Here is a 72,089-nt window from a genome sequence, read left to right on the forward strand (position 1 = left end):
AATGTATTGTCAGGTTTGTAGCATATATAGTTGTAATATGTATACAATAATAGCACAAAAAGGGGGATGAGGGATTAAAGCTATGTAAGAGTCACATTTCTATATCTCACTGGAATTAAGTTAGCATAAATCTGAACTAGATTCTGATAAATTAAGCTGTATCTGATAAACCCTAGAGCAACCATTAAGAAAATTATTCAAAACGTATTGTGAAAAACCAAGAAAAGTTATCCAGGTTGGAAAGAAAGAAGTAGAACCATATCTATTTGCAGATGCCATTATCTGATACATAGAAATCCATGTGTGCAAAACAAACAAACACTGTTAGAGCTGATAAATGAGTTTAGCAAGGTTGCAAGATATAAGATCAATATAAAATATTTCATATTTCTGTAAACTAGCAATGAACAATCCAAAAATGAAATTATAAAAGCAATTCCATTTACAATAGCATCAAAAAGAATAAAATACTGAGGAATAAATTTAACCAAATAAGTAAAAAAGTTAGAAAGTAAAGATCTAAATAAAATGGAGAATATCACATGTTCATGGATCAGAAAACTTAACATTTTTAAGAAGGCAATACTCCACAAATTGATCTGCAGATTCAACACAATACCAATCAAAATCCCAGTTGGCTTCCTCGTAGAAACTGACAAACTGATCCTAAAATTCATATGAGAACCTAAATTGTCAAAAAAAAAAAAAAAATCTTGAAAAGAAGAATAAAGTTGGAGGACTCACACTTGATTTCAAAATGTACTACAAAGCTATAAAAATCAAGATTTTGTGGTTCTGGCATAAATGTGGACATATTGATCAATGGAATAGAACTGAGAGTCCAGAAATTAGCCCTCAGATTTTTGATCAACTGTTATTCATCAAGGGTTCCAAGAAAATTTAATGTGGAAAGAATAATTTCAACAAATGGTGCTGAAACAACTGGATATCCACATGCAAATTAATGAAGTTTGCCCCCTTCTTCATATTGTATGCAAATTAATTCAAAATATGAGAGCTAAAGCTATAAAATATCTTAAAAGAAAACATATGATAAATATTCATGACCTCTGTTTAAGCAAAGCCTTCTTGTTACAACAAATGCATAAGCAACAAAAGAAGAATTTTTGTTTTTCAAGCCTATCAAGAAAGTGATAAGATAAGCCAAAGAACAGGATGCAATATTTGCAAATCATATATCTGAGAAGGTCTAACATCTAGAATATATAATAACATATTACAACTCAACAATAAAAAGACAAATAATCCAATTAGAGAATGGGCAAAGTATATGAATAAACATTTCTCCAAATAAGATATACAAATAGCCAATAAGAACAAGGAAAAATGATCAACATCATTAGTCATTATGGAAGCAGAAATAAAAATGACAATGAGATACCATTTCACATCCACTAGGATGGCTATTATCTAAAACACAGATAATAACAAGCATTGGTGAGGTTGTGGAAATATTAGAACCCTCACACACTTCTTGTGGGGATGTAAATTGGTGCACTATTCGGAAAGTAGAGTTTGGCAATTCCTTAAAAGGGTAAACATAGTTACTATATGACCAGGAAATTCTACTCCTAGATACATATATTCAAAACTTGTGCACTAATGTTCATATCAGTATTATTCTCAATAGACAAAAAGTGGAAATAGCTCTTAAGTTCATCAACTGATATGTGTATAAATAAAATATGGTATATCCACACAACAGAATGTCATTTTTCTACAAACAGGAATGAAGTATTGATTCATGCTACAACATGGATGCACCTGAAAATGTTATCTAAGTGAAAAAAGTCAGACACAGAAGACCACATAGTGAACAACATCATTTATATAAAATGTCAAGACTAGGAAAATCTGTGGATATAGAATGTAGATTATTGGTTGTTTATAGCTGGGGTGAAGGGAGGGGGGACAATAAGAAATGATTGCTGTTGAGTATGGAATTTCCTTTGGGAGTAATGAAATGTTCTGTAATTGTAGTGATGTTTCCAAGCTCTGTGAATATACTAAGAACCACTGAGTCATCTTACTTTTAAAAGGTGAATTTGTGGTATATGAATAATGTATCAATAAAACTGCTTTTAGGAAAATGATTTCAGAATACTATGCAAAACTTAATTTTGAAAAATTATTTCATTGCTACCCTTATCCTCTCCTGCTGTTATTTTTCACATTTAAATTATATAGCTTCATGGTTTATCTGTTAATTTAGGTCATTTTTGAGAGTATCGATGAATTAGGTGAATGAGCTTAGAGAATATGACTCTCCTAAACAATAAAAAATTCATATAAAATTTTCTATATTTATTAGTTTTCACTTTCCATCCTACTATTTATTAGTACACTGTGACATGAATATGAAAATAAAATGAAATAAAAATGGCATTTTTCTCTTAAGCTCTATTTTAATTCTGGTTGTTCTCTCCACGTTAAAAGTCCTAGTTTTCTGTTTTGTTTTGTAGACCACACAATTAGAGCCCTTCCCTTAAATAAATGACTAATGATGTAGTGATAAAGATAAGATATGGAAGTGGGATCCAACAGATCTGAAATCCAGTCCCAACTCTGTAACTAACATTCTGACCCTTAAAAATTTATAAATCTTGGAAGTTTTACTTTTTTAATTAATAAAGTTAGGGTTAATTACTAAATTCCCCCAATGCACTTGTAAAGTTAATAATCTTTTAAACATAAACTGGTGCCAATCTCTAGAAATTCATTATTTATTATAAGTATAAAATAATCTAAAAAACAAGATTTCAAGGCAAATAAATGTATCAAAGTTGCAACTTTACCTTTAATTGCATTTAGAATAACTTATTTAATTTACATTTCAGGTTATCCCAGGGCTATATCTAAAAATTTCCTATTCATCTGGCTCTTAAAGCAGGACCTTAAAAACACTTATATCCAAGATCCAGACCTACTCAGTGTTATAATGCCTTCCTCAGCTTATCACCATCCTTCCTTTCTTATTTTAGGTATGAAAAGTGTATTAGTCAAGGTTCTCTAGGGAAACAGAACCAACAGGAGAAATCTGGAAATATAAGATTTTATAAAAGTGCCTCACGCAACTGTGGGGATGCACGAATCCAATTCCATAGGGCAGGTTGCCAGCTGGCAACTCCGATGAAGGTCTTTGATGAGCTCCCAAGGAGAGGCTGGCTGACTGAAGCAGAAGTGGAAGTCTCTCTTCTCCCTGAAAAATCATCAACTGATTGGATTAAATCCAACTGATTGTATTCTTTCATTGCAGAAGACACTCCCTTAGTTGATTGTAGATATAATCAGCCACAGATGCAATCAATTGACTGATGATCTAGTAAACCAGCCTTCTGGTTTATTAACCAGCTACTAAAAGTCCTTGCAGTAACAGTTAGGCCAGTGCTTCATTGATGAGACAACTGTCACCATCACGTGGCCAAGTTGACACATGAACCTCACTATCACAAAAAGCTTCTAGCTAACCTAGCTTTTTCACAACTAAGACCTTTCTGTTTGCTTGTCTTTTTTTTTTCATTTGGCTGTGAAGATGGTTGCCTCTGTCTGAATAGTTGTCATCCCCTTCAACTTTAAACTTGTTAAACTCTTTGCAATTGCTCCTTTAGAGATGAACTGTGACTGAGGGCAGTAGGTTGGCAAGGCCAGGAGGACACTGTGAGTCTTTGGATTTAGTTTCAAAACAAAGGAATGGATGGACCAGGGGACAGGCTTTGCTTACAAGAGCCCCTGTGGTCAACTCTCGCTTACAAGAGCCCCTGTGGCCAACTCTCATGCAGTCCTAGGAGACTTGCTGGTCTGCCTGTTTCTCGATGAACTTCAAGGGAGCTATGGAGGTGGCATAACATAGTCTCTATCCCTGTGGTTGAAAGGGCTGAACTTTGTAACTTATGATATAGATCAGTAAAGGATTGTCCAGTGCCTCAAAAATGACCTGAGAGCTTGTCATTGGTACATTACCAGACATCAGGACTGGAGACTTCACCTACCACTTCTATGGATTTACTCAAGATACTCCTAGGTCTCAGAAAGTGAGTAGATCCATCATGGCCAAAGTTATAATTGTCCTTCAGTGTTTATTACCCTTTCTTCTTTTAGTAAAAGATGCCCCCAAATTTACCTGTTTGCATGACTGTCACTCAGGCTACCCAGCCTCCTTTGAGCTAGTATGCCCATGTAACTAATGGTAAAATGGAAAATGTGCAGAAGCAATGTGCAAAGTTTAACTAACTTCAAAAACAAGCTTCTTTCTCTGGACTGCTATAAAGCATCCTGTTTTGAGGCAATTGTTTCACCAAGGAAAATTCAGAGATGGCTTTGGAAGCCCCGAACTGCTCCATTACAGAAAACTTGATTTCTATCTTGTTAGGGTTCTCTATTTTCAGTTGATCTTTTTGCTAAAACAGCTTAGTTTATACTCTAATACAGAAGGCAAAGAAGAAAACAACACATCTAATATAACTAAGCTAACAAAAGAAGGAAAAGAAAGAAAACATATAGATGAAATACTCCTAGATAAACAAAATTGCTGTTTAAGAAAAATGTCACTTATATCAAACACACACATTCAAACACACATTTTAAAGCTAAAATGCAAGAGTTCAAAATTTATAAATGTACTAGATGAATTAAGGAGTTGATTGTGACTGTGACATAAATTAGAGGCCTGCAAATCAAGAGGAACTAATGGCACAACTGAATAAGAAGACAGATTCAAAACTGTGGTGAAAAGAAGAGGAAATGAAATGTTTTTAAGCAGTAAATTTTATAATTATCAAATCAAAATATATAATGATGCCATGATGGAAACTTATAGTGTAAGTGTTAAATAGAGATTTTATAATAATACAGACTTACTACAACTGAACTAAAATTTCTATACCATCTCAGTGAACCCTTCAAGTTAGTTGGGAGAACTAAAGGCGTTCTTATTGTCTCATTTTGTACCAAGATAATATAAACAACTGGGGACAAGTACACGTTGGGACAGACAGTACCTTGCTTTGACTGATTAGAATAAGGTACTTGTATAAAAGAGAAGTAAAGAATTAATATTAACAGATAAAACATTCAAAATAAAAAAGGGAAATGCAAAAACAGTACAAAATAGTAAGCAAAATGAGAAGGAAGACATGTGATGTAAGACTTCAAACATTATGTTAACTGAGTGATGAGTTCGGTTCCATTTCATTTTCCCATTGGATTAACAATCAAAACCCATCTATATGTGTTAAAACCCATCTATGTGTATTTGGAAGGACTTTCAATAGTCTAGATATAAAGATACAAATAGGTTGACATTAAAAGGATGGAAAATGATACATAATGAAAGAGTAGCCATAAGAAAACTTTAATGACTATATTAATATCAGGCAAAATAGACTTTAAGTCAAAAATACTACTGGAGAAAAAGAGAGATATTTTATCCCATTTGAAATCCTAATTAGATTTTTGTAGAAATTGCCATGCTGATTCTAAAATTTATACGGAAATGCAAAAAGGCCTATGGTAACCAAAACAATTTTGAAATAGAAGAAAAAAAGTTAGCAGATTCTTGTTACTTAATTTCAAATTCCAATATATAGCTATAGTAATCATGACAATGTGCTATTTGCATAATGATAGTGATATAGAGAGTCCAGAAATAGACCCACAATTATATAATAAATTGATTTTCAACAAGATGCCAAGGTAATTCAGTGGTGAAGTGGTAATTTTTTGAACAAAAAGTTTCTGGAACAACTGGATATCCATTTGGAAAAAAATAACTGTTGGCCCTTACTTCATTCAGTACACAAACATGGGAAAAGTGAATCATAGCCTAAATGTAAATTGCAGACAGGATCCTGAAAATTTTAGTAGGTTGTGTTTTTGTTTTCAATTCATTTAAAATACTTTACATTTCCCTTCTTTTTTGATCTGTGGGTCATTTAGAAGAGAGTTGTGAATTTCCAAATACTTGTGAATTTTCCAAACTTCTTTCTGTTACTGTTTCATAATTTAATTCTGTTTCTGAGTCATTCCAATTGCTTAATTTTTCTTAAACTTATTTTATGTTCCAGGAATTGGTCCATTTTTGTGAATGCTTCTTGGAGCTTCCAAAGATCATGTATTCTATTTTAGTGTATGGAGTGTTCTATAAAAGTCAAGTGTATTTGATTTTTAGAGTTGTTCAAGTCTTCTATAGCCTAAATAATTTTCCTTCAGTCTACTTAATCTCTCCATTACAGAGAACAGAGATAAGAGAGAAAAGGATATATACCATGCAGACATTAATCATAGGAAAACTGGTCTTACATTGCTGTAACATTGTCTGTTTCTACAGACTATTTTTTCTGTAGTTGTTTTCTATGGACCATATTTTCTATATGAGTCACATTACCTTGTTCCCCAAGTGTCTCACAAATTTTGATTGGATATTGGGCATTTTAATTTTGCAACACTGGGTGCTGGATATTTTTGTCTGCCTTTAATGAGTGTTAGGCATTGCTCTGGAAGACACTTCAGTAACCTGAAGATCAGTTTAATTCCTTCAAACTTTTTTTCTCCTTATCTTTTAGGTTAGTTCTAGAGTAGTCCTGATGTTAGGAATAGTTTAACTCTACTAGTAATTGCTGAAGTCACTACTGAGTACCTTGAGAATTCAAATAGGTCTTTCCTCTCAGTCCTTTGTGAGCTCTTGTTCAGCCACCAGCCATACTTTGCACAAACTTGTGAATTTTCAATGTAGGTAAGTACAATTTATTATTTGGCAACAGTCTCAAGGGTTCCAACAGATTTGTGGTCCTATTTATTTACGTAGCTACCTCCCCTCCAGTTCAGCCCCTATCACGTCTGATTTCTGGCTCCTCAACTCAGAGAAATTTTCTTGCTCTTGCATGAATTTAATCTCCTTTCACAGTAGTCCAGAAATATTTTTAGACAGAAATCTGTAGTGATTATTAGGCTCACCTTGTTTGTTTCCCTTACATCAGGGATCACAGTCCCAAACTTCCAATTGTTTAATGCTTAAAAATATTGCTTTATACATTTTCCAGATTTACAATTGCTTACAGTAGGAGGTTAACTCTGGTCTCTCTTACTCCTTCCTGTCTAAAAGTAGATTTTCTGGGGGGGGGGGGAGCTTTTAAAAATGAACATGGGTATGGTGCATTCTGGGGTTGGTGTCTTGTCCTTCCAGATGCAGTATATACCTAAAAACAAACACTATTAAAGGGCCCTGCACTCACAGATGGACAGAAAGCATACATCTTGGGACTAAGAAGTAGAAGTAGAACAACTTCTTTCCTAGTGATCATCTTGGGAAATCCGTGCTCCCTCTTCCTGCAACATTAACCTTTGCTGGAGCAGTTGTCTGACTTCCAGATATGAGTTGCGGTTCTTCTAGGACAAACAGTAAGGATTCCACTAAACCTGAAACTTTGGCTGCCTTCTGGCTTAACTGTATACTGTTAATTCCAGTAGGCAAGCAGAAAGAACACGGAGTTGGATTCTATACTCACCTGATTTTCACAAAGGTCCTTGCACCATAATAGTTGTAGTATCAGCTATGCCTGGAACTCAAGGGATTCCATGGAGTGCTCTTCTTGCTTCCACACATGGACATGCAATTGAAGAAACTACTTCTTGACAAGGTTCCTCAGGTATGAAGGTCATTATCCACTGGGCAAGCAACCAAGATGAGCAGTAGCACTTGCCTGCAGCAAAGCAACTCCAGAATGTGTATTAAAGGAGAGAAATAATATCAAGTATGGTTTTGATAACAACTGCAGCAGTGGAGACTACAGCTTGTCCTATCAACCTTTCTGTTGTAAGCCACTGTTTAGAAAATGTTACTGGTCATCACCTTGGAAAATCAGTGTTAAGGTGTGGTAGAATAAATGCGTACCATGAGTGGATTTCAGAAGAACAAGGGGTACACAGAAAATACACCTTCTGTGTGACCTCCAAGTCCTCTTGATGTTCAGCTCTACACACTGAAGGCAGTGTACTGTGAACCCCTGTGAATTCCACCTAGTGGCTTTCTTTCTGGCTCCCGAAGCATGTTTTGCCCACATTCAAGACAAGTTGAATGTGGAGAAAGTCAGTTGCCCTGGAAAAAGTCTCAACCAATGGCCGATGGGAAGTTAGTGATCAAATACCCCAGCTTCCTCCCATTTTGGTTGGAATAACTCTAAGACCATTCTTTATTGTCTCCCCAAGATCCCCAGTGGTACATGGTCCCAGTTACCCACAGTCTTTAGTAGCTGGACTACATACCCTTTTTCCTTCCTTCCTTCCTTTTCTTACTTCCTTGCTTCCATAACTTTGTTTCCTAGAATCACCTTCCAAACAAAAGACTTGCACTCAAATCCTTATTTCAGGGGCTGCTTTTGGGGCAATATAAACCAACAAAACATTTATTAATAAAACCTGATATATGGCATTACTGATATTGTGGAGCCATAGAGAAAGTATAGAATTTTCAGTGATTGATGCTGAGACAGTTGAACATCATCTGGGAAAAACAGGGAGACCTATTTCTGCAAAAATCAGTTACAGATGGTTAAAGATGTAACTGTGGCCAAAAAATCTTAAAAACATTATAAAAATAATATAAAAGAATATCTTTATTGTTTTTGCAGGGAAAGAGTGGGAAGAATTTTTCATAAACATGATACAGATCTTAAAAATCAAAAGGAAGAGACTAATGCCCTCAATTATATTAAGAAATTCAGTTCATCCTGGTTTTACACTGAGAGAAGATATTTGCAACTCAGGATTAGTTGCCAAAATATATTAATAATTCCAATGAGTAAGAAGAAGATAAAAATCCAAAAGAGAAAAGGAAAAAAATCCAGTTTGGAACTTGGGTAAAATGCACCAATAACATACCTAATCTAAACCTTGTGGGGATACAGGGTACAATGTTTTAATTCATGCCATAATTTTTGAATTATTTGCTTTCTTGGCTATACCTTCCTTGCTTTTGTGGCTTAAATCTTTAGAAATATAGGAGGTTCAGCTATGTAGGCTGCTTTTGTAGAAACTACATAGCAGGATGATTGGTGGAATATTCCTATTTTTTTAAAAGCAAAATTGTATTCCCAAGTTTTTAATAAAGACACTTTCAAATTGTTCAGTAAATATAATCAATTCCAAATGAAAATTTCCTCTTAAGGTTCAATGCATATTCTGATGGAAAATAAAATGGTACTTGTGCTGGTTTGAATCTATTACGTCCCCCAGAAAAGCCATATTCTTTAACGCAATCTTGTGGGACAGACTGATTAGTCTGTTGACTAGGGTGGATCTTTTGGTTAGATTATTTCCATGGAGCTGTGACCCTGCCCTTTCAGGATGGGTCTCGATTAATTCACTGGAGTATTTAAGAGAGAAGCTAAGAGCCGACACAGACCCAGATGCTTGCTAATGCTTAGAGATACTTGGAGATGCAGACAGAAGGATGTTTGGAGATGCTAAGCTAAGAGATGGAGCCCAGAGTTTGTCCTGGAGAAGCTAAGAGAGGACTCCCAGCTGCTTAGACAGAAAACCCCTGGAATCAGATGTGGAAAGCAATGCAACCCAGGAGCAAAGGACCAGCAGAGCCAGCCACGTGCCTTCTCAGCTGACAGAGGTGTTACAGATGCCATCTGCCGTTCTTCAGTGAAGGTATCCTCATGTTGATGCCTTCGTTTGGACACTTTTATGGCCTTAAAACTGTAAATTTGTAACCTAATAAATCCACTTTATAAAAGCCGATCCATTTCTGGTATCTTGCATAATGGCAGCATTAGCAAACCAGAACAGCACTTACATAACACAGCTGATGGGATTATCTGTAAGCATAATGGAAAGGGAACTGGAGATTTGAGTTCTCAGTATTTTTCCTTCTAAGATGTTAATAGCCTTCATCCTGGGTGTAGTATGCGTAAAAATATATTTTCAGCTTTCAGTTTCTTGTGCAGAATTTCGCATCTTACCCTTCCTTTGATAGCTAATAACTATTTTGGGTTGATGTTACACTGTCTGATCTTCCAAATAAAGAATGTATCTTTCCAGCTCAGAAAAATCTCTTACACAGAAATTCAGTAACTCCAATCAAAGGTAATACTACTGTAAAGTTTAAGGAAATTTAATAACTTAATCCCTCAAAGAAAATTTCTAAATGCTTTCTTCTGACATCATTGATATGTTTGCAATATGTGTACCAAACCATAATTTCCCCAATTTTGGGGAAATTTTTGAATACATTTGTAACATCTCATTTATCTTCTTGTGGGCAGAGTCCTGTATTACATCCACCTTTATCAGCAGAACCATGTAACTGCAATACTGAGGTGGCCAAGTTCAGACAGCAAGCCTGTGATGAAGCTAAAACTTGCCCAATAATTCTATGGCATTTAGCATCAGGCTCTTATCAAGGCCTTTTTTAATGAGATGTATATTTTTGTAATCCTTGTCTTCATTTTTTACACATTACACACTATAAAGCAAAACTGTGCATAGCGATTTCATCTGTCCTAGTTTATAGCAATACAGTGAAGTTATTTTCAGAGATTTTTAACCAGGTACATGCTACAGACAAGAAACAATTTAGTGCCAGAACAAACTGTTCTGTGTTGCTGTTAGTTTCTGATTCTGGATTCTTACTGTTTAAGTTAGACCACTTAAAACTCCAAGGCACTGAGTGTTGAAAATTAAGCCTGGATTTAACAGGCACACTTGCCCAATAATTTTGCTGTGCTGGAGGAGCCACAGGATGCATTAGAGATTGGAAAGCAATTATTTCATTAAGCAAGAACTAAGCAATAAGTTGTGTTTTTGGTGTATATTTCAAAACTTTCAAAAGGCAGAATGTATAATACATTTATTTTGTAATTATTATAGAAATTATAATTAGTAAAATTATAATTATACATTAATATACATATTCTCCTTCACTTTAAAACTAATGGAAAGCCATTAATTCAGTACCCTGGGATGTACATCAAATAATAGATGACAATCCGCATATGTAAATTCATTTTGGAAAATAATTTTCTTAAAAATATGAGTTTTTCCTAATGGCCTGAAATTTCTAAAATATAGTTGTTCAAGTTAAAAAGAAAAAAATCCAATAGTTTAAATATTTATTTTTATCCTGTGTGTATATATATATATATTCAAAAGCCGAAAACTTAAGCTGCTTAGGATGATAAGCATTCTATATTATCCAGAGTTGGGCTAATACTGAAATAGCAGGTCCAGCCAATTCATAAGATATATGAGCAATTTTACAGAAATTTTATCCCCTTAAAGGATATTCATTTTCAAGATTGAGCAAACATTGTTGATTAGAAAGCATAGACTGTTACAGCAGGAAAAGGCTTTTCATTTAAAAACTGAGAAAACAGAAACCTACACAGGGGAAGTAACTTTCAGTTTCTACCTCCACATAGTTCTCTTTCCTGACATTTCTTTCTTTTTAAGTTCTGCCCATCAAACACATATTTACTCATATATTCAGATCATTAGTATTTATTGAAAATCCTTTATGTCTAGTGCACAATGCTGAAAATATAGGGTCAAACAAAATAGAGTAGCTGTCCCTCAGAGCTTCATAGGAGAAAAGGACAATAGTATGTGTATATATAATTATAAACTGTGATAAGTACCACAATGGAAAAGTATGTGCCATGATAGCACATTTAGTAAAGATCTGAAAGGTGAGTGACTAGAAGTCAACCAGGAGTGGAGAGGTGAGGGAGGTGGAAAAGAGCTCTGGGAGAGACAAAGTAAGAGTTAGTACGATGCACTGAAGGAACTAAAAGAAAGTCCTAACAGCTGGAAAATGCAGACTAATGGGAAGAATGCTATGAGGCTATGTATAGCCTTGTTCTTTAAAAGCAATGAGAAGCCAGTAAAGGATTTAAAGCAGTGAACTTATGTTAAGATTTACCTTTTAAAATACCACTATTCTCCAGTGTGAAGAACAGACTTGGCTAAGGAGGAAGGGCTCTAGAGGGCACTAGTTAGGGGACTATTGTGGCAATCTGGGCCAGAGGTGTCAAGTTTAGACCTATCAGGGGAAATAGAGAGAAATGAAAAATCTTAAGATATTTGGAAGGGGAAATCATAAGGTTTTAGTGACTGGGAATGAGTTAGGAGGAGATATCAAAGAAGGATCCTGTTATCCTAGATTGTTCAGCCAAATGTAGTGGCTCCCTTTGCTGAGTATTGGGACCCAGAAGACTGTGTTTAGTAGGGAATATTATAAAATTCTATTTTGAAAAGGTTGCGTTTGAGGTGTATTTGTGATATCCTAGTAGAAATGTCAAAAAGGCAGTTAAACATGTAAGCCCTGATACCAAAGGAGAAAAATGCACAGAAAGTATACATCTGGGAGACATTGGTATACAAATCTTTGAAGCCATGGGAATAGATGAGATCACCTAAGGGGAAAATAGTAAGAAGAAAAAAGGAATTCCCAAATTTATTTAATGGCTAAAAACAGCAGCATGAATTGTCAGAACTTCCAGAGTAACCAAGCAATTAGGAATAAAATAGAAGCATGTGGTGAAATGTAAGCCAAGTGGAATCCAGTGTTTCCAAAGAGAAGAATTGGTTAATTGTGTCAAATTTTGCTAAGAAAAAAAGTGAGCCTGAAAATTGTCCATTGGATTTAAAGACATGGAAGTCTAGAAAGCCTAGTCATACTTTTTTATGGAAAAAAAATATTGGAATAAAAGATAAATTGTAGTAATTAGAGGAGTTATTATGAAAATGAAGGTGGAGAAAGGGCTTGTAGAGTGTTTTCAATGTCTGTCATTCTGAAGAACAAGATAGAGTGGTAGGTAGAAAAACATACTGAATGGTTCAATTTTTGTTTTGTTTGGATCTTAATTTTTAACCTGTATAATTGTTAAGAATATATAGATGCCAATTTGAATAGCTAAGTTAAAATGAAAAAAATGAAGATGAAGAAAAATAAAGTGATAATTAATAGTGTTAGGTCACTGACAAGAGGGAGAACTATCAAAGCATGATCTGTGATAGAGTTCTAATCAAATCCCTTTCCACAGTCTTTCCTGTCTTTCCTGGCTTGAAGAAACCACTTTGTCTTAGTAGTTATTTATAGCACTTATTTTCTACATGAACAGCTCTCAAATATTTTTGTCCCAGGTTCCCTTTAAACGCTTAGAAATCATTGAGTATCCCAAAGAGCTTTTGTTTATAAGAAGGATAGCTATCAATATTGACCATATTAGTTATTAAAACTGATAAAAAACAAAAATATTAATTATGCATTTATTTTTAAGGAGCGATAGTAAAACCAAAATATACTACCATACTTTTATGAGAAATAACTATATTTTTCAAAACAAACAAAAATTGTTCAGTGAGAAGAGTGGTATTGTTGTATATTTTTGTAAAACTTTACCATAGGCTTAACACAACCCAGCTGTATTCTCATATCTGCTTCTACCCTCAATTTGTCAATATGTAGTTTAGGTTAAATTGTGTGAAGAAACTCCAGGCTCACACAGATGGATAGTAGGGGATGTATTTTCATAACCTTTTAAGAAAATTATGAATATCTTCTTTTACACTATATCAACTCTCAACAAGTGCTTGTTTCTTAAAGGAACCTGAACTATTGAACTATTTCAATGAACTTCGCATTCTCTGATCTATTAAAATCCATTGGTCTATATGTTACTTTCTATGGACTTTTTACTCGTGCACAATTTTGTAACATCATGCACTGGTCATTTGAAAAATATTGGTCCCTGAGTTAAAGAATAACTGAAAAACCCCATGTGTTATCACCACCATTATCACTGAGAAAGTCTTTTTTAAGTATTGGGAAGCTGTGAGGCCACATGGTGGTACCTACAGGTTTTGCTAAATTCTCATTTTTCATTTGAAAGCTTTAATTTATCAGTGGCAATAAACATTGCCAGTATTTTATTTCTTTGAAGTGACAGTCTTCCTTTGTTCATTTTTGAGAATATGTCTGCAAAACACCCAAATCTGTATAGTCAAAGTCTGTCCATCATTCTTTCAAGTAAATGATTTTCCATTTAAAAAAAAAAAAAAAATGTGGCTTGTTCACATCTCAGTTGAAAGAATTGCACATGTGCTTCTCCTGGAGACAATCACTAAGCCTTGCTATGCAGCAGAAAGGCTATAGGTATATTTCTCTTTTTGTTACACAGGATACTCAAGGGTCAAGATTTAACAAAATTTATACTTTTTACTGTTTCATCAAGGACATTCTTAAGTAGAAACTGCATTTTCCCCTTGCAAGAGCACGACAGTGACTATAATGACGACTATAACTGTTTGGTGCCACTGCTTTCATTTGTGCCAAGCCACCAGCATTTTTGCCCACAATTGCTTTTGTCCCATATATAGTATAAACACAATGTATAAACACAATGAAAAAGGCAGATAACATCTTCCATTATTGAGAAAAAAGTTTTGATCTTTTAGATTCCTCCTAAAACTGCCCCAGGATTCCCACTGGTCTCTGTGTCACAGAGAGAACTGCTAGTTTATAGCATTCATTCTGCAATTAACCACATGACACATTATGATTACTTATTCTAATGTATTTTAACCACTTCTCTGCAATTTTTATTATGTTTATCTTTTTGGTGTAAATCTATGCTGTTTTAAACACTTATATAAAAATATTTGATCCATTTAATTCCTTTCCATCAACTTGCTTCTTTCTACATGTGGTCAGTTCATTTTCATTTATCTCTGTGAGATCTCAATTGTCTTTGATAATTCAACATTAAAAAATAGTCAAAAGAGAGAAAATGCATGTTGTTCCTTGGCAAATCATAAGAAATAAAATGTATGTGGAGAAAGTGAAAATCATTTACCAGTGAGATATTTCTCAAGTGCAATGTATAAAATAGAAAAGTAGAGACCTTAGTTATCTCTTTCTGGGGGAGGCAAGAAATCTTTGTCAAAAGATGGGAGCTTTAAGGACATCTTAGAGGGATTAAGTGTGAGCAGTGCTTGGACTCCTTCCCTGCTCACAATTCACAATTGCCTCTTTCCTTCCAGTGAGCACCATATGTAGACATAAACATGGCTGCCTCATACCTAAAGTAACTATGTAAGATGACATATAGCCTCATTTTAAGATGTTCTGTTCAAATTAAAGCAATCTCTGCAAACTTACCATGAGAGTTTCCTGGGCTGTTTTGAAATTCCCTTTTGTATTCAATTTTTTGTTCAACTAATATTGAGTGAATGGTAAATGCTGTATGAGATTATCATGGGATATAAGATTGAACATAAAATGTTCCTCTCTATGATGCATTTACAATTTATTGGCAGAAAGTAAGAAGTATTCACAAATTACCAAATTACTGAAATTCAGTCATGACAAATTCTGTAAGGGGAGTATGAACGCAATGTTACAGGGTTGAGGGGTACATGAAAATGAGGGTGTAAATGAGTAAGGACTGATTGAGGAAGTGGCACTTTTTACTAGATTCTAAGGGTAGATAGGAATTTAACAGATTTTAAAAGTTGTGAAAGCATCCCAGTTATAAAAAACATCCCAAGTATAAAAGGCACAAACAGGAAAAATAACATACATAATCATCAAGGTGTGCTTGAAAGTAGGCAATGATCTAGACTTGCTGGAGTCAATCTAGAGGAATCAGGTAAGAAGGAAAAACTGAATGCATGTCAGACATCTATTTCAATTTAGGTTCTACCACTTACAGTTAGATGAATTGGACATGACTCAGCTTTTCATCTATGGAAGTAGTTTATGATCCCTGTTTTTCCTACTTCCAAGGGTTGTTGTTAGAATCAAAAAAGATATTCACAAATTTTTGAGAACTATGAAGTAATGTACAAACATAATTTGTTATAATATCTGGCCAAAAAGAAAGACTTGAGAAAAAAAAAAAAAAGCACTTTTTTTTTTACCAATGAGCTTATACATAAGAAATAAACTGAACAGAAGGAATGCATTTGTGCTGCAAGAAAATACTTTTCCTGAGGGATTACAGTACTTCTTACAAGAAGTAAGCAATTTAAAAATTAAGTGAATAATATAGAAAAATGTAATTCAGAATATCTACATTTAATTCCTAATATTTTTACAAACAAGTAAAATTGGGCAAGTTAGTTAACTGTATTATGCACTGAATCTTATTTGTCAATTAAAAGATAATACAAAAATTTTATATCAAGTTATTTTTTTTCCTTACTAAGTAGTCTGCACTCAATATTTCCACTGGAATTACATTTTATTAAGTAGCTATTAAATAGTTTATTTTACATAAAGATTGAATTTCAGATTTACAACAAAATACAAATAATTACTGAGTGGAACTCATCTAACACCCATTAAAAGGCAACCTACAATGTAAGTAATTGCATAAGTTCATTTAATTCACTTTGGGTTGAGACTTTATATTTTGCCTCATGGGTATGAATGCAAAAATTTAGAAGGCAACTATAATTTTTAAAGCAAGAAAATAAGAAACAACAAAAAGCAGCAGAGATGGTTGTAGAAATTAATTCTCACAGACAAAAGTTATTTTAATCAAGAGGGTTAAGGATTTTAATATTATTATACCAGCACATGACTTAAGTTTATACTGTTTCATCAGATCCAAATTAAGCTGCTTTGTCATCTTAACCTTAGTGTTTTAAAACATGAATTTTGAATATGCAAAAAATTGGAAGTGCTTTTGGATTTGGTTTGGGTTATATTTCTACTACTTAAATCCAGGTAATAAACCTTAACAATTGAATTCATAATCTTATTTGTAAATTCCATGCTATGATTCTTTAACAAGAAGATTTTGAGCTTAAAGGGTCATGTAATACATAAAAAGTACAATTTGAGATTGATGTTTGGTGGTACAAATAACTGTTATCAAAGATTAAGTATTTTGAAAAATAATGAAGTTCTATTATACAATATACAAAAGCCATATACAATATATCTTGACTACATCTAAAATAATTGTTCATCTTACGAAAACATCTCTATTGAAAATATTTAAAATCAAAGAAGTCAATCCAGAACAATACAAATTAAATATTAAAATATATTTTAAAATCACAGTAGTTAAAGAGAATCACATGAAGACAGAAATAGAAAAATTAGGAGAAGAAAATGAAGAGTCCAAAAATAGTCTGAAATATATGCAGGGAAATTTAGTATTTGCTAAAGGTGAAAATGCAAACCAATAGAGAAAACAGACTACCCACTATGCAGTTTAGAACAGCACTGTCTATTAAAACTTTCTCTGGCATTGGTAATGTTCAGTATCAGTGCTGACCAATATGGAAGCCAATTGCCAAATGTGTCTGTTTTAATTGCCTAGGATGCTCAAGCAAATACAACGAAATGAGTCAACTTAAACAATGGGAATTTATTAGCTTATGGTTTTAAGGCTAAAAGAATGTCCAAATCAAGGGGTCAACAAAGCCATGCTTTCTCCCCAAAGTCTGTGGCATCCTGGGGCAGGCTGCTGGTGATCCTGGGGTCCTTAGCTTGTCACATGGCGAGGCACATGGCAGCATCTCTGGGTCTCTCCCTTCTCTTCTGTGTTTAGCTTCTTGCCTCCTGCGGCTTTTTGTGGAATTTCATTCCACATATAAAGGACTCCAGTAATAGGATTAAGACCCACCCTGATTGAGGTGGGTCACACCTTAACTGAAGTAGTCTCATGAAAAGTTCCTACTTAGTAATGGATTCACACCCACAGGATCAGATTAGATTTAAGAACATGCTTTTCTAGGGTATATACAGCTCCAAAGCACCACAGTGTCTACTCAGTACTTAAAATGTGGCTAGTGCAACTGAAGATATGAATTTTTAATATTTCTTAAGTTTAATTAATACAAAATTAAAGTCACATTTGGCAACTGACTACTTATTATACACTGCAGGTTTAGAAAATGTCTAGTTGCAAGGAAAATAGTAAAACTAGCTACTTAACTCATTACTAAAATAAATTTTTACTGGATCTAAGATTTCAAAGTAAAAATCCTAATCACAAACCTACTAAAAGAAAATGGAGTGCTTATTTTAAATACTTTTTGAGTATTGAAGACCTATTTAAGCTTGAAATAAAAAAAGAATTCATAAAGGAAAGGACTGATCAACTTTAAAATGTATAGATGTATACAATTAGCAAAAATACCAAAGACTAATTGGAAAATATATATCTAATGCACAGGACAAATAAGATGCTAATTGACTTAAAATGCAATGTGACTTTATCATTCAATTAGAGCAAAATATATTAATAATCTAATAGGAAAATAATATAATAATAGTAAAATAGAAGGACATGAATAAGAAAAGAAATCTAGATAGGCAGTAAAGATACTAAAAAGGTGCTCAATATGATATTTTAACTACATAAATGCAAATCAAAATAATTTTTTTTTTACTCTATAAATAAACAAAGATGTTGTGGGTACCAAATGCAAGAGGTTTGTGAACCAAGCCAGTCCATATACTGGTGAAGACTATTTAAATTGTGCAGCCTTTTAAGCTAGCAATTTTGCAAACTGCAATTAAGGTAGCAATTTCACTTCTAATGGTTTATGATACAATTACATTTGCACAAGTGTACAAACAAATATGTGTAAACATGTTCGTTTAATATTGTTTGTAATAGAAAAAAATGGAAATGACATATATATATACACAAATGCCAACATATATCCAAGATATATTATTAATTACAAGTATGCTATATTAGAGGTGCACAAATGGATGTTTTGGCCAAATGCCTAATGGCTAATATTAATTTTAGTCAAAGCTGAAACTAAAGTCAAATGACATTACCCTTTTCAGAAGACGAGAATAAATATGAAACTTATCGAAAGTAAATTATTATAACTTTATTATTACAAACTTCAGTTGTCAATTTTTAAATGTGCCATGATAATGCAAGCATAATTACTTTCAGCCCTGTCTGCTACTAAATTGACCTGTTGTGCTGCACATTTGCTTATTTTCAGATGATATCAGGAAAGGAGCAAGATTTGGAGGAAGCAGTTCATTATTCTTTAAACTTTTTTCCTTGTCCTTATATTCATATTTATTGTATGTCTGATCAAAGTTAATTTGTCATAGGATTTATTGTGTATGGTTTTGGGAATTTCCCCCATCACTGAATTTGATGTCACAAAGTTGACATTATACTTTTAATTTGTCCTTTCAATAGGTAAATAATTCCCAAACAAAGCTTTTTTTATTGAAACATTCATGGCCTAAGTAAAAATTAAATAAAAATTTTGCAAGTTTATTTTAATATTATGAATAATAGACTATCCAACACTCTACACAAGTTTGAATTAGGATATAATTTAAGCTTTATTATTATGCTTTATATTACTTTAACATTTGTAAACATTGACCAGAAAGGGTATGCTGTTCTAAAATTTTCTGGGTTCTCAGTCTCTACATATTTATATTTACTGTCAATTTATTTTCTAATTTGTTTAACTATTTGAAAGTTCTTAATCATTTTATATATATAAAATTATCAGTTTTTACAATCACCATTCATTATTGTAATAAATAAACATTTAAACAAAAACTGACTAACAGAATTCCAAATTCAAAAGCACATAAGAATACTTTTGCTCCCAATTATGTCTAAAAAGCTTACATAAGATTGAAAGCAAATATTTAGATATTAGCAATAATTCTGAATGATGTGCATCATTCAAGTTGAATTAGGCATGATACTAACCTGTGTGCTCATTGACACAAGTTTAAGGATATAAAAATTAGAGTACGCATTCAAGTATCTGGCTTTCCAAAAGTGAAATGCTGGGCCAAAGCTTAATAGCTGATCTGATTAAACACAAAAGTGAAGTCATTTTTTGGTGCTTCACAGCTAGACAAACATGTAGTGAAACAGTTGTTGGATAAATAAATGATAGCAATATATATTAAATTATACTACTTATTTAGTGACCTAACTGAGAGAGCCAGTACACATTAAGCTATATTTTAAGATAAAATTATGGAAGCAAGACTAAATATGAGCAGCAGTCTGGGCCCATTTTAATGATAAGGGTAGCCAAAAAGATATTAGAAAATGAGTGGAACAGTGATGATGGTTAATTAAAAATAATTGCTAGATTGTAACTGGGAGATGATTTTGAATCAACTCTTGCTTTTCATGTTATCTTCCTAAGTTTTCAAACAGAGTACTTACCTGGTTGTTTGCTAATCACTGCCAAATATTTGTCATTTTATTTTGTTGTGGTCAGGCAAAACAAAACAAAATTTCCGTTTTTCCATTGCCCTCTTCACAGAACCCATGTAAATCCTTTTCCTGGAAATGGACACTTGACCTTTAGATGTTACTTCACTATACTCAGATGAATAAGTCAAACTTTATGAAATCATAATAAACTAGGAAAGTCAATATATAGTTTGGTTAAAATTTCACAGTGTTGGTATGTAATAAGGACTCAAAAAATTTGTTGAATAATAGTTGACTTTGCAAATTCAGAAACTCTAGTAGTTTGTATGAAATTTATTATCTCAATTCACAAATCAATTGTAAGTCAATAAACTTTATTACAAACATTAATTCCAAATTGATTTTCTACATGTGCTTCCATGTACATATAAAATAACCCAAGTATAAAATATACTTGGGTTATTTTATAGAAGAGCCTAAGGTATTAATATAGGAAAGAAATGTATATAAAAACTACAATGTGTTTAATCTCTTTTCTCTATCTTCCCATGTGTGCTCTCATTTTTTTTTACTATTCACTGAATTCATGGTCAGAATATGACCATGAGAAGAAAAACTAACCCTGATATAGGTTTATCACTACTCCCTTCTCTTCTTTCTAGTTTCTGCCACCCAAACCCACTTATGAAGAGCAGTAATAAAAAGAGTCAAAGCCATATTATACTGTATCTTCCTGGAAAAGGTTAAAATGTTACTGAATCCAGCACTATACACATTTACAGAATCATTTACTATTTCAACTAATTATTTTTGGTAGGTACAAAGAATGATTGGTATCTATATTATTTTAATGGCAAATTTAATAAACATTCAAGGATTATAAGGCAGAATTATTCTTTGGGAGACAGGAAGTAAAAGCTGGAAAGTGGTCTCTACCACTTTTAATAACATGAACCAGCTGATGAACTAAAATATAACTATTCCTGAGCCCAACAGAGAGCTACAGTTGCAAGGCCACCAAGAAGCGTGCATTCTAAGGAAAGCAAAGCCCACCAAAGAGATGGGGCATAAGCACTAGTTCACCTGGGGCAGGACACTGAAGGAAGAGACACCAGGCACCATATAAGCAAATAAGAAGAAATCAGCTGAAAATTTTGAGGGATTATTAAAGGAATAGCATGATCAAGTAGTATTTATACCAGGTTCACATAAGAAAATCAATTCATGTAATGCACCAATTAATAGAATGAAGGAAGAAAACACATTATCATCTCCAATTTATGCAGAAAATGCATTTGACAGAATCCAGCATCCATTCTTGATAAAAAGATCAGAAAACTTGGAATAGGAGGAAACTTCCTCAAAATGGTAAAGGGCATATATGAAAATTTCACAACTAAAATCATACTCAGTGGTGAAAGACTGAAGTTTTTCTCCTAAGATCAGGAGCAAGACAAAGGTATCCACTGCCATCACTGTTTTTCAACATTGTACTGGAAGGTCTAGCCAAAGCAATTAGCCAACAAAAATGAAAGTCCTCCAAATTGGAAAGGAAGAAGTAAAACTTTCCCTATTTGCAGATGACATGATTCTATATGTAGAAAATACTGAAAATTCCATAACAAAGCTACCATAGATAGTAAGCAAATTCAGTAAAGTGGCAGAGTACAAGGTCAACACCCAAAAAATCAGTAGTGTTTTTTCACACTAGTAATGAACAATCTGAAGAGGAAATCAAGGAAAAAATACCATTTAGATTTACATTGTTCCAGTTTGCTAAAGCTGCTAGAATGCAAGATACCAGAAATGGATTGGCTTTTACAATAGGGGTTTATTAGGTCACAACAACTAAGGCCATAAAACTATCCAAACTAAAGCATCGACAAGAGGATACCTTCACTGAAGAAAGGCTGATGGTGTCTGGAACACCTGTCAACTGGGAGGGCTTGTGGCTGGTGTCTGCTGGTCCTTTGCTCCTGGGTTGCATTGCTTTCAGCTTCTGATTCCAGTGGCTTTCTCTTTAAGCATCTGTGGGTTCTCTCTTAGCTTCTCCAGGGCAAAATCTGGTCTTCATCTCTTAGTTTACCCTCTCCAAATGTCTTTCTGTCTGCATCTCCAAGCATCTGGGTCTGTGTCGACTCTGGTTTCAATGGCTATCTCCAAAATGTCTATCAGTGTTTTCTCTCTAAGCTTCTCTCTGTTCTCTTCAAAATGTCTCTGCCTTTTATCCTCTCAAAGAGCATGCCAGTAAACTAAATAAGACCCATGCTCTGATTTGCTAATGCTGCCGGCCAGCAAAATACCAGAAATGGATTGGCTTTTATAAAGGGGGGTTATTTGGTTACACAGTTACAGTCTTAAGGCCATAAAGTGTCCAAGGTGAGTCATCAACAATTGGGTACCTTCACTGGAGGATGGCCAATGGTGCCCAGAAACCCTCCATTAGCTGAGAAGGCACGTGGCTGGTGTCTGCTCCAGAGTTCTGATTTCAAAATGGCTTTCTCCCAGGACGTTCCTCTCTAGGCTGCAGTTCCTCAAAAATGTCACTCTTAGTTGCTCTTGGGGCATCTATCCTCTCTTAGCTTCTCTGGAGCAAGAACCTGCTTTCAACGGCTGTCTTCAAACTGTCTCTCATCTGCAGCTATTCTCTCATCTGTGCATTCTTCAAAGTGTCCCTCTTGGCTGTAGCAAGCTCGCTCCTTCTGTCTGAGCTTTTATAAGGCTCCAGTGAACTAATCAAGGCCCATGCTGAATGGATGGGGTCACAACTCCAGGAAAACTATCCAATCAGAGTCATCACTCACAGTTGGGAGGGGCACATCTCCATGGAAACACTCAAAGAATTACGATCTAATCAACACTGATACATCTGTCCACACAAGACTATATTAAAGATAATGGCATTTTGGGAGACTTAATACATTCAAACTGGCATAACTCACCTTGAATGGGTGGGGCACATCTCCATGGAAGTAATCTAATTGCAAGGTCCCACCCACAATTGGGTGGGTCAGATGTCCATGGAAACAACCTAATCAAAAGATCCCACCCACAATAGGTCTGCCCCCACAAGAATGGATTAAAGAACATGGTCTTATATGGAGTACATAACAGATTCAAATCAGCACAACTAAAATAATCAAATAGCTAAGATTAAAACTAATCAAGGATGTAAAGGATGTATACATTGAAAACTACAAAGCAATACTAAAAGAAATCAAAGACAAATAAAGAAATGTAAGGGCATTCCATGTTCATGAATTGGAAGACTAAATATTGTTAAGATGACAATTTTATGCAAAGGCAAACTGCAAAATTCCAACAGACTGTTTTACAAAACTGGAAAAGGCAATTTTCAAAATTATATGGAAGTTCAAGGGACCCAAAAGAGCCAAAATCATCTTGAAAAAGAATGAAGTTGGAGGACTTGCTTCCCAATTTTAAAATTTATTGCAAAGCTATAGTAATCAAAAGAACATAGAAATGGCACAAGGATGGACCTACAGACCAATGGAATCAAACTGAGACTTCAGAGATAAACCCTCACTTCTGTGGTCAATTGATAAATTTTACAAGAGTGTAAGTCCACTCAACTGGAAAAGAATCATGTGTTCAACAAATGCTTCTGGGAAAACTGGGTATCAATATGCAAAAGAATGAAGGCAGACCACTTCCTCACACAATGTACACAAATAAATGCAAAATGGATCAAAAATCAGAATGTAAGGACCAAAACTATCAAGTCCTAGCAGAAAACATAGATAGGGAAGCATTTTCAGGACCCTGTGTTAAGCAATGGTTTTTGCTGTTGTTATTTTACTTTATTTATCAAAAAATTTAAAAAAGAAATTCAAACAAAACAAAACAAAGGAATAAGAAAAACAATCTAAAATAACTACATTGCTCCCAACATGTTCCTACCATACCCAAGAAAATTTACAATCCATACTCATTCCTGAGCATTCCCATAATATTAAGATTACCCTCAATAGTTTACCTATTCTTATTAGATTATCATTCCCCCTTCACTAGTTGCTGCCTATCTCTAAGTCCCCTACATTCTACAATGCAAAACATTTATTTTACATTTTTCACAGAGTTCACGTTAGTGGTAACATGTAACAGCTCTGTTTTTGTGCCTGGCTTATTTCACTCAGCATTATGTCTTCAGGGTTCATCCATGTTGTCATATGTTTCATTACCTTGTTCTTTCCTACTGCTGCATAGTATTCCATTGTGTGTATATACCACATTTTGCATATCCACTCATCTGTTGAAGGACATTTGGATTGTTTCCATTTCTTGGCAATTGTGACTAATGCCACTATGAACATCAGTGTGTGAATATCTGTTCATGTTACTGCTTTCAGATCTTCTGGGTATATACTGAGAAGTGAAATTGCTGGATTGATATCTTGTTTTCTAAGGAACTGCCAGACTGTCTTCCAGAGTGGCTGTACCATTGTACAGTACCACCAGCAATGAATAAGAGTTCTAATTTCTCCACATCCTCTCCAGCATTTGTATTTTCCTGTTTGTTTAATGGCAACCATTCTAATTGGTGTGGGAAGATATCTCACTGTGGTCTTAATTTGCATCTCCTTAATAGCTAGTGAAGATGAACATTTTTTTCATGTGTTTTTTAGCCATTTGTATTTCCTCTTCAGAGAAATGTCTTTTCAAATCTGTTCCGGTTTGCTAATGCTGTCATTTTGCAAGATACCAGAAATGGATCAGCTTTCATAAAGGGGGTTTATTTGGTTACACAGTTACAGTCTTAAGGCCAAAAAGTGTCCAAGGTAAGGCATCAACAATCATGTATCTTCACTAGAGGATGGCCAATGGCAACCAGAAAACCTGTTAGCTGGGAAGGCACATGGTTGGCATCTGCTCCAGAGTTCTGGTTTCAAAATGGCTTTCTGTCAGGAATTTCTTCTCTGGCTGCAGCAGTGAGCTCCTTCTGTCTGAACTCTTATATAGGACGCTAGTAAACTAATCAAGGCCCATGCTGAATGGACAGGGCCATGTCTCCATGGAAATTATCTAATCAGAGTTATCACCTACAGTTGGGTGGGTCACATCTTCATGGAAACAACCTAATCCAATGGTTCCAACTTAGTCAACACTAATACATCTGCCCCCACAAGACTGCATCAAAGAACATGAGAACATTGCTTTTTCTGAGGGATGTAATATATGCAAACTGATACAATATCTTTTGGCCATTTTATAATTGGGCTATTTGTACTATTGTCATTGAGTTGTAGGATTTCTTTATATATGCAAGATATCAGTCTTTTGACAGATACATGGTTTCCAAATTTTTTTCCCATTAAGTTGGCTGCCTCTTTGCCTTTTTGACAAAATTCCTTTGAGGTACAGAAGCTTTTAATTTTGAGAGTTCCCATTTATCTATTTTTTCTTTCATTGCTTGTGCTTTGGGTGTAAGGTCTAGGAAGTGACCTCCTAATACAAGGTTTGGAATATGTTTCCCTACATTACCTTCTAGTAGTTTTATGGGACTGTCTCTTATATTGAGGTCTTTGATCCACTTTGAGTTAATTTTTGTGTAGGGGTCCTCTTTCATTGTTTTGGATATGGATATCCAACTCTCCCAGCCCCATTTGTTGAAGAGACTGTTATGTCCCAGTTCAGTGGTTTTGGGAGCCTTATCAAAGATCAGTCAATCATAGCTTTGGGGGTCTATCTCCAAATTCTCAGTGTGATTCCATTGATCAATATGTCTTTGTGCAAGTACCATGCTGTTTTGACTACTGTGGCTACATAGTAAGCTTCAAATTCAGGAAGTATAAGTCCCCCTGCTTTTTCTTTTTTAGAATGTTTTTAGCAATTTGAGGCATCTTTCCCTTCCAAATAAATTTGACAACTAGCTTTTCCAAGTCTGCAAAGTAGGTTGTTGGAATTTTGATTGGGATTGCATTGAATCTGTAGATAAGGTTGGGTAGAATTGACATCTTAACAACATTTGGCCTTCCTATCCATGAACATGGAATATTTTTCCATCTTTTTAGGTCCCCTTCTATTTGTTTTAGTAAAATTATGTAATTTTCTGTATATAGGTCTTTTATTTCCTTGCTTAAGTTTATTCCTAGGTACTTGATTTTTTTAGTTGCTATTGAGAATGGAATCTTTTTCTTGAGTGTCTCTTCAATTAGGTCATTTCTAGTGTATAGGAACATTTCTGACTTATGTGCATTAATCTTGTATCCTTCTATTTTGCTAAATTTGTTTATTAACTCATGTAACTGTGTCATTGATTTCTCAGAGTTTTCCAAATATAAGATCATATCATCTGAACATAATGACAGTTTTACTTCTTCCTTTCCAATTTGGATGTCTTTTATTTCTTTGTCTTGCCGGATTGCTCTGGCTAGCATGTCTAGCACAATGTTGAATAACAGTGGTGACAGCAGGCATCTTTGTCTCATTCCTGATCATAGAGGGAAGGCTTTCAGTCTCTTGCCATTAGCAATGGTTTCTTATACCTTACATGAAAAGCATGAGCAACAAAAGAAAAACATAGATAAATGAGATTTCATCAAAAGTAAAAACTTTCACACAACAAAAGACTTCATCATGAAAGTAAAAAGACAATTTATAGAATGAAAGAAATATTTGGGAAGCACAAACCTGATAATGGTTCAATTCCAGAATATATAATCCTATACCTCAACAACAACAAAAAACAAATAATTTAACAAAAAAATGGGCAAAAGTCTTGAATAGACATTTCTCCAAGAAAATATACAAATGTCCAATAAGCACATGAGAAAATGATCAACATCATTAGCTATTAGGTAAATGCAAATCAGAACACAATGAGATATCTTTTCACACCCACTAGAATATCTACCATAATAAAAAAAGGAAAATAATGTGTTGGCCAGGATGCAAGAAATAGGAACCCTTGTGCATTGTTTTGGGGAATTTGAAATGGTGTAGCCACTGTGGAAAACATTTTGGCAGTTCTTCCAAAAATTAATCATTGCACAACGTACCATGTGACCCAGCAATCCCACTTTAAAAAAATTGAAAGCAGGCACTTGAACAGATATTTGCACATTGGTGTTCATAACACAATTATTCACAATTGCTGAAAGTTGAAAGCAACTAAACTGCCGATCAACAGATGAATGGATAACTAAAATGTGGTATATATGAAAAATGAAATATTATTTATCCATAAAAATAAATGGGGAGTCGGGCAAGATGGCGGCATAGAGAGGAGTGGAAGCTAAGTAGTCCCCCTGGAACAACTACAAAAAAACAGAAACAACTAGTAAATAATCCAGAATAACTGTGGGGGACAAACGAGACCATCCACTCATCATACACCAACCTGAATTGGGAGGAATGCCTGAGAACACAGCATAAAATCTGTAAGTAAAACCTGCAGAACCAGGTTGGGAGACCCCCTCCCCCATAGCCCGAGCTGCGGAGCCGCGTGGTGCCACAGAGAAGCTCTCTCCCAGCAAGCGAATACAGCTCAGCTGAGCTCCAACTGGGGTTTTAAGTAGCGAGTGTGAACTGCTCACTACAGGTGCGCAGCCCCAAAAAACAGACAGAGGCTTTGGGTGACGACTGACCTGAGAGAGCCGGAGGGTTGCCTTGGACTGGGTCTGAAGGGGACTATCTGTTTCTTTTTTGCCTCAGTGGAGAAAGCCCCAGTCATTTCCAGTTTCCAGGGCTGTGACTCTGGGAAGGGTGGAGACACCACAAGCAGAGAGCGAGACCATTGAAATGCTAATGACCTCCACCTGAGGGGTCTGTCTTCTCTAGGAGGAAAGGGGTGGGGCCCTTTCCATTCAGAACCAGACCCCAGAGCCTGGGGGAACACGGCCATACCTCCTCACACCAGTCAAGAATTATAGGCTAACAGGCGTCACCTGCTGGGCAGAAAAGCACAGTGACCCGAGGTATCAAAGGGTGGAGCAATTTTCTAAGACATACCCTCAGGGAAACCAGATACTGAATATTTCTTCCCTCTGGGACCTGAGTCTGTTCCGGTCTGGGAAAACCTGGTCTGGGTAACCAAGGAAACCATGCCTAGACAACAGAAAATTACAACCTACACTAAGAAAAACAAAGTTATGGCCCAGTCAAAGGAACAAATGTACACTTCAACTGAGATACAGGAATTTAAACAACTAATGCTAAATCAATTCAAAAAGTTTAGAGAAGATATTGCAAAAGAGATAGAGGCTGTAAAGGAAGAACTGGACATGTATACGGCAGAAATCAAAAGTTCAAAAAACCTACTAGTAGAATCTATGGAAATGAAAGGCACAACACAAGAGATGAAAGACACAATGGAAACATACAACAGCAGATCTCAAGAGGCAGAAGAAAACACTCAGGAACTGGAGAACAAAACACCTGAAAGCCTACACGCAAAGGAGCAGATGGAGAAAAGAATGAAAAAATACGAGCAACGTCTCCGGGAACTCAAGGATGAAACAAAGTACAATAATGTACGTATCATTGGTGTCCCAGAAGGAGAAGAGAAGGGAAAGAGGGCAGAAGCAATAATAGAGGAAATAATTAATGAAAATTTCCCATCTCTTATGAAAGACATAAAATTACAGATCCAAGAAGCGCAGCGTACTCCAAACAGCAGAGATATGAATAGGCCTATGCCAAGACACTTAATAATCAGATTATCAAATGTCAAAGACAAAGAGAGAATCCTGAAAGCAGCAAGAGAAAAGCAATCCATTACATACAAAGGAAGCTTAATAAGACTATGTGCGGATCTCTCAGCAGAAACCATGGAGGCAAGAAGGAAGTGGTGTGATATATTTAAGATACTGAAAGAGAAAAACCACCAACCAAGAATCCTGTATCCAGCAAAGCTGTCCTTCAAATATGAGGGAGAGCTCAAAATATTTTCTGACAAACAGACAATGAGAGACTTTGTGAACAAGACACCCGCCCTACAGGAAATACTAAAGGGAGCACTACAGGGTGATAGAAGACAGGAGTGTGTGGTTTGGAACACAATGTTGGGAGATGGTAGCACAACAATGTAAGTACACTGAACAAAGGTAACTATGAATACGGTTGAGAGAGAAAGATGGGGAGCATGTGAGACACCACAAGAAAGGAGGAAAGATAACGACTGGGACTGTGTAACTTGGTGAAATCTAGAGTATTCAACAATTGTGATAAAATGTACACATATGTTCTTTTACGAGGGAGAACAAGCAAATGTCAACCTTGCAAGGTGTTAAAAATGGTGAGGCATTGGAGGAGGGATACAATCAGCATAAACCAGAGACTGTAACTAATAGAATCATTGTATTATGCTTCCTTTAATGTAACAAAGGTGATATACCAAGGTGAATGCAGATAAGAGGGGGGGATAGGGGAGGCATGTTAGACACTTGACATTGGTGGTGGTGTCTGATTCTTTATGGTGAGCGATGTCCATGATCAACTGTACAAATACTAGAAATCACTTCATGAACCAGAACAAATGTATGACAATACAATTAGAAATTAATAATAGAGGGGCATATAGGAAAGAACTATATACCTATTACAAACTATATACTACAGTTAGTAGTATTTCAACATTTTTTCATAAACAATAACAAACGTACTATATCAATACTAGGAGTCAACAATTGAGGGGGGTTGGTTAGGGATAGGGGAGGATTAGAGTTTCCTTTTCTTTTTTTCTTTTTTCATCTTTCACTTTATTTCTTGTCTGGAGTAATGAAAAGTTTGTAAAAATTGAACAAAAATTAAGTGTGATGGATGCACAGCTGTATGAGGGTACCCAGGGGCAAGTGATTGTACACTTTGGATCTTTGGATAATTGTATGGTATCTGAACAATCTGAATAAAAATGGAAAAAAAAAAAAGAAAAAAAAAAAAAGAAAATAAATGGAAGTATGATACGTGTGACAACACAGATGAAACTTGAAGACATGTTGAGTGAAATAAGCCAGACACAAAAGGACAGATATTATATTATCTCACTGTCAGGAAATAATTAGAATAAGCAGATTTATATAGTCAGAAACTAGAATATAGATTACCAGGGGTTTGGGATGGGGAGCAGTGAACGGGGATTTAATGCTTAATTGGTACATAGCTTCTATTTCGATCGAGGGAAAAGTGTTGGTAATGAATGGTGGTGATGTCTAGCACAATATTGTAAATGTAATTAACAACCACAGAATTATATGTTTGAATGTGGTTAAAGTGGGAAATTTTGTTGTATATATGCTACTAGCATAAACATGTTTTTTAAAAAAAAACAACAAAGGAAAATACAACACAAACAGTTAACGCTAATATAAACTACACACTGTAATTAATAATAAAATTATAATAGTATTTTGTTTCAACAATTGTAACAAAGACATGACACTAATGCAAAGAGTTAAAAACAGGGAAAACCGTGTGCATGGTGGAGGGGGTATTATATGGGAACCTTGTATTTTCTGTATGATTTTTCTGTAAACTCACAACTTTTCTAGTAAAAAATAAATTTTTAAAAAAATGCCATAAAATTTATCCTGGTGCCATTAGAAATTCTATGAATGCACAGATACCTACTAATGACTGCAATTCTAAATCTTGACTGAATGTGTTTACAAAATCAATGTAAGCAGATAGCTTAACTCTACATGCTTAGCAGAAGACTGAGCAAAATTCTACACATCTTTTTCAATTTTCCTAAAATTTTGTTAAATCTACAAGTATGTAAATTCCAGCTAATTGAAATTAATTTCTAGTGTTCATTAGAGAACAGCAGCCAAAATGAATCAGGAAAATAAATCTCTAAATTATGTAGGAAAAATACAATCAGGACAGCAGATTAAGTTTATGATAACAGTATTCAACCCTATCCACATTATGCTGAAAGAAAAATGATACACCAAGAAAATTCATATTGATCGCTCTGATGATGTAAATGCCACCTGCATCTGATTGAATATGATTTGTATTCTGTTCCCAGTATTAAAGAGAGCATTTCACTCAGAAATCCATATTGTAAATACGCAGTAGCCAATTTATTCTTAGTTAGGAATGTTTTAATACACAATATTATCATTTTCCAAAAAATCATTATAATTAAACTAAATCACAAGATTGATTAAATTAAAGGTTAGGAATGGATGAAAAAAAAATCATAATTCTCAAGGCTTGTTACTATGTTAAAAGAAAAAAAGACCACACAATTCTATTTACCAAAGCAGCTAATATTGCTTATAAGTTAGGGTCTCAAGCTTATAACATGTGCAAAGAAATGCAATACACACAGAAACATGCAAAAATACAGGAAAGTGATAGGAAAAGTTGTCAAATCTAGGGAAAAAATGCTGTTACAAAAAAATAAAAATCCATTGTGTGCATAAACTGTAGGCCTAGTTGTACCATATGGCAGAGCCAGCATTCTAAGTTCAATGCTTCCAAATCTGAGCAGGTATGTTATACCATCTTGGGTTGAATGCAGCCCAAAGAAGGATGGGAATGAGAGGGAAGGCCAGAGTTCTGAAACATGTTGTCAACTTCTACTTGGTAGCTGGGCTTCAATGTCCACTCTATTTATGGGGAACTTCTTATTGGTGATGAACCAGTGGTCAACACACATTTGGTTGGAAAAGTGCATACATGGACCTTACCTCTGTCTTCATCTTCCTCTGATAAACAGATGTACATTTTTCCTCTGTGCCTTTTTCAATCCCTTCAGCCCCATCTGGTTTGCAGTGACGTTTCCTCTCAGAACCAATCATTTGTTACCTTTTTGTGTTTATACAAATATGTACAACCTTCCATTGTCCCCTGGGACATTCCATAATTGACATTTCCTGACCTTTTTCCGAATAAGTCAGCTCCTCAAAATTGCTCCTGAAAATACCTCTGAATGATGTTCCATTCAATGCAATACAATATAGTGATGAAATGTAATGGATATGAGGAGATCCTGCCATGTCAGGAGCCATTAAAGTAAGAGCTCCTAATTGTAAGTGATGAAATTAAGCAGGTACATGGTAATAGGCCAAGTGGGGATGCAATGCACCAGGTGTATAAGCAGCTCCAGTCACTTCAGCTTCAATCCCCATTTCCCAGGCAGACTTCTCTGGAACATGACTAGGATATGAGGACATAGTCTGAGGCACATGAATATGATGCCAAGGACCACAGTTTGGGTGCATCCCATGTGGATAGGATGGGGGAGGGGAGCGTTCCACATGTTTGATGTTGCATCATTCTCCTTTGAACTTCCAACCTCTGCATCACTTCATTAGGAAGCAGTCTCTGTGCTTCGGGTCATGTAACTGGAATGTAGTGCAAAACTGACTGCTGTGTAGAAGGAAGATGATGAGGGATTGGTGCAACTTAATTGGTTAAATGAGCTTGTGTTGGAGATGCCTCAGTGTGAGCTGTTATATAGGAATATATTAGAGAACAGAAAGCATGTACAGGTTGAGAAAGCATGCACATAATCTGCTTGAGGTGTAGGCTTTCTGTGGAGGAGGGTTTTCTAGGAGACGGGGGACAGGCAGAGGCTTGATGATGAAGTAGTCAAAGGTTGACCACATAACAGTGAGGCTTGTGGAGGTGTCTGGGGCTGGGGCTGGGGCTGTGCAGCCATGCTTGATAATGTTGACTTGGGACAGCAGCAGCAGCAGCCTGGTGACCAAAAGTTGCAGCTTGAGAAGAAGAAACAGGGTAGAGAGGTCAAATGCAGACTCTTCATGAAAACCAGTACTTGCGTGAATTTTGATACCACTGTTGCTTAAGTCTGCTAGTGCCACTGGTTATAACATAAGCTGGTACAATAAGTACTCTTTGCTCCACAAAGTTCTTGCATATTTGGAGGCATTTGCAGGTGGCAGGTAGATCACTGAAACCAAGACAGCTGGGTGGGGAGTGTGGTGGTGGTGGTGATGGTATTAAAAGTGGTGGTCATGCTGCTAAAAGTAACCTGTGCATGGATGTCCTAGTGCATGGTGATCTGTATTGACAGGGCAAGTGCTTGGGACAACAGAAAAGTAATGTTGGCATTGCAGGAGGCCAATTTCCATTATAGCACTAGATGTAGGTCTCATATTGCATCATCTCCTATGGAAGTAAAAGTGGTACTTATTGTTTGCAAGAATAGCTGGAGTCTCTCATACTATGGAAGGTTGGCCGCTGGGGACAGCACAAGCAGAATCAGAGACCTGTTGACAGGTAGATGGATCTGTTAACGGAAGTACTTGTAGTTTATGATTCCATTCTCACAGAAGTGGTTGACACTGCAGTAGGTACATCTTCATCAGCAGTAAGGTCTACAATTCCTGCTACATTCTTCTTCAAGGGCTGTATAACAGGAGAAATTCCACTGCAGTTCTGTGAATGCAGTACTGCAGTCTCTTGTGGATGACTTGTATGAAAACTTGAACTTTGGCCCCACTGAGTTCTGGAGTGTCCAAGGGTTGAATGAGACCAATAGCTTTCATCAACTGTTACAATCTCCTACAGCTGAGGTAGCATTAATTTCTTCACTAGCAATTGGCAGCGACCTGGGGGAGTGGATGAAGCTTCTATCATGACAACATCTTCATCAGTACTTCTCTGGGGTGTGAGTGTGTCTATATATATATGCTTTGCCCAAAAACAATTAAATCTTCTGCAGAGATCAAAACCCCAAGTCACTCTCAGGCAAGCAACAACCGGCTGATCCCAGCCTTTCCCAGCCACAGCCCTTCCACAGTTAAACATCTGAAACTAAAGACAAAGAAAATAATCTTGAAAGCAACCAGAAAGAAGTGACCCATTACCTATATGAGGATACTAATTTGAATGACAGTAATTTCTCTTCTGAAACCATGGAGGCTGCAAAGAAGGAGAACAATGTTTTTCCAGTACTGAAAAAAAAATTGTCAAGAATATTCTAAAATCCAGCAAAACTATCCTTTGTAAATGAAGGGGAAATAAAAAAAAATCATTCCCAGACTAAAGAAAACCTAAATAATATTCCATAACCAGATCTGCCCTTAAATATTGTCTAAAGGAAGATGTTCAAACAGAAAGGATATTATAAAAGAAGGAGAGACTTAGACATCAGGCAACAAGAAGGAACCAGGAAAAGGACAGAAATGTGGATAAATAATAGACTCTCTTTTTTCTCAAGAGTTTTATAAATCATATTTATAATTGAATCAAAAAATATAGCCCTATTTTATATTCAATATAATGATATTTAAAAGTTGGGAAGGTAAGGAAAGTGAGATTTTCACACTTCACTTGAAGTGGTAAAATATTGATAACGATAGACCATTATCAGTCACATTTTCATACTGTAATAACCAGAGCAATCAATACAGGGAGATACACTCAAAACATAATAAATAAATCAAGATAGAATCTTAAAAAAAAAAAATGCTCAGGTAACCATCAGGAAGCAAAAGGAAAGAGAAATAGAGTAATGAGAACCAGAGGAACCAGAAGAAACAGGTAGAAATCAAATGATAGGATGAAAGAATTAAGCAGAAAGATATCAGTAATTATCTTAATTATTATCTAAATATACCAATCAAAACATAAAAATGGGCAGAGTGGATTTTAAAGAAAAACAATCCAACCATTTGCTGCTTATAAGAAACACTTCAAATTCAACAACATAGGTAGGTTGAAAGTAGAGGGATGGAAAAAGATGTAGTTGTAAACATAATTTTAAAACTAGGAGTAGTTTTATTGATATCTGAGAAAGTAGACATCAGAGCAAAAACCAAATTACTAGAATCAAAGAGGGGAATTATCTAATGATAAACAGATCATTCCACCAGGAAGACAAAATGATCCAAAATTTGTATGCGCTAAACAACAGAACCTCAAAATACATGAAGCAACAATTAATATAGTTGAGAGAAGAAATAGACTGAGTTATAATTATAGTTGGTACTTAAATACCCCCCTCTCAGAAGCAGATAGTAAAACTAGACACACTTGTAAATAATCCTTGGGACAAAGAGAAATCTCAAAGGAATTAAATAAATTTTAAAAATAAATAAATAGATGAATAGAACTAAGTTGAAAAGAAAAATATGTCAAGATACATTGAATGCAGATAAAGCAATTATGCGGGGGAAATTTATAGCACTAAATACTTACCATTAAACACTTACATTAGAAATCAGGAAAGATTTCAAATCAGTAAGCTAAGTGATGGTAACATGACTATATGTATTTGCTAAAATTTATAGTACTATGCACTATAAAGGGTTAATTTTACTTATTGTAGGTAAATTACCTCTGACAAAAAAATTCTAAGTTCAAACAAATTATCACTAAAGATTTTCTGGGGAGGAGAAATTTAAAGATGTGAGTAATTACTGTATTTAAAAAAGAATGATGATGTAATTAGTTGGAAGCCTCAAAATCAATGGGGGTATTTGTCCTACAGAAGTTCCATCAAAACATTTACTTACCTACTTGGATCTTTGAAAGAAAATATCCTCCTCCCAAAAAGGGTTGGAGGATTTCTGTAAGTCTAGTAACACCTCATCCCCTCAAGAAAAACAGAATAACAAGGTAAGGAAAATGGACTGATATTATTGCTCTTTTAACAGTTCCAAACAGAAAGATGCTATTTAATAATTACCAATAAATTGTTAGTGCTATGCCCATTTTAGGCACTCTCAAAGAACTAAAAGTATCTATAGATAGATACATGGCTTTCCGATAAATGCTGTGATGACGCAAAATTGCTCCTGTTGAAAAATAACAAGGTAGTATTTTTCTAGTTTTATTTGTTGGTCCTATCAGCACACAAATGCTATTTGAAAGGTAATTGTTATTGATAGACAAAATTTTATTGCTTAAGAGATGAAAACATGAGATTTTGGCACAATAAAGTAATTACATATCATTTTATTCCTGGGCACAAAATTAATCATACTTCCAAACTAGCCCTCTCAGGATTTAGTTTCTACAGCATCATTGATCCTCTCTTGCCACTACTATCAATAATTTGCATTTATGGGCATGAAATAGTTCCAAAGTTTTGGCTATACAAAGCTCTGCATTTAGTTTCCTTATGCAAAAGCTAGGTTAGCAAAATATTCTGCTTCAAATACCCAGGGTAAGCCAAATAACTGTTATATTTCTCCTAATGCTTCAGACAAACATTTTTTTACTAGTACTATTCAATAAAATTCAAATAGCTTTCTCTTGGGTCTTTTAACAAAATTTCATCAATGTGTACTTCAATGTCTCCAAACACATTATTTTAATTTGGGATGGGATTTTATTTCTGTCACATTGACAATTGGCACTGTGTAAGAAAAGCTGGAAAATCAGGGTTTTTTTTTTTTTTTTTTCCTGTTCAGAGCAGCATTTTGCATTTTCATTTTTTCACCACTTTTAAAGACTATTAGAGTGTCTACTAGTTGGAATTCTTAGCTAAAAACCATAAAAACCATGGGCAGCCAGCATAAACACCTGCAACTTAGTCAGATTTTTATTGTCTTTATTACAATAAGATAAGAAATGTAAAGCTTTTCAATAGCAGCTTTAAATTGCTACATCATTGAAAGCTATGTCAGACATTGTACCCTTGGAAAAAAATTGATAACAAAATAATTTTGAGAGTGTACATTCAGATTATAGTGATTAGGGGATCAGGAGGCATCCTAGATCTATCACCAGCCAATAGCAAATAGAGTAAATCTTCCCTAGACCTCCTAGAATTCTCTTTACCCCTATGCATCACTTCAGTGCAACCATAAATCTTTTCTATGCAAATATAAATTATTCATGCTAAAATTCTCAACAAAAATTGAAATATGTGTCATTTCCTCAGAGCTACATTACAGTTCTTCCTAATAGCCAGAGGATGGAAGAAGGAAGAGAGAAAGGAAGGGAGGGAGGGAGGGAAGAAAGGAGGGAAATTTGGGAATAGCATGAGACAGACTTTGGTTGAAAGTCCTGGGATATCGCTTTACTAGCTCTATAATGTGGGCACTTTGTTTCTAGAAGCAGAAGTGCTTTCCAGAACACCCTTCTTTGCAGTAACTGTTATGCAATTTCTTGCTTTCCTGGTCCATACTTACTTGGATAAATAATATTTTCCTTATTATTTCTTAAGTCACACTTTGGCATCAATGAGAATAAATATAAAGGGGAAAGTCCAGGACAAGGACATATGGGCTTTTCCAGCTTGCTAGGCCTTTTGTCATACAGTAGCAGAGCAAAAACAATTATGAAGGGTGGAGATAATGTGCTACACATTTGGTTAAACACAAGTGAAGTCTAACCTAACGACATGGCCCCATACAAGGAATATGAAACTTGATCCACACTGACAAAGGATGGGAAAACTTATGGAAATGGACATTGCATGTCATGAAAAATAGAGCTTGCTTCCTAAACATAATCACAATTTGTTTTATGTTGCAAAGGAAAGCTCTGTGATCCACACAGCTTTATTTTCTGAAAATGATTTGCCAAACAATCTCGATGGTTCTAAGTAAGACTTTTCTTTCTTTTTAAAAAAATAAATATTTGCCAACTATGGTAATTGAAAAGCTTTTTATCCACCTCCAACTCTTTACAGAGAATTCCAATTCTAAGATATGAATATAAAATTTTAAATGTAGTGAACCAAAAGCAGCATTGTCTTTAAAAGCATTGTGTGAGCCCAAGCCCAGCTTTCCACCTTCTCCTACCCTATTGTGGGGGAAAAGGGAGTGTAAAGTTCACAGGTCCTCACCTAAGTCAGCAGCTAATGGTGCTGGTGCCCCTGGAGCCCTGGATGCAGTCTCCCCATATACAACTTCCTTTGCATGGAGACCAGCAACGGGTAGATGAAGGGCAAGCCATGGTTTCCTTCACTTTCCCAGTGCTTTATTTTCCATAGGAACACCACAATAGGCTGCCTGGGTACTTCGGACTTTACTAGAGAACTACTCAAAGTTAAGGATATGAAAACAGAAGAGGAAAAACAGTGTCAAGTGCTTGCTTTCAGTAACTGCCCCATGTTCCACGGGAAAAGCTCTTCGTGTGGATGCCATCGAGGGCACACTCGAGTTCCTAGCTGAACTTCCTGACCTCAAATCCATCAATGTTGTCTCCCCAAAAGATACCATAAGAGCTGTGGATTAAGCAAAGCTGAGTTCATCAGACGTGAAGGAAGGATGCCGTCTTGTCAGAGTTACAGTAAGATCTCCAGAAGGGAAATGTCAGAGGGCTATTTATAGTGTTTGGGAGTGTGTGCTCAAGTGGTGAAAGTCAGGTCTTTCAAAGCAGGGAACCGCTTGAGATCAGGCAAAGTTTGTGATATAATGGTTTAAGATTAGTAGATCTCATGAGGTGAAAGTCCTGAAGCAACTCTTGATACCAATTTATTGAATGATACGTGAGTGTTTCCCCAGGTGAGCAGGATATTTGCTCAGACATTCTGGTTTACAGCATTTTCCTAAAGCGAACATTTGAGTAATTTATATGCCTACAGCCTTATTCTCTTGGGCACATTTTTCATGGAACAAATAGTCAACCTATGTTTGTGGAGGCACAGAAGTTTCCCTGGCTTGGCAAGTTAGTCAGGGAGGCCGCCTCCTAAGCATTCTGTGCCTGAAGACAGGCACCAGGCTGAGAGAAAGCCAAAGCATTGTGTGCCTGAAGGCAAGCAATTAAGTTAGAGAACGATGCCGGGTTCCTTCCGTGCCCCTGCTTTCCCACCTGGTTCAGAAGAGATCATTCCCTGAGATTACTATTATCCTCATGCTTGCACCCGAAGATTGTAAACATGCTAGTCTTATGACTTTAGAACAAACGCGGTTGCCCGGGGAAATGGGAAAAACAATTATGTAGCCCAAAGAATGCTTATGTTATATAATCCTGTGCTAAAAAGCTAATAAAGAACTTCTTGCAGGAACAGAGAGATGGAGTCGGCAACCTTCTTTCACAATTGGTGCCCCGTGTGAGGACATTCCAATCCTGACCACAACGTTTGGAAGCTGCACAGTAAGTACAAGTGATTTATTTCCTGGTGGTTCAGTAGTTTCAGCCACTCAACGATATGGGTCAGTCTCTTACTGTTCCCCAGCACCGGTATGTGTTAGCCCTACAATGGCTGCTGCAGGCTAATGGAGCTTCTGTCTCTGAGGACAGTTTGCATTCTTTGTCACATGATATTGTTCAGCATAACCCTTGGTTTCCTGATAAGGGCACATTAGATCTAGATGTCTGGGAATGAATTGGAAGGAATTAAAAATGTGATTTTGAGCAAGGACAGAAAATTTCCTCTAAGACATTTACTACATGGGCTCTTGTTTGCACTGCCCTGACCCCTCTTCATATTGCTGGATCTGAGTTCTCTGAAATTGAGGTACCTAAAAGGGAGACCACAGCTGTCTCTGATAAGTGTCTTCCACCTCCCGAGCCCTCGGCTCCCCTTCCAACAGCTGATAAAGGCGGCAGACAAACAACCATGACCTGGCCTTCTCCCCCTCCTCCTTTACCACTGCTGCCACCTCCTCTCCCTGGAGGTGCCGCACCAGTTTTACAACGCTGTTTGCCTGAAGCGGCATTGGCTGGTGATCTTGTTTGTCCTGTTATGCTTAACCAGCAAAATCAAAGAGCCATTAACTTGTCAGACTTACAAAAAACTCAAAAAAAGTGTTCACGAGAATGGTGCCACAAGTCCATTTACTAAAGGGCTATTGAAAGCTTTGTCTGAAGTTTTTGTTTTAACCCCCCTGGGAATGGGGACATACTTGTGTTTCCACCTCAGCAGGCCCTGTTGATGACGTGGGAAGTCCTGAAGAAAACCACTCAAAAGGCTGAGGTGGTACTGCAAAAAACCAGCACCCCTGTAACTCCAGAAACACTGTTTCTGGCAATGGTTTCTACTATCCATTACCAGAGCACGGTAACCTTAATCTTCCTTTCTTTGTTCTCCTTTCTATTCCCATGTATCTCTGCCCACCTGTATTGGGCACATATTTTAAACCCCACTCTGTTCCACCCAGTAACTTGGGTGGACTCGCCTTTCCCTGTCTCCCACAATGTTACCACGTGGCTAGGTGGAGTGCATGTGCCACCTAGCAGTCCTCTGATTAATAGCAGTCAATGGACCTTGGCTAACAATAGTTTATCTTTCACCTCCTCTCATCTTTCCCTTTGTGTATCTTTAACCAGTGAATATTGCATCAAACCCCATAACCATGCCTGGCTACATAATGCCTCCCAGACACTCACTGTCATATCCACAGAGAGCCTCACTTACGGAAATGAAACTAACCAGAATAATGTTTCTGTGCTGGCTCCAGATCCCCCTTGCACATCTAGATGCAACAAATATAAACCCACGGGCACACCCCTCATTTGGGAAGCATGCAGTGGCAAAAATCCCCATGTCCTTTTCATTCATAACCACTCTATTATTGATTGGAGTCCTGTCAGATGTCTCATGTCCGGCAACCACACATAATTAGTTCATTGGGTCGGAAATCACTCTGTCCTTGTGGCAAACTCCTCTGAACCTATCATTTGGACCAATGGCTCATTAAGTCTTCCCACCCCTCAACTCGACTCCTGGCCGCCACAGCGTACCATGTGGTGGTTAGGACATGTCTTCCAGAAAGTATCCATCTGGCAAGGTAATTATAACTCTTCCAAGCATACAAATATTACTTTCACTCATAACTGCACTCTTGAAGTCCTAGTCTGCACTATGCATCCTTACATATTCCTAATCAGTAATTCCCTTAATATTACCTATTCTAATCATTACAACATTACCTTCTCAAACAACTCATATTTTACTTCTTGTATTTCAAACACTACCATAACTGAGAGGAATATAACAAGTATATTAGTCTTAGAGAAAAAAGCTGAAATATTTCTACTAGTGAATTTAACTCGAGAATGGCAGTCTTCCTCCTCTCTTGCTGTTCTTGAACAGGCTTTGCAAAAAAATCATGTCCCCTGTTTCATATTTACTCTAATTGCAGTTCTTATATCCACTGTTGTAATTTTAGCCTCTGCTACTGCGTCTATAGTAGCTGTCACCCAAACTGTGCAAACAGCTCACTTTGTAAATTCTGCTATTGAAAATGTTAGACAACAATTTATTACTCAACAAAGCATTGATCAGAAAATTCTAACCTGACTTCAAGCCCTAGAGGCTGCAGTTGAATTTGTAAGTGAATGGCAAGATGCCCTTGCCCAGCACCTTACCTTAAGATGTGATTGGCAGATGATGTCTATCTGCGTAACCCCTTTGCAATGGAATCATACACATCACACTTGGAATGATATTAAAAAACAATTATGGGGAAGGTTTCATGATAATTTAACTAATGACGTGGATAATCTAAAAACACAAATTTTAGAAACGCTCCATGCCACCAGAATCAATGAAGAGCGAACCAATGCTATCAATGCTCTGCAAAATCATTTGCAATGGCTAGACCCAAGTTCCTGGGGTCACATATTTTCTCTACCCTCTATAGCTAAATGGCTCTTACTTAGTGCTATATCTTGTGTTTTGCTTTTAAGACTCCGGTGTGGGTGGACCAGCCTAAAAAGACATCATGCCCATTCCCAGAACCCCCATGATATCCCTATGAATGAGCTTTATGTTATTACACAAAATTGTAATCATAATCAAAAGGGGGGAGATGTGGAGGCACAGAAGTTTCTGGCTTAGCAAGTTAGTCAGGGAGGTAGCCCTAAGCATTGTGTGCCTGAAGGCAGGCACCAAGACATTGTGGGCCTGGGGGCAGGTGCCAAGGCATTGTGGGCCTGGGGGCAGGTGCCAAGGCATTGTGCACCTGAAGGCAGGCACTGAGGCTTGTGCACCTAACGGCAGGCAATTAAGTTAGAGAATGATGCCGGACTCCTTTTGTGCCCCTGCTTTCCCACCTGGTTCAGAAGAGATCGTTCCCTGAGATTACTATTGTCCTCAAGCTTGCACCCAAAGATTGTAAACATGCTAGTCTTAAGATTTTAGAACAAATGCGGTTGCCTGGGGAAACGGGAAAAACAATTATGTAGCCCAAAGAATGCTTATGCTGTATAATCCTATGCTAAAAAGCCAATAAAGAACTTCTTGCAGGAAGAGAGAGACAGAGTCAGCTCCCTTCTTTCACATATGTTGACACAGGTTATGTCAGTTTCCAGTCCCAATAATTCAGTTCAGTTGATGCTGGTAGTCTCAATTCTCAGGTCCATCCTCCTCTCAGAAAGTATTTTCTTCCAGTTTCCAAACTGCAGATTGTCATCCTATGCACTTTAAAGAGAAGCACACACACTTTTTAACACTGGAGTTGTTTTTGCCTTTGTATCTAAGCAATATAATTTTCCAAGTCAGTTTCCCTTTCTAGAGGGTTTAGAGTTTTGTGGGGGCCTGGAAAGGATTGAAAATAAGTATAGAACAGTACAAGAGAGGAATTCAAACCAGGCTCCTCTGATATTTCCCCAGTAGTATGAGGTCCAGTGAGATTCTTTCTAATCCAGTAGAAATGTTGAGCATCCTTAGACTCTGTTAAGAGTAGCTCTGCTCCTATGCACCTCTTGACATTTAGAAATGAGTTTGACGGGCCAAGAGGACTTGCCTTCCCAGAGCCCACAATTCCTTCCAGATCACCAGTGGGTACCAGAGACCTTGGAATTCCTTGCCGAAATGCTCCCTGGGCTATTCCAGGATCTGCACAGCTTCTCTGATCCTGTCTTACTGGAGGCAGAAACTGTGCAACTAGTTTATATAGCCTTATGCTCAAAACAAAGCCAAAGGGTGTCTCTTTGAGGAAAAGAGAAAGTGGTAAGAGGGTAATGAAAGAGAAGGTTATGCATGGATTTAAGATTTATGGGCTGCGGTATCTAAATACAAGCTTCCTGTGATACTCCTCATGGAGGTGGGAAACAAAGGGGGACTTGTCTGCAGGCTGGGGCTAAGGGATGGCTTTACCTGTGCTGCCAAGTTTTGTTCCCGAACTCCAAGAAGTCTGAGAAATCTAAATTTGAACTATCCAGGTGGTTAGGAAGTTACGTTTGTCAAGATATGAGGATAGAACACATTTTATTTACAAGTTTATTTATAACTTGTAATATATGGACATATGCACGTGGGCCTCCATATTGTATGCAGCTCCCAATTCACAAAGGTTAGAAGCCCCTCTGTTTTGGTTCGAATATACACATGCTTGCATTTACACACACACACACACACTCTCTCTCTCTCTAAGACAGTATGATCTAGATCAGAGCTTTCTACAGCACATTAACACCCCTTTAAATGGGTTACATCATCTTCCTCAATTCCCAAGTGGGCAGGCAGGACTTAGTTTGCAGAATCCTCTGGCCAGTTGCCTGAAGCAATAAGCAACCTCATTCCATGATGCTGATGATCACCAAATATATTATAATTTTCTATATGTACTAAAATATAAACTTCACAAAGTCAAATATCTGAATGTTTTGTTCACTGATGTGTTCCAAGTTCTTAGAATAATGGTTACCGAAGATTAGCCGCTCAATAATTATTTGTTAAATTAATGAATGACATGAAAAAAAATTGAAAGGCAGTGATTTGCATCAATATTAAGAAAGAAAAAAATTCTCTAAATGTACACACTTTCCCAGACCCCTACAATCATGAAATAGTGCTTAACATTTCTATGAAATGCAGTGTAAGCTCCCATACCCGTAATTGCCCTATGATAAGCCTTTGGTTTTACTTACATTAAAACGAGACCCATTACAGAATATCTGTCCATCTGGTTCCAAAAAAAAAAAAAAAAAAGCCCAAACGTTGCTTTGATTTCCAAAAGTATTTTTTACTGTACCTTAGACTAGAGCTTTTTCCTAGTGAGGCATCCCCAGATTATTTCCACGTGTAGACTGGAGAACGTGTAAGGCTGTACGATTCCCTGATAGAAACAGCAAGCCTCAGGGTTTAGGAAAAATGAAGGAGGATAACACCTTCAGTTATAATTCATTTGGTAATGAATTGTCCTGAATCCATCTTCTAAGGCTTTACGATCTGACAGGAAATTCATCCCAGTTTCCTGGAGGTCTTCAAATCCTTTTCCAAACTAAGTTTTTGTCTCAGGACCTAGACTCTACCTTCCTCTTTCATAGCAATTCAGAAAATATTCTGTCATGTATTACTGTTTCCTTTTCTGAGCTCAGACTTCATGTATTCAAAAATATGAAATATTTTATTTCAACAAGCAAAATTACACTTAGCTTCCATCACCAAACATTTTTCTCCTCCTAAAACATGCAGGATTTACTCAACCCAGGTCTTAGCTTCTTATCTTCTTACTCTATTATAGGATACTTAAATAGTTTTGTTTTGTTTTGTTTTGTTTTTTTAGTTTATCTGTGTTTGTTCCCCTCACGGTATTCAGTCCAAAATAGAGGTGTCATATGTATAAGGAGGGACAGAAAGGGAAAGAGAAGAGAAGATATATGGAAATCATATATCTTCTTTTATGCCCTTCACATTACAGACATCTGTCTTTTTCTGAATCCATGAAGTGAGACTTCTCACCTCCTTCAAGGCTCTCCCAAATACATATTATTTCGAATACTGCTGCTTCTTTCCTATTTGTTGTATGTGTGTGTGCATGTATGAAAGAGACCAAGAGAGAGAAGAAGGAGAAAAAAGATAGACAATATAGAGGAGAAAAAATGAGCAAACCCAAATGTAACTAAAAATCTAATGTATCAGGCATATTATGCCAACATCCCCAATAGATGCAGCAGAGTGATAAGAGCACAAGGTACAGAGGAAGAATATCTTTCTCTTTGGCTTAGTCCCTGCAGATCTGACCAGAGCACTGTTGTTTTTGCATATAGATTCCTGGGGAGATACCTCTGAGAGGCTGATTTCATGATGGAAATCTTTGCACTCCCTGATTTGCAGAACAGGAATAAGACACACCAAACAGGAAAGAAATAAGAAGTTAGTAAGCCATACATTTTTTCTGGCTGCAAACTTAATTAACTCTTAGCAGCCAAAAGCCATTTCCCTTGGAATTAGAGGGTACAGAAAGAGCCAGAAGCAAATAAACAAAATTTCCTTCTTCCTTTCTTAGCTATAATAGTTCCAACTAGTTCATCTGGAAACCAGTGGGCCATATGCTGGTAGAGATTATGTATGTCCCCTCAATAACAGTTTGTCTTGCCCTAGGAGGGGAAAAAACTGTATTGTTTACTGCAATATTTTAAATCCCAATGGTTGTTCAATTATATTAAACTAAAACATGTACACACTTAATTTTGTTTTTCCTACACTATTCATGACAGAAATTACAAGTATATTACTAAAACAATTTTGTTCTTTGAGAATTCACAATATTTCCATCAGTCAGAAGATATTAGATGCTACAATCAGTAACTTAAATATTTATTATTATTGATTAAACACAGTCCTTGCCTTTAAAAAGATACCTTCCAATATACCAACACATGTACTGCAGTCCAGTAACAGGAATGTTCCAGGACTGACTAGTATTTTTATAGTAGAAGAACTCTGTATTTCTTTTCCCAGTTTGTCTTCCTAGTTATTCAAATAAGACTCTTGGGAATGAGCCACAGTACTATTTCCCCTGCTTTTTCCTCTGACTTTCACATCTTCAGCAGGATGCAAACTGAGCTATCAGTAAGATGCCAGCAGACAGAGGTGAACTTAGCAGTCGTATGTCCTTTCTTTATTCTAGCAGTCAAGTACAGTCCTTTCTGAAATTGCAGAAGCCTCTCAAGCATATAATTTATGGCTTCCAATGAGTTTGAACTTCATGCTTGAAGTGATGCACAAGTAAGTGATTTAATTCATGCACCTGTAACTGGATTTTTTCCAGCCATAATGAAATGGGTAAATACTTCAGGATTTGCCTACTATGTATTGCAGAAAGGCATCAGAAAGGCAGTGATTGGCATATTTAGGCAGGAAAAGCAACAACAAGTTTCCAGTAGAGATGTGATAGGCATCTGAGTTCAACGCTTGAGACAAAAATTGAGCATTTCTCAGCTCCCAAGGCCAAGCCCTTTGGCTTCAATGATGTACAATTTTTTCATTACAAACACTATTGTACCCAAAGGAATTCCTGTCAGCTTTGTAATTATTTTCTCAGTTTGAAGTAAGACCTTGTCTTTAATAAGAAAGAGTTTTTGTCATGTGATTGTTCTCAAAATCAACACAGTGCAGAGCATGAGAGCACAGGGGAAACAAATAACAAGGACTCAAAAAAGGAGAAAGGCATTTATTAAAGTAAACGCAAATCATTTCCCCATAGGGATAATCAAAATATAAGTAATTGTGCTGCAGAAAGTACTGTAGTCTGGAGCTACAGATTTTTTTTAATGTCTTTGCCTTTGCCCTCTGTCTTTAATGATAATATTTTAATAGCTGCAATTGATGATGTTACACAAACCCTAATCAAGATGCTTTGAGCTTGGATCCATATAACCCATTTCCATATAATATAGATTCTCCATATATCCCAGTCCACATGGAGACTCAGTGTAGATGTAGCAGACAACTACTCCATCTTTGCAAGGATTGTAAGTGGTTTTTCTTCAGTATATTTTTGTGACCAGTATTTTGTCAATGATCTGAGGCTGTTTTGAAACCTTTGGTTGCTTATTTTGCATTTTGGTATACTAAAGATTGTATCTTGTCCTTGTTTCCTCTTCTCTCTTAAAAAAATCACCAATGGAGTTAGGTATGATAATCCTTGAAATGGACCTATCTTTATTTGCTTAGACTGCCATAACAAAGTACCACAAACTGGATGACCTGAAATACCAGAAATTTATTGTCTCATAGTTCTGGAGGCTGGAAGTCTGAAATCAAGTTTTACACAGGTTGTGCTCCATCTAAAACTGTAAGGAGACGCGTTCCTTGCCTGTCATGGTAGCAGGGCCAGATCATGAAGTTCTTGGAAGACAATATTATGCTTTCAGTTTTTATTTTAAGAGCAATGAGAATCTGTTGAAAATTTTTCAGATGAAGGGAATGATACGATCAATTTGAATTTTTTATAAAACTCTAGTTGAAGTGTGGAGGTAAATTGGAAGAGATCAAAATTAGAAGCTGAAAATTAATTATGGGCTATTATGATAAATTTAAGTGTGACTTGATTCAGCGATTGCTTAGATATTGGCATGAAGACAGGGTAGACACCAGATACTTGTTGGTCGTATAGCCGAATGGATGATAGTGCTGCTGGTTGACTGAAGAAGACTAAAGGATAAGAAGATTGTTTATTGAGGTGGGATGGGGGGAATAAAACAAAGTACATGTTCAGTTTTGAATGCGCTGAGTTTGAACCATGAGAGTCTAGGCAAGAAAAATGGATTTGTAACTTCTCAGCAGGCAAATAGATATTGAATGCATAGGACTATAATTCAAAGGAGTAGCAAGTGAGTGTAGAAAAGGAGAAGTGTCAAAGGAGATTGAAAAGTTGCTGAGGGATAGGAAAGAGCTCAAGAAAGTGTGGTGGCAGGGAAGCTGAAGAAAGGGTGCTTTTCCAAATGGTCAATCGTGCTGAACTCTGCAAACAGGTCAAGGAGGATAAATGAAGATCTTGGTGACATTAGAGAGGAGAGTTTCTATGAAGCAGTTCTGTGCAATAGAACTTTTTGAGATGATAGGAATGTTTTATATTTGTGCTGTCTAATACAATAGCCACATGTGTCAATTGAGTGCTTGAAATGTGACTAGAAGCTGAAGAACTGAATTTTAAATTTTATTCAATTTTATTTAGCACAAATAGCAAATGTAGGTACATATTGAATAGTACTGATGGATTATGGAAAACATGTCAGATTCTGAAAGATTGAAGAATAAAACTGATCATTATAGATAACTTGTTTATGCAGTTTGCCTCCAAAGAAGGAATGTTCAAATGAAAAGGAGCCGGTGAAAAAGGAAAAGTTGAAAATACAGCACTGAGGAAGGGATTGGTCTTAGATAACATGAGGGATATCTCTTCTATCATACCCAAAGGAACAGAATAGCATGTAGATATGAAGAGAGGTCAGTTTGTAGATTTGGTGGTAGAAAATTAGAGTAGCTTCTTTCTTGAGTCCTCTATTTACTCTATAGTAGAAGGAAAAGCCATTCCCTTCGAAAACGGAGGGAGGTGGTAAGACTGAGGGATTCTATGACTCATTTCCGAATGATTTTATCACTTCCTTGCAAGTTCACTTCTGCTAGTTTCCCCTAGGCTGACTCACATTTGCAGCAGAGTATTACAAGGTATGATGTGAGGAGCAGTGAAAGACCTGTCTGTCTAAAAGTATCTCCCTGAATGACCTTCAACTGATGCTGAATTTCCTACCCCTTTAGTCAATCTCCCGATCCTTCTGGAGAAATATGTATTTCAATCAGGATAAAACAGTGAATAAAGCACAAGCATTTACTTCACCTTAGGAAAAATTAGTTTATCTGATTAATTCTAACAGATATTGCCACAAAATGCAAATATGAGAATAAGAAAAGTTTCTGCTTCTGGAGGCTCCTGGAACCCAACATGTGCTAGGCTTCCGGGTAGCTGGGAAGCAATCTCTGATCTCCTTGAGAGGAATAGGCTGGGACAGTACCAAAAAAGGAGGGATGGACATAGTACTGAAACTAAACTTGGCTTACCTGGTAATGATTCTTAAAGGCAATCCTAATTTTGTAGAGTCAATTTTTGAAATATATCATTTTGGGAAGCTTTTATTTTTCTGAGGATAAGAAATTATTCTACTGATCATTTCTCATGGAATGTATATGTATATATATGTGTGTGTGTATATATATATATATATATATATATACACACACACACACAGTCTTAGGCACTCTGTGGCATACTCTATATATACAGTTTCTCATCCATATTAAGCACCTTCCAAGGTGACCAGTTGGTATACAACTAAACCCAGAGAAAAGGTGTGCCAGACTTAGGAGATGTATATATCTTCTTGAAGTTGCTTATAAGAGCTGCTATGGAAAAGTATCAAATTGATTCAATAAACATTTACTAAAGTTAAAGCTATCAGTATTTTTCCTTTCCTGTAACCTCAGTTAGATCATGAAACGTGAGTGCAATTAAAAAAAAAAAAAAAACAGATGGGAAAAGTGAAGGTAAAACAATGACTTGGAGGACAGATTCTGAAAATACTGTAAATGGAAGCAAGAGTTAAAGTTGAAATGTAACAAGAAGAGCAGAAGAGATGTAAACCCAGAGCCCTAACAGGATTCTATTCAATATTTCGATACTGTTGCAGCTGCCGTTTGTTAGCACTCACTCTCAGCATAGCATAATCCTTCTCAGCCTCTTAGGGTAATTGTGCCAAAGAAAACATAGGAGCCAATAGTCACTCTTCTCAAGTGCATTGAACACATGTTACTTTCCTTATATACAACATTGTGTAGCACATGGCTATGTTGGAGAGTTAAAACAAATAGTAAGTACAATTAAATTACTTTGGGACCTAAAATAATTTTTACAACTATCAATATAAATGTTAACACAAACTGGCATGATAAAATATTATGCAATCGCAACATTATTTTAAATTCTATTTATTTAATATTTTATAATTAGTTGTAAGTTATTGTATTAGATTATCCTAGTTCAAGAATATAATTTAAAATTATTCAATAGAATTAACCAAAGCTGAACCTCTGCTTCTTCACTTTACAACTGTTCTGGCCCTAATTTAAACTTTCTGTAATTTTTTTTAAAAAACAGGTTAATTCTACTTTTTTATAATAGAAATGTAAGACCATTGCATGGGAAATATTGTTTTAACAAAATCATCCCTAGGGACTAAAGACAAAGTCATGTACTAAATGTTCTACAATCTGTAAAGAAAGAATATAAGACATTTTTCTCTTATGTTCTTGAGAACCAAAATATTCATGCCAAAACCAAAGGTTATGATGGATGCTTCAAACATACTTCTAAATGAATAAGTGATAGAACTGCTTGTTGGTCTATGTAGTTTTACGTTCTTCCATATTTTAAACATGATTAATGATGATGAGTTAACAAAGTCACTAGCCTGAAGACATAGTAATTTTGTCAGCTGCAATGTCAATATATAGATAATTCAGCGGTCCCAGGACAGCTTCTATAGGTCACGATCCCATTGATCCATGACAAAAGGCTTTCTCCTCAGTAAGGACCTTGCTGGAAGTGACAATTTGAGATCAGACTCAAACTTTGGTGCACATATCACATGAATGCACTTCTTGCATAGGAACACTTTATAATGTGTATGAAGTCTTCTTTGGTAAGAAATGCATTCACTAATCATGAACACTTATGGAACATGCTCACATTTCATTTTTCTACTCAATTATAAACTGATTATTACTATTTGCAAATTTCATTCTGATTACCACATTCACAGTGTCCTTGTTGCATAACGTGTCTCAGTTGGCAATTTAGCCGGTTATTACAGAAATTTCTTAAAAAAGTTTTTATTTACTAGGAGTGTAATATTTAATTTGTGAGTGTTTCTCCGTCTTTTTCTAAAGAAAGCCTCCCCTTCTGTTCTCTGGTCTTCCCTTCAGAATGTAACGGGCTGTAAATTTCTCAGTTGCTTACTTGTAGTGATGCCAGATTTAGCAAATAAAAATATTGCTAGTGGCAGACTTATATTAAAAAAGTATTTGTTGTTTATCTGAAATTCAAATTTAAACGGCATCCTGGATTTTACCTATTAACCCTACTTATTGGATAACTTTGATGAATGACATACGTAGACTGCCCTCTAAAAGCTTTTAATGGTTTCCATCCGAGGATATGCCAATTACAAACCTCTGTGCTTTTAGGTTCCCATGAGAACCCCTGGAAGAGTTACACCAGAGAGATATCGCATATAGAAACCCAAATAGAAAAATGTCTCCATTCTTTTAAGTGTAACAGTTCCAGAGAAGATAGCAGAGTAAGGAACTCCAGGATTCAGTCCTCAGGCAAAACAACTTAAGCAAGCAGGAACAGTGTGAAACAGCTCTTTTGAAACTCCAGAGGACAAAAGAACCCTGTACAGCATCCAGGGAAGAGTGGGAGAAAGAGGCAGATAAATTAGAGTAAAGAACTGCAAATTGCTCTCTCAGCACTACTGGTGAGGCTACTGGTGCCCTCACAGAACAGGCCAGGGGCACTAGAGATTTAAAGACACAGTGGTTCCTCATGGCTGTGAAGGGTGTTAGCTGAAGGGCTGCATTTGCTGGGCAGGCCAGGAAAGCTCAGCTTTGGGGAGCTGTTGGAGAAGATTTGGGGGCCCTTCCTCCTCAGGGCACTTTGAAACTAGTCTCCTGGCTCATGGATCCCTGGCCCTGTTTTGGCTGAAATAAACTGACTTTGGAAAGTCCTTTCTGGAGTGACCCTTCTCCTAGAATTTGCCCTCCAGATAAAAGGAGTATAAAAAACCATAGTGGCGGACAATCTGGGACAAAGACCTGCTGGTGTTCAAATACCCAGGAAAGGGAAGCCTGTCTCCTGGGAAACAGAAGGGACAACCAAACTCCTATAAACAGGGGAACTGCAAAACAACTAACGGGCAAAAGCTCAAGAGAAGATGGGGCCCAGAAAGACAGGGAAAGCTCTGCACACTGCATTCACCTTGGGCAGGCCTTCCTAATAGGAGGGCTGAAGCTCAAGAAAATCCCCGTTTTCTGGTTACAAAATCAAGGAACAGGGAGCAAATCACAGAGTAAATATTTTAAAATAGTAAAATATTCAGAGTACAACAAAAGAGTACAGGACAACCCAAGAAACAGAAAATGACGGCCCATCCAAATGAAGAGGATAAAAATACAGAAAACAACAATGAAGAAGACAAGAATGTGGACATACCAAAAAAAAAGCCTTTTAAAAATGATCTTAAAAATGCTCAAGGAAATGAAGGAAAATACAGAGAAAGAACTAAAGGGTATCAGGAAAGCAATGAATGAACAATATGAGACACTCAATAAAGAGATAGAAATTTTAAAAAGAACCAAACAAAACTACTAGCATTGAAGACCACAATAACTGAAATGAAAAATGTCCAGGAGGGTTTCAAAAGCAGACTGGAGCTGGCAGGAGAAAGAATTGGTGAAAGTGCAGGCAAGACATTTGAAATGAGTCAGACTCAGAGGCAGAAGGCAAAAAAAAGAAACAATAAAAGTAAAAATATCCTAAGAGAACTATGAGACACCATCAAGCGCACCAATATATGCATTATGAGAGTTCCAAAATGAGAGGAAAGAGAAAAAGGGGCAGAAGGAATGGTCAAAGAAATAATGACAAAGAAATTCCCAAACTTAGCAAGATGTGGATATGCACCTCCAAGAATCTCAAAGAACGCCAAACAGGATAAACACGAAGAAAAATTCATCTCAAATATTGACTGCACTATCAAAGACAAAGATCAAGAAGAGAATTCTGAAAGCTGCAAGAGAAAAGCAATGTGTTGCATACAAGGGAGTCCTAATTGGATTGAGTGCTTATTTCTCATCAGAAACCTTGGAGGCAAGAAGGCAATGGGCTGAAATACTTAAAGTGCTGAAGGAAAACTATTTCCAGCCAAGAATTTTACATCCTGCAAGACTTTCTTTCAAACATGAGGGGGAGAGCTTAAAGAGTTTATCACCACTAGATCAGCCCTACAAGCAATGCTAAAAGGAGTTCTTCTGACTGAAATGAAAGGACACTAGACAGTGGTTCAAAGCAGCATAAAGAAACAAAGACCTACAGTAAAGGTAACTATTTGTGTAATTATAAATGTCAGTATGACTGTATTGTATGTTTGATATATAACTCCACTTCTTACTTCCTACTGATGCTAAAATGCAAATGCATAAAAAGTAATGATACATTCAGTATTTGGGACATACAGGGTGCAAAGATATAAATGTTAACAAGTACAAAAAAAATGAGGTGAAAGAGGGGTACAGGAAAAGTATATGTGCATGGTATTGAAGTTAAGTTGGTGTTAAGTCAACTATGATTATATATTTAGGATGTTAAATTTTAACCTTATGGTAACCATGGGAAAATAGATGAAAAATATATAGACATGAGAAGGCACTCAATACAGTACAACACAAAAAAGCAAATAAATATAACAGTAGGCTTTAATGGAGGTGAGGGACAAAAAAGGTATATGACTTACAGAGGCTGAATAGCTGTGCAATTGAATAATCACATATATGTTATTCAAACTTTTAAACTCTCTTTATGTAAGTCAGTTTAAATTCTGAACTCCTTAGTTTGACTTGCCATAGTCACATAGAAGAATGAGACTCCTAATGTTGTCAAGATAACGGTGGGAGCAACAAAATGAAGCTAGCAACCACCTAGGGATTGAACAACAAAAAAGACATGGGGAGATAGGAAAATCAGCTTCATGTGACATGTGCTGAGCTGGGCATGCAAGATGCATACACAAGAATAACAGAAAAGTAGATGTCAAATGCAAATAGAGGAAAGTAGCAGACTGAAAGCTCAAGGACAAATTTGACATCAACACCAGCCAGAACTACACTAGCTAAGTCAGGGGCTACTGTAGGCATAATTGGTAGACACTGACTCATGTGAATGGTCACTAGTTGTCATGGAGAAAACTGGAAGGTCTAGACCCCTGCTTCTCTGGGCACACTTTCATCAGTTTTAAAGACACACTCTTTGCACAACAATTTACTTCTTTGGATTCCACTGAACCAAACACAATGCTAGTACATTAAATAAATGTTGGTTAGAGATGGATTAATATTAGCATTTGGATTCTCCCTATATGCTATATCTATACATTATAGTCAAATGATTCCTACAATTTATATTGTAATGACAATTCACATAATCTTTGATGCTTTATTTCCTTGTTTTGTCTAAGATACAAAGGCTAGTTGAATAATAAATAGGAAGTAAAAAAAAAATCAAAACATATGAACCAAAAATATATCCATCAATACCGATAAATTCAAAAGAACATGTTAATGTCCTGGTTTGGCTCATTTCTAAACATTACCCTGAAAATTGTCGATCTTCCATGAAAGAAAACTGACAATCCTTTATGATATGCTGAAGGGGCCTGTTTAAATCATCTGTTGGACAGTTCAACTATTTCATTGGCCTCAGAAAAAGATTACAAAATAAAATGGAAATAAATTTTAATGTGATGCTGTCCAGTTGGAATATATTCCAGTCTGATGGTAATGTTCATGCTGTTTCAAATTTGATGCTGGTTTTTAATTATTGCTTGAATTTCAAAGTACAAACCTCCTGAAATTAGAAGACTTTTGAGGTTCTAAGAATTGGTTATTTGACATCCACATGAAACCTGGCTTAACTTGGCAACAGATTGCTATCAATTGCACATTAAATTATGATGGTCCTCACAGGGCCCATATAGTGCCCTCCATTATAAGAGGAAACATCTGCTCACTTTAGGAGGCAGGAGACTTTGGGAGCCATTCCATATACTCATCTATATCTGTTTAGATATGTATGTAAATATATTTCTACTCCTCCAGGGAACGTTTGGTCATGTGGATCATTTAGGGACATAAGGAAATTTTAGATTAATAATCAGAGTTTCCGTTCAGATGAAGGTGTTAACCTTTTATTTAAGTCATATGTTTAATAATCCATAATGATCAAGCCACGGTATTTTGTCATTTAAAAACAGTGCTGTTTAATAACAGTTTAGTAAAAACCAAAGTTGAAGGTTAGGGTAGTTCAAGGAAAAAATACTTGGATGACTACGGTAAATACTTAGGTCTCACCCTGTGTGAGGCACTGACCTTAACAATACATAAAGATGAGTTTATTTAAATCTCAAAACAGTTCTACAAGCGGGTATTGATCTCTCCATTTTGAATGTGGGAAAATTTGCTTTAAAGAGATACCTGGTTTGCTTTCCCTGCACATGCTAGTAAGTGGTAAAACCTCCACCATACACAGGTTGGAGACTCCAGAAGCCAATATTCTTGAGCATCAAGTTTATCACTTTGGCAACAGAAATGCACGTATTGTATCTCACTTCATTTTGTTTCTTCTTTTCACCTACTTATATTTGCTCACTGTGCCCATTTTCACCAGCAACCTAAAAAATGTTTTAAAACAGTCATTGCACCCTCTTCTGCATGACAGGAAGAAACCAGCAAGGCCCGTTTGTCATTCATACAATTTTTCTCTAAAACTGCTTGTGATGCTGGGTAATAATCCCCAGATGGAAGTCATTATGGTTTAATTTGTATGCATATGTGACATCTTGCTTTTCAAAATCTTTTTGACTTTACCCTTTCCATTACTGAAACTAATTGATATATATGAGAAATAACTAATTAAAATGAGTGTAAAGCACTTTTCTCAAATATAAAACATGCTATAAAATGCTAATAAAACTATAAAAATATATGGAAAAATCCGTCAATTACAAAATTAACTTCATATGGGGAAGCAAATATCATTTATCCTTTACGATGTCCAAATAAATGACTTGTTTGACAGTTAAATGGCTTTTTGCTTATATTTTTAAAATTCTGAGAATAATAGTTGTCTTTCTTTCAAAATGCTAACCAAAATAAGATTTTGAAGATGATCATTGCAGTAATAAGTTAAATTTAAAAAAAAAAAAAAAACTTTACATAGCTAGTTGTTGGCAACATATCTTGGTTATTATTAAATGAATTTAAATCACTGCCTTTGGCAAATCATATAAGACAGGAAGTGTTTCTTCCTCATCTTCATCAGTGATATGCGGCCAGGTAATGGGGAAGGGGGTGAATGCCATGTGGAGAAGAGACCCCTTTATCAGCAGAAGCAGTCACAGGGAGCAAATCCAGAGCAGGACGGAAGTTGGCAGATGGCCCTGGCTGTAAAGAATCAGAGGAGTCAGGCTCTGGAGGGCTGGATGCCCTTAACTGGGAGGGCCTGGAGAATATATTCATGGGTAGACACCAAAGAACAAAGAAACTGCTTGGCTTTTGTTTCTGTACATGCCTTGAAAGGTAACAGTAGAAAAAGACAGACTTTAAATGTATCAGCATGTTTTAAATAGAATTAAGTTGAAATATTTGCTGAATTTATGTCCTTTTTCCATAATTTTAGTATTATTTTCATTAGAAGCAGTTCTTGAGTTGATGCCCATATGGATGTATTTCTTCATTCATTTACTCAGTCATTTACTCATTCTTCCAACAAATATCTATTGAGTGTCTATTACATGCCAAACAGATAAGGTCTCTATTATGTCCTGAAGGTAGACTTTCTACTCTGTGGGCCCTGCTCTCCTGGGGCTCATGGTCAGTATTTCAACACAGGTTTATACAAATAGTTACATAATAATAATTTGAATATAATTTGATGAGTTAAAAAAAATATGGTGCTGGGAAATTGCAAACTGGGAATCCCGCTCCCGCCTGCAAATCACTTCTCTCCAAGTTTAGCCTCCGAAGTCAGGAAGGTGTATATGTCAGGCGGTGTGCGGTATACAGAAGAGTTTACTGAATCATGGAGAATGAGGGAAATTTCCTGGTTAAGGGACACGCTGCCATTTAGGAGAGGACATTTTCCAAGTGAGCCTGTGGACATATGAGAATTAAGTGTGACCAAAGTTCTCCTAGCTTCATTGTTTTCTAGGTAAGATTCCTAGCTGGAAGAGAAAAAAAAAAATGCTTACAAAAAATCAACTATATTCTTCCCACTAGTAGGAATACAGGACAAAACTAAGATTATTGGGAAAGAATGACATTCATGTATTATTCTTGAGATTGTAGGTCACTAGGCTTTTTTGAGAAGGGACTACATTTTCTTCTGAAGGTTATTTCCAATCTAATTGAATATATTGTGGGGTACACGGGGAAAACAGAGAAGAATAAAATTTCTGAGTAGAATCTGGACAGGAACATCGCAGTCAATTATGTTTCCCTCCTCACTAAGAAGGCCAGGAAATCAGGAGCAGTTTGTAGCTAAAACAGAAGGCACCTTGTAGTAACAATCTCAGAGTTTTAAAATATGGTATCAGCATCTACAAGCTACTAACAGAGATCCCTCTTAAGATAAGTTTTATTAGTATTGAGATCAGTAGGCAAGTTTTAAAATAAGATAGCAGTTGTTTTCTATTGCTTTGTAAAGCCACTATATCCATTTTGTTTCTCAGTTCCAGAGCAATCTGGGATTATGCCACAATGTCCTCGATCCTGAAATTGCTTCTATACCATATCTTCCTCCCACCCACCAAAAAATCTTCACCACAATGTCTGGTGTTCTAGGTTATGCATAAGCAGATGTGCATTTAAGGGAAGTTCAGACAATGTTAAATAATCCACTTTGTAGACTGGAACTAATGAACAAGAATAAGTGGGGGCCTGAGATACAGGAATATATAAACTAATTCAAAGATAAAAGTTCAGTGCCATCTAGCTTTCTTTCTTGTTCTTTAGTATCATGACTGCAAGAAATAAATATTTGTTAGCATAATTCAGGGCAGCAGGCAAAGAAGAAAAAATTTACAAATATAGGGTGATGAGTGAATCCATCAGAGGGCAAATATTAAAGAAAGCCTTGTATTTTCATTAAGTCTTGGCTTAATGAATCACCAAAGGGAAAGTTTGAAGGCAGAAGAAAATATTGGAATATGGAAAATTCTATTGCTTTAAAGATGAGTAGGTGAAAAAGTTCATTTTAAATTGTTTCTGAGCTCCCTACAGAGGAGCAAAGAGGACGTTACAAAAATTTCTCTTAATTATGTATATGGCTAAAAAATATTTCCTCAAACCATTGTACCCATTGGGTTGTATCTTCTATATGACCTGGTTTCTGTGCCATTGCTTTATCAGCAGCTGTGCACCCCTGTACCCCACACCTAGCCATCTCCTCATCCACGTGAGCATGGAGCTCTTTGTGACTCCCCAGATTCAACCAACTTTCTGCCTTTGGAGAGTCCCATGCTCATTGTGCTCCCATACCATTATGGCCATCTTTAAAAGAAAATTTCCATGTTGTAGGTAGCCTTTGTAGCTCTCAGTATTCAGATGCCTTGGTGAAAGACTTCTTATAAACTCTGCTCCACTGTAGTTCCTTTTCTTCAGAAATAAGATATTCTGGAGGGGATCTGGCCTGAGCACCAAAAGGCTGTCATGTTTCAATGCCTTCTGTTCCTTCATGAAGTGGACTCCAAATTTTTATGTCACAGAGTTAAGTAGGTAACCTGGGTTTAGGCTTTAAGCATCTGATCAAGGGTAGGTATTGGTCCTTGCGTCCACCTCCCCGAGTGACATACTCTGCATCACTGGACGTGTTTTTGTAAACAAGCTTGTGTTTATAGGCCACCATCATTGAAGTAAGACTGATAAGCAGCAACTCCTCCCTCAAATCCTAATTCCTCTTCAATAAAACAAATATTTTTATTCATTTCCTATAACTGAGGCTTTGTACAGGCAAAAAAAAAAATTATTCTAAAACATTCATACTAGAATAATGATAATAACACATTTCTTGAATACATACCCTGTGCCAAGACCCATACTGAGCAGTGGATTATTTATTTAATGTTCACAACATGAGAGGTGGGTACTTTATTTTCTCCACTCTGAAAATGGAGCTAGAGTGGTAAATACTGTATTTCAACAATATTTCAACAATTTAAGATGCTATAAACTATAAGTTGCAATATTAAATTTTTATAACAATAAAGAAAAATGATAATTAAACCATGAAATCTATTATTTCACACATTCTAATTAACAATATGATACTGTGTGGAAAATGTTTATCTTACAATCAATGAAATAAAGGAACTTGCTCAAGGTTATGTATCTAGGGTCACTAAGACTAAACAGTCTCAAATGGAAAGTTATGCAGTGCAAGACAATGTGAAGAAGTATAGCTGAGAAGGTGGGCTGCCTTCCAAGACAGATGCCCGTAACAGGTATTTATCTTCTGGATTTACCACAGTTCTGGGTCTAGAATCTATCTTAACAATCCAAGTTTTTATTTTATTGATGTTTCAGAGTTTATTAGCAATTAATAGCTGACTCATGGAACGAAAGCTCAAAAGAGATTTTCTAGAATGTCAATTTTCTAGATTGCCAATTTGTCATGAGAAATACATCTGCCAAGAAAACGTTCTAATTGAATCAGGCCAGCCAATTCATTTCTTGTCATAAGCAAGTTTTATAGGAAGACAGATTTTCAGGAAATTGCATGGTGAGCAAGGAAAAAGAAAAATGCAATTAGATCTATGCATTAAATATTAATGACCCAAAGCTGTAAGTGTCAGAAATATCCATTCGCCAGTGGTGATTAACCTGTCCCTCAGATCACAGATGGGACCAAATCCAGTGGAAGGACAGAGGACCTATCCTGCTAGAAGGTATTTGAATGGGCCTTCAAGTAGAAGGCCTTTCAAAAGAAGGCATCAAAATATATGTTTGCAAAAAGTTAAAATCCATGTTCTGTAGCTATATTCACTCCATGTCATGGAAGCCTTTAGGGAATTCTAGTTAAAGGGGTTTTGCTTATTCGTATTGATCCAATGCATCTTTTAGACATCATTCTTAGTTTTATGATCTATCTCTTACATCCATGTACCACCTACAAAACAGCATAACTATAAATCAACATAAGATAAATGTCATAAAATCAAAGCATTACATAAAGTCTCCAGAAAAACAAATCCTATTCAATAATAGAATCAGGAAAGATTCCTGGAAATCAGTCTTAAAGGATGGGTTAGATTTTAATAGGTAGATACTTAGGGACAAGTTACTTTGAGTTAGAAGTTGTTTATAAACCTCATAAAAAAAAAAAAAAAGAAAGAAAGAAAAAGGAAGTGTTGAATACATTCACATAACTGAACATAGTTTTCCTAAACTAAATTGCATGAGCATGAGAGTAGCAGTAACAAGGGATGAGGTAGGGGATATGTTTATCTCAGGAACTGTGCCCTAAATTTCACAGTGTTCATTACCCTTATTATAAATAATCTGTAAAAGTTCCTTTATTCTCATAATATGGTTCTTAAACAAAAACCTACATTTTCATATGTTTCTATTCCCACTGTGTATTACAATGAGTCATGCTGGCTACAAAGCCAGGTTGAATTACCCAGTCAGACCCATGCAACTCCTGAGAATGTATGTGTGTCATTGTTTCGGTTTGCTAAAGCTGCCAGAATGCGATACCAAAAACGGTTTTGCTTTTTCAGTGGGAATTTATTAGGTTACAAATTTACAGTTCTAAAGTCATGAAAATGTCCAAGTTAAGGCATCAAGAGGAGGATACCTTCTCTGAAGAAAGGCCAAGGGCATCTGGGTTTCCTCTGTCACATGGGAAGGTACATGACTGGCATCTGCTGATCATTCTTTCCCAGGTTTAGCTTCTGGTTTCAGTTGCTTCCACCAAAATGTCTCTGGGCATTTCTCTCTTAGCTTTTCTGAGCTCTCTGAGTTTCATCTGTCCTTTATCCTCTCATAGAGGACTCTAGCAAGGGGATTAAGACCCACTTTGAATGGGCTGGGTCACATCTCCATGGAAACAACCTAATCAAAAGGCCCCACCCACAGTAGGCTAATACCCACAAGATTAGATTAAAAGAATATGGCCATTTCTGGGGTACATAACAGATTCAAACCAGCAAGTCATAAATGATCTAAAGCGTTTACAAGGGCTTACTTTTCATGCTGATGCCATTTTATGGAGGACCATGAAAGACCACTGAGGAAAGCCCTTCTATGTACTAGGGTTGGGAGGGGTGATCAAAGCCTCAGAAAGTGTTTGCTAGCGCTACCTTTAAGATAGAATCAGTTGCAGGAAACAATTTTAAAGACATGGTTTTGTGTTACTGCTTACAAAAACACAAACTTTATGAAATAGAGCCATGGTTAACTACAAGTGCTACAAAATAAACGGAAAATAAACTGGTGTGGGCTTTCTTTCATAAAAGTAGAATCTACTCAAGTATTTGTAGGATGACAGAAATGAGACATATAGATTTCCCTATCAATTGCCCTCCTTTTTAAAAAGAATTCCTGGATATGGTAGACAGATTTACTCACCTTGAATTTCTCCTTTCTTCAAAGTGAGGAGTGGATTCTGGGGCAAATTACATCTGCCAATCATATGCATAAGTGTAAGTTTTAGAAGGCAAAAGCCATCTCCCTGTCCCATTTTGTCAGCTTTTTGGAACACAGTGGAGGAACATAAGATTTCTCTGTAGCAGTGGAGCAGCGACTGTCTCTAGCTCTGTTCTGCCCAGTGTATTTTCAGTAGCCACATGTGCTACTGAGCACTTGAAAGGTGGCTAGTCTAAATTGAGAGGTTTGTAAACACAGTACTATGGCATAAAATACATGACAGATTTTAAAGTCTTAGTACCAATAGTAATAATAAATTATTCCATTATTTTTATAGAATTATATTTTGAAATGCTACTATTTTGGTTAAATAAAACATTAAAATTAATTTAATCTGTTTATTTTACCTTTTTAAAAATAAAGCTAATTATTTCATTTCAGTGTTAATAATAGGGTGGTATATGGGAATCCTATATTTTATGCATCATTGTTTTATAAACCCACAACTTTCTAATAAAAAAAGGCAACCAGAAAACTTAAATTTACAAATGTGCCTTGCATTATATTTTATTGGGCAGCACTGCTCCATTTTCCTGTTGGTAGAGAGAACATTATGGGGGGAAGCAGCTGTGTGGCTTCCCTACCCAGCTTCCTAGTCCCTAGATGGCAGTTATGGGGTTCCATTCTCTAGCATCTTGATTGCTCAGAGGCTGCTGCAGTGGGTTCTGATTCTGGGGTACCCTCGGTGGCAGTCTCAGAAGTAGTAGCTCCCCTCCCGGGTCGGTCCTGTATTGTTCTAATGGTCTTCCCTCCAGGTCTTGCTTATAGTCCACTTCAATCCTTCCAAATAGTTTGTTAAACCCAGTCCACTATATTAAATTTGATGTTCTTGTTTAAAATTCTTAATGTGCTCTTTGTTTGTCATGCTGCATCATGACTGATAAAAAGGGAAACATTTTATATAGGAGAAGGAACAATTTCCCCCAGAAATATTTCAGTTTAGGTTTTCTTTTTTAAGTGCAGAAAAAAAAATATCTATTCTAATGACAAATGCTCTGAAGCCATGGGAATGTCCCTAGTGTATGTCACCAGGGCGTGTGTCCTTCCTTCTTCCATGAATATAGTGCTGTAACACCTGAATTTGAATATTCCAGATAAGAAACAAGCCTTGAAAATCCAACAAATGATTTATTAAAAAAAAAAAAATACCTTCCCCAAGTGTATTAGTTTCTCGGCTGCTAAAACAAATACCACACAATGGGCTTGCTTAATGACAGGAATCTGTTGGCTCATGGTTTCAGAGGCTAGAAGGCTTGCTTCCTCCCAGGGTTGGTGTCTTCTAGCTGACCAGCCGTCTTTGGGGTTCCTTGGCTTTTCTGTCTCATGGCAACGCACATGGCGGCTTCCCCTTTCTCTTCCAGGATCCGTTGACTTCCAGCTTCTGGCTGCTCCCCAGATCTTCTTCTTCTCTGCCCAATTTCCTTTGCTTATAAGGATTTCAGCCACATTGGATTAAGGTCCTTCCTCTTTCGGTGTGGGCACATCTTAACTAATAATGTCTTCAAAGGTCCTATTGACAAATGGGTTCTCACCCATAGGAATAGGGGTTGGAACCTAAACATGCTTTTTTTTGAGGGGGGGACATGATTCAACCCCCCATACCAAGTAACAGTTTTTAGAAATGGAATTTAAAAGAGAAGATTGCAATAAAGGAAAAAGAAACAAGACAGCATCACTCTGAGACCATGAACAATTCCCTGGTTAAATCTAATTTCCATGATAAGGGCCTACAAAATTACTTGCTGTTTTTCTCATTTGCAGCATATCTGGAGGGCATCAAATGGTGACCTCCCTTGCCATCTTCCTGCATTTGTGTTGTAAAAGTGTTTTATGAATCTGCCTGGTTATCACTGGGATCATTCTGTTTTATATAGAGGTTGTTGCCTATTTCCTAGACAGGATTTGTCCATGCAGTACTACTGGGCATTCAGCGATGATATCACAGCTTCAGAAAATCGCTGCCCTCACCGTTGTATCCCTCTAGGTTTCTTCTGCAGTCATAGAAAGTGTATGTGCTATCCTCAGCAGTGCAAGATTTTAGATGTAAATTAATAAAGCACCAGCCTCTGTCCAATAAAGAAGTGGACAAATTGTTTAAAACCAAAACAGGTGCAATAATCATTTGGACACACACACACACACACACACACACACACACACACACAGTGTATTCCTTTAAAATGAGTTCATTTGTCACCTATCCTATCATTCCATGTGTTTGACAGTGCACCAAAGTATCTTTTAAACAGTATTCAGTAAAACAGAGATATGAATTACAGAACAAGATTTTTAGGACCTTGTGCTAGTTTCAATCTTGCATTTTAAATTTAATTAACCTGTAATTCAGATGCTTAAATATCTTGGCATGGCTTTCAAATGCAGCGATGTTATGATAACAGTGAATATATTGCATAAGCACAGACAAGAAATAGAAAGCCATGCTTCTGTTGAAGGTGCAGGGGATGCAGCCTGCTTTGTGACTCAGGCCTGGGCTCAGCTTACTTTTTGCCTGGGGAGTTCTGAAGTTATCTGATAGATTTAGAGATGTAGGGTATTTTGCATTTGATTATTGTCTGGAAATCCAATCATAGACCTGGAATGAAGCAATAGATTTGCTTACAATGTGGAAGGCAGAGAAAAAGAGGAAAAGGAGAGGGGGGAGAGAAAGGACATAAAGATGAAACATTGAAAAATGTAGGGGAGTTAAGGAGAAAGGAAGGAATATCTATTAGAAGAAATAGGAGAGAAAGTAGAAGAGAGAAAAGGGAAAAGGAAATTGGAGTATGAAAAGCGAATATAGCAGGAAATTTGTGGATGATTAATTTTTGTCAAACTAATAAGTCATATGCTGTGTTCTTTTCACCCCATATGGACCAGTAAAAACAAAGACATCTGATCTTGAATTATGTCATCCCCATATGAGAAACAAAAATTCACAAGGAGGTGTGACAGAATGGAACCCATTTTCCACTTCAATAACCGCACAGATCTTACCCTGGACAAATCAGAAGAACTGGAAGAGAGGCAAAGAAACACTGGAGACATTAAGAGAAGGAATCAGAAACTAACAACCACCACCTAGGGCTCAACCTGGGAGAGGGAAAGAATACAAGGGAAATCTTTTAAGGTTTAAGAACAGAACAGATCTCAGCAAGTGCATTTAATTCCTTCTCAAACCTGTATTTTCATTATCTCTACAGTACTCCCATCTCTACTCACCCATCCTGGGCAAGCACCAGCATTTCCTGTGTAAGCCAGAACAACGGCCTAACTGGTCTACCCTTTCAGCGTTTGCATCCTTTATCGTTCTCTACGATACAGAGTACTCATCTTAACATCTGTGTCAGATGGAATAATTCCTATTCTTAAAAACTTTCAGTAGATTACCCCTATATTGAGAATAAACTCTAAACTTCTTTTCTTTAGCCATAATACCTTTCATGAGCTACACTCTCCCCATCTCTCCAAATTCATCCCATGCCTCTTTATACCCAGCTCATAATATTACAGCAACTTGAACATGCCAACCTCTTTCCCACCTCAAGGCCTTTGTTCTTGCTTTATTCCTTTTTGAGTCTTAGCTGAAATGTCATCAGCTTTTGCTGATCACCTCATTCACTATCAGCCCCGGAATCCTTAAAACACTTATTTATAATTTGGGTTTATCTTTCTTCTGTAGGAGAATGTAAGCTCCATAATGACTTGGGTTATTTAGTGCTCATTTCTAATTTTGGTTTGGAGTATGGGTCTTTCACACTTACTGTCTATCGTTTTTACCGTTTGTTTCTTTTTTGTTGCTTGCTTTCTGTGTATTTTTTATAAGCTTTGCTTTTATCTGCTCTAAATGCTGATGATAAGGAACCACTAGAAAATGAAGTTAAAGATTTAGGATAAGTTAAGTGACAACTCAGTAATCTTGAAAAAACAAGGGAGGATGGGATCCAGAGGACAGATGGAATTATTGGACCTGGATAAGAGAGAGAAAATTTCTCCTGTTGCAATATGAAGGAATTTGAAAAAGGAATGTGTAGCCACCATTGTTTTTCTTTTTCTTTCTTTCTTTTTTTTTTTGTTTAGGTTTTAAAACTTTTTATTTGCATATTAAAAAAATTGTGCATTCCAATAATTAAAATCATTTGAACAACAAAAAAAATGGCACTCTGATTAAACTGCATTTTACAGCCTGTAGGGCATCTTGGACCAGCTTTGCTTTTTTACTCAAGATTCACTGCCGTCCCACCCAGCTGCTTCTTTCACCAACATGTAAGTTCTTTCCCTACCCTGCTAGCCAGACAGGCAGATGGGAGAGGCAGGCGCCGCCTTCATTGTCAGTAGTTCTCGATTCTTTGATGTGAGAAGGGGCAGTACAGTCATTTAAATTTGATCCAACCTCTTTGCATCTTACAAAGTTAACAGCTAAAATAAGTAAAATAAGAACACAACGCTTGTGGAATGTACAGTGCATTTTGGCAGCGCACATCTAATTACGATTCACCTGTTTGCTTCTCCTGTTCGATCGTTTCTTTGGAAGGCAGTGGATTTTTCTCTTATATTTCTGTCTTCTTCAATTTCAACTTCCCGAATTTCTCAGTCTCAGCCATATCGGGTTTGTCAGACATGCTTGCAGAGAAAGCTGAGCGAGGCGTGCGCGCGAGAGGAGTCCGGTCTGCAGCAGTGACCGCCGCCCGGTTCCACCACTGGTTTTGTTGATATGAGAAACAAAAAGCTGAGGTAGTTACCAAAATAATATCTATTTTTTTGTGTGTGCACAATCATTGGATAAAAAGCACAATCATTGGATGAAATTGCGAGTCAAATTGAGGGTCTTTCCCTCTTTTCTCATTCATTCCTCTGCCATCACTTTAAAGGCCTTTTGACCCAACTACCTGATAAAAAATGAATCTTAGAAACTAAGTAGTACTAGGAGGAGAGCGAGGACGAGAGTGGACTTAACAGCGGTAAGAAATTAGAAGAGGTAAATGCTCACAAGTTTCCAAGAAGATGGAGGAGCAACTAAACGAAACTATGTGCTAGTAAAAGGTTATGGTCATAGAATAGAATTTTTAAAATAATTCCAAAAATAGGGACTTTTTAGATATGGGCATGTAAGAACATATGGGAAGGAATAGACATCTGAGGTGAATTCAAAGCAAAATCATGGCGTCATGGCATCAAAATCCTCCTAGGCTTTTATGTGATTGATGACCCACGGCCTGAAAAAAATCGTCCATTCCAAATGCAATGCTTCAGGTCATTCAACATCATTTTATGACATCCATAAAATGGGAGATACTGTTTTTAAGAGTCTCACAATAATTTCTTGTTGCATCAACAGTCCCATAGTCTCTCGGAATTGGACAGAGTACGTCACCTAGTGTCACTCCATCCTTGGAGGTGAGATGCCTCACATCTGGACCCAGTGGCTTCTGTCTGACACCATCCTTTTCCACATGGGAAGCTCTCACATGGCTTCTGCTTCAGGCTCCTTTCTGGTGGACTGATCCATTGGCATCATAACTAGTACAAAAGAGATGGTAGCTTTCGCTGAGCAGAACCTGTCTCCCTCCAGAGTAGGTGTCTCCATACCCAGAAAGTCTGGGCTTTCACTTGTTTGGTGCCCCCACTATTCCAGTAAAGCAGAGAGATTCAAAACTACTGACTCCTGGGCAGCACCCCCAATGTTTCAGTGTAATTGGTCTGTTGTGAGGCCTGGTCATGGGGATTTTTAAAAGCATCTCAGTTTATCTTAATGTGTAGTTAATAATGAGGACAATGGACTAAAAGAACACATGCTCAAAAGAGGATGCCTATCTTCAATTCTCTTGAGAAATTGCTTAAGACGTACTTGCCCAATCACATATCCCACTTCTGAAGTTTATGATCTTGAGAAGACAAAGTGGATACAAAAATCTAAAAAAAAAACTAACTTTTTATGGATGGTGATGGGAAGAGCTGAAATACAATGCAGCAAATCCAATTAAATGCTAGTCATCTGTGAAAAATAAAAAAGACATTTTATCCCAATATTTTAATTGCTCCAGGTTCTTTTCTGAAGAATTTTGTCAGCAAAATGAACATTACAAATGAAATGGTACAAACCTCTTTGTAGCTGCTATGAAAATAAGAGGCATTGTTAATGTTTTTGACAGCAGGAAATCCAATCTGAGTTGTCTTTCTTTGGCTGCAATACAGGTGATTTTTATGAGCTAGCTAGAAAAAATTGGACACAATTTTTGTTGAGATACTTCCCATCTCAACTTTGAAGAGATAAATGCGTATTCTGTTTTCCTTGGGTGCACTGTACTACATGTCTGTTAGGTTTTGTTGGTTTAGTGTATCATTCAAGTTCTGTACTTCCTTATTGATCTCCTGACTAGATGTTCTATCCGTTATTGAAAGTGGTGTGTTAAAGTCTCCTACTATTAATGTAGAATCATCAATTTCTCCCTTAAAATCTGTCAGTATTTGCTTCATGTAATTTGGGGCACTGCTGTTAGGTTACATCTTTACACTATAATTGTTACATCTTTCTGTTGAATTTGTTACCTTTATCAGTAAAATGACCATCTTTGTCCCTTGTAACTGTTCTTGACTTAAAGTCTATTTTATCCGTTAATACTGTAGTCACTCCCATTCTCTTTTGGTTACTACTTGCATGATATAAATTTTTTTCCATTCTTTCACTGTCAGCCTACTTGAATCTTTGACTTTAACAAGGATTTCTTGCAGACAGCATAAAGTTGGATCATGCTTTCTTATCCATTCTGCCAATCTCTACCTGTTGACTGGAGAGTTTAATCCACTAACATTTAAAGTCACTACTGGTTCTTTATACTGCCATTTTGCTTTTTAGCCTTTGTAATTCTTATACCTTTTTTGTCTCTTACTTCAATTAAAGCCTACTTTTATAATTATTTGCTTTCTAGATTTGTACCATATTGAGTGCCTTCTCATTTCTTTCTAGGTATTTATTTCACCTGTTTTCCTTGTGGTTACCATAGAGGTAAAATTTAACATCCTAAATATATAAAAATCATATTTAGTTTGATACAAACTTAACTTCAATAGCATGCATATATACTTTTTCTATAACCCTCTATCCCCCCACTATTTCTTTACTGGTTACCACACATTTTTCTCAAGTGTGCATGGATCATTCTCCAAAATAAAACATATCTTTTGTCACCAAACAAGTCTCAATAAATTCAAAAATGTTGAAATAATACACTGTATATTCTCCTACCACAAAGGAATGAAGTTAGAAAACAATAACAGAAGGAGAAATGGAAAATTCACAAATACATGAAAATTAAACAACATACTCTCAAACAACCAATTGGCTAAAGAAGAAATCAGAAGCAAAATTAGGAAATATCTTCAGGTGAAATAAAATGAAAGTACAACATACCAAACTTATGGGATGTAGCAAAGGCAGTGCTGAGAGGGAAATTTATAATTCTAAATGCTTACATTAAAAAAATAAGAAATTCTTCAAATCAGAGACCTAACCTCAAAACTTGAAGAACTAGCAAAAGAAGAGCAAACTAAAACCAAAACAAACAGAAGAAAAGAAATAATAAAGATTTGAGCTGAATCAAATGAAACAGAAAAACAGACAAAAAATAGAGAATCAATAAAACCAAAATCCTGTTCTCTGAAAAGATCGACAAAATTGACAAATCTTTATCTTGAGTCACAAAGAAAAAAAAGAGAAAGCACATAAATTAAAAAAAAAGTCAAAAATGGAAATGAGGACATTACTATGACCCTGCTGAATTAAAAAGGACTACAAGGGGATGCCATGAACATTGTATACCACTAAATTAGGTAACCGAGATGAGATGGACAAATTATTAGAAACACACAAACTACTACATTGACTCAAGAAGAAGTAGAAGATCTCAACAAACCAATTACTAGTAAAGAGATTGACTCAATAACTAAAAACCTCCCATCGATAAAAAAGCCCAGGACCAGATGGTTTCACAGGGGAATTCTACCAAACATTCCAAGAAGACTTTATCCCAATTCTGCTCGAACTCCTACAAAAAAATGGGAGAAGGAACAATCCTTAACTCATTCTATGAGGCCAATGTCATTCTCATTCCAAAGCCAGATAAAGATACCACAAGAAAAGAAAACTATATACCTGTACCTTTTATGAATATAGATGCAAAAATCCTTAACAAAATAATAACAAACCAAATCCAGCAACACAATGAAGAATTATACACCATGACCAAGTAGGATTTATCCCTGGTAGGAAAGGTTGGTTCAACATAAGAACATCAATTAATATAATACATCACATTAACAGAATGAAGGGGGAAAACCACATGATCATCTCAATTGACATAGAAACAGCATTTGACAAAATGCAGCAACCTTCCTTGATAAAAAGCCTTAGAACACTAAGAATAGAAGGAAACTTCCTCAGAATGACAAAGGACATTATAAAAACCTCACAGCTAATGTCATGATGGTGAAAATTGAAAGCTTTCCCTCTCATCAGGGATGTAAAGGACTTGCAACCAGAAAACTACAAAATATTGCAAAAAGGAATTAAAGAGAACCTAAATAAATGGAAGTATATTCAGTATTCAGAGACTGGAAGACTAAATATCATTAAGATGTCAATACTACCCAAAGCAACTTATGGATTCAAGGAGAAATGTTAGATTGTATATATGGTAACAAAAATTTTTAAAAAATACATGAAGTGTATGACATCAACAGTGAACCTTAAGTTAAACCATGGACTTTAATTAATAGTACAATTATATAATTATGCTATCACCAATTGTAACAAATGTTCCACACCAATGCAAGGTGTTGGTGGTGGGGTGGCATATGGGAATCCCATATTTTATGCATGAATTTTCTATAAAACCACAACTTCTCTAGTAAAAGGAAAAAAATAACTAAATAGAGTAAAATTCAAGATCTAAAATGAAAATCTCACAGAATGAGATTAAGAACAGATTAGACACTCTAGAAGAAAAGATTAAGTTGAATATAAAGTAGTAGGAGAAATAAAAAATTAAGCAATGACAATTGAGATAATATCAAACAGCCCAAAATATGTATAATTGGTTATCTCAGAATGAAAGGAAAAAGAGAAAAGACATTTCATGGCTAAGTGTTCAGAATTTCATGAAACTATTAAGCCCACAGGTGCAAGAAGCTAAACAAACCCAAAGAAGGATAATCCCTAAGAATATCACACCAGACTACCTAACCAAATACATGAAAGAACAGTGGTAAAGAAAAAAAAAAAAAAAAAAAAAACTTGCAGCCAGAGAGAAAAAGGCACATTCCATATCCTGGAAAAAAATAATAAAGAAAAATGAAAGATTTCTCATCCCAAACTTTGCCAGCCATAAAGACATCTCTAAATATCAGAAAAATGGGGGGAGGAAAAATCTGTCAACCTCAAATTCTACAATTAGTGAAAAAACTCTTTCAAAATTAAGACAAAATGAAGACTAATTTTGACCAAACTTTGCTGAGTTTGCTGGGAGAGTTTTCCCTAGCAAATCTATAAGAAATGTTGAAGGATGTTCTTGAGAAAGAAGTAAAATGATGCCAGATGAAAACTAGGATATGTACAAAGAAATCAGGAGTGCAAAAAATGATAAATATTTGGGCAAATATAAAAGCTTTTTAATAGCATTGTTTTTTTCTTCTTTTTCATTTCTTTAAAAGAAATTTAAATAAAAAACGTGTTGTGGGATTTGTGACAAATGTAAAATGTATAATAACAATAGCACAAAGAACAGAAGAGGTGAAATGCAAATGTACTGTTAAAAGGTTCATGCATTACAACCAAAGTAACATAGAATTATTTGAAAGAACAATGAGTTGTTAGTGATATACGTGGAAACCCTTGAACAATCCTCAAATACGAAACAAAACAAAACTGTAACTAACAGAGCAATATGAAATAAAATTGGAACACTAAAAAAAAAAAAAAAAAACTAATCCAAAAAAAGGGGAAAAAGAGAAAAAAGGAACAATGAGTAGATTGTACAAACCAAAACCAAGAAATATGATGGTAGATTAAAACCCAATCATGTCTACAAATATTCTAAGTGTAGCTTATCTTAACACTCCAACTTAAATGCAGAGATTGTCAGAATAGACAGAAATCCAAGACCCATCTGTGAGTGTGTGTTCTTCAAAATAGTCACTTTAACTATCTATAATAATAGAATATTATAGAGTAGGTAAAATGAGAATTAAAATGAATGAATTACAGACACACAGATCAATGTGGATGAATCTTAGAATGCTTCTTGCAGAAGAGTAGATAGTGGCTTGGATTTATGTACCCCAGAGAACCGTGTTCTTTAACTTAATCCATTCCCATAGTTGTAAACCCATTGTAAATAGGATGTTTTCATCAAGTTACTTCAGTTTAAAAGTGGCCCAACTGAATCAGTTTGGCTCTTAATCCTATTACTGGAGGGAGGCCTTTTAGGGAAAACCAAAGAGAGAGAAGCCATGGGAGAAGCAAGAAGCTGGAAGTCATCAGAACCCGAAGAGAAAGGAGAGGACACCGCCATGTGCATTGATTGCCATGTGAAGGAAAAGGTGAGGACCCCAAAGATTGCAGGCCATCCAGAAATACTGATTCTGGGAGCCAATGAATTTCTGTTGCTGAGCCAACCCAGTACATGGTATTTGTTATAGCAGCCAAGAAACTAAAGCAGAGTATTTATACCATTTCTATGAAGTAAACTGAACTAAAATAAATTCAATCATTTTATTCATATGGGATAACT

The 72,089-nt window shown here is 36.2% G+C and overlaps 3 pseudogenes; all 3 read right to left on the minus strand.

Annotated features, from left to right (window-relative positions):
* Window positions 1–31,743: 31,743 nt before the first annotated feature.
* LOC119530631 lies at window positions 31,744–32,684 on the minus strand (annotated as a pseudogene).
* An 81-nt stretch (window positions 32,685–32,765) lies between these two features.
* On the minus strand, window positions 32,766–39,757 carry LOC119530633 (annotated as a pseudogene).
* A 26,032-nt stretch (window positions 39,758–65,789) lies between these two features.
* On the minus strand, window positions 65,790–65,924 carry LOC119528967 (annotated as a pseudogene).
* Window positions 65,925–72,089: the final 6,165 nt, after the last annotated feature.

Source organism: Choloepus didactylus, chromosome 3, assembly GCF_015220235.1.
Source record: "Choloepus didactylus isolate mChoDid1 chromosome 3, mChoDid1.pri, whole genome shotgun sequence".
NCBI lineage: Eukaryota > Metazoa > Chordata > Mammalia > Pilosa > Megalonychidae > Choloepus > Choloepus didactylus.